General features: G+C 40.5%; 1 protein-coding gene across 1 annotated transcript; it reads left to right on the top strand.

Annotated features, from left to right (window-relative positions):
* The first annotated feature begins 25262 nt into the window (after nucleotides 1-25262).
* SCAF11 (SR-related CTD associated factor 11) lies at nucleotides 25263-70935 on the top strand. Its single transcript, XM_068401386.1, is given in 16 exon segments — nucleotides 25263-25328; nucleotides 32350-32428; nucleotides 33274-33428; nucleotides 42654-42731; nucleotides 44437-44531; nucleotides 45605-45672; nucleotides 46290-46345; nucleotides 48765-48871; nucleotides 49801-49890; nucleotides 51190-51296; nucleotides 60122-62635; nucleotides 64616-64894; nucleotides 64897-64955; nucleotides 69047-69265; nucleotides 69703-69822; nucleotides 70189-70935. Coding segments are annotated over 16 exon segments (4203 nt in total). The 5' UTR covers nucleotides 25263-25280; the 3' UTR covers nucleotides 70318-70935.
* Nucleotides 70936-72089: the final 1154 nt, after the last annotated feature.

Raw genomic sequence — 72089 nt, 5'->3', positions numbered from 1 at the left:
TCAGCTAAAAAACAGAGATTATTTTTTGCTAATTGCTTTCATGAATAATTATTTTCCTGTTATTGGTGATAATAGTTCAAACTCTTTTTCTCCTGATGGGAGAACTTAAATGTTCCAACGCAATGCTCAATACAAATACAGTGCACCAGTACTGTGCTTCTGCAAGAGCTCCAGAAAGTAAAACTGACATAAAAATGAGAAATATAAATTTTTGTCTAAACTAGCTCACTGTGATAAAATGAGCAAGCAAAATACCTACAAATACTGAATTTTTAAAAGTGTTATTGCTTCATATAATCTACAATATTGTTGGTTTAGCAATCCTACCTTTAAAGGTATAGACTCATTTTTAAACATACATGACCAGATAGTACACTGAGGCAAATAATAATTTTACTGATTTGATCCAAGTGGCTTTAATTTCTGTTAAGTGACAAACAGATACAGTAGTATCTGTCCTCTATTTTTAGCCTTACTCCAGAACTCCACATTGTCCCTGGCATAGTAAAATGACACTTTCTACAAAGACAAGAAATTAATTGACTTCATATTCTAAACAAGCCATTGTTAAAATAAATGGAAGTCTCTTAACTCTTAACAATAGTAAGTCAGATGGATCTGACCTCTGCGGGTGGGGCTTTAATTATGCCCGCTATGTTTAAGAAAGTACAGTATTGTGATAAGATTATTCATGGCATACCAAGAGTTCCATCAAAGGCTTGACAATCCCAGGAAACAATGCACATCCTCACTTAAAGTACTGCTAAAATGCTAAATATGTCCGGTCATATAAAGCCTGATCCTGTGAAGTTTTGGCATCGCCGCTTAATAGGAACTAACAACATCTCCGGCCATCCCTTTCCCTAAGGGACTGTCATTGTGCTCAATCACAGCTTGCCACCTTTAGCCTTCTCTAAAAAAGGATAACTGGGATAAAACTACAGCAAAAACAAGTGGTATTGCTGCTGTACAATGAAGTGTTTGGGGGGGGCGGGAAGGAAGGGGGAGGACTAAGTGGTTATCTGGTGGAGGGCTGTCCACCTCTCCCACCACAAAAAAGGGAGCATCCAGAAGCTGGCAGCTCCCATCTGATAAATTTATCTCACCCTTAAAATGGTTCCTTACCTTGAAGTCCTTTTGGAAAGATGGTCTACGAGTGGAGGGAGCAGCATATTTGCTCTCATGGGCAGTATGGGCCCTCCAGGCCACCACACCACCAGCCTCCCATGTGAGCTGGTATGTTGATGCTGTGATAGGGAAGATGGCATCAAGGAAACGTTGCCTTTGCAGGGCTAGAAAATGTTCAACCTATCCAACTCATTCTGGAGGGGTTGGCTGAACACAAAGCACCCATCACATCTCTGCTGGAGACCTGCAGTCTCAGTGCTGGATCTCATTTTTGTTAAAAAGGTACAAAATTCTATTTGGAGTCTCGTTAGTATTTCTATTACAGACTTTAAAGCAGTTGGAAGGGGTTGGTAGGCAAAACCAAACACCCTTATACTATGTGCTTAAAATGTTCCTTTTGAGCAGCTTGAAACATAAGGTTTGTCACACCTCAGGGATGGACTCAGCCACACATTCAACGTTGAATTGAGCAGGTCACTACTGACTCCTCATAACAGCTTAGTGTTATTTATAGCTACAAAATATATAATGTGCTCCCTCAGCAGAAATGTGGCTTTCTGTTTTATTAAAACTTTATAACATTTCCTTCTTACTAACCTGGGAGGATGGCATTTATATGATCTACTTAGCTCTTTAGCTTACCAATTCAGAAACTTATAAAGCAGCTCATCTAATTTGATAGCATTTTCTTTTCTTTTTTCCCATACTTGCTCAAAAGCAGCTTGGCAGAAAAGGCCCTGGAGGTCCTGGTAGACATCCAGTTGAACATGAGCCAGCAAAGTGTCCTTGCGGCAAAGAAGGTGAAAGGTATCCTCGGCTGCATTAGGCAAAGTATTGCCAGTGGGTCAAGGGAGGTGATCCTTCCCCTCTCCTCAGCACTGAGGAAGCTACACCTGGAGTGATGGGTCCAGTTCTGGGCTCCTCAGTACAAGATAGAGCTACTGGAGAGAGTCCAGCAAAGGGCCACACGGATGATGAAAGGACTGGAGCACCTCACATACGAGGAGAGGCTGAGAAAGCTGAGACTGTTCAGCCTGGAGAAGAAGAGGCTCAAGGGGAAACTCGACAGTGTGTACAAATATTTGAAGGGAAGGTGCAAAGAGGATGGAGCCAGGCTCTTTTCAGTGGTGACAGACCAGAGGCAATGTGTACAAACTGAAACACAGGAGGTTCCCTCCGAACATCAGGAAACACTTTTTCACTGTGAGAGGTGACCAAGCACAGGCACAGGTTGCCCAGGGAGGTTCTGGAGTCTCCATCCTTGGAGAAATTCAAAAGCCATCTGGATATGGTCCTAGGCAACCGGTGGTAGGTGGCCCTGACTGAGCAAGGGTGGGTATGACCAGATGACCTCCAGAGATGCCTTCCAACCTCAACCATTCTGTGATTTTGTGAATTCTGTCTGATAAACAACTGGATACACAATCATCCTGTACGGGTCACAAGCATATATCCAGTGTGAAAAGCACACATGGACCCTGAAGGGCAATGGCTCACTAAGGGGATGCTGTGGGCAGCTACCTGCAGGCACTCCACCTAAGCAGGTCTGTGGTAACAGCAAGGCGTTGGGGGGAGAAGATAACTAAGACAGTGTTGGTTCCTTTGATAGCTGGCTGATTGGGTTTGATAGTTCAGATCCCTCCTGATTTTTGACGTTACATGATAGTTGCAACCCAGTCACTCCTTTTATCTCCTGGGCCCACTGAAGAGAGAATTGGTTTTCCTTTAAGACACTGCTCCAAAATTTGTCTTCCATCTCTAAGTCCCATGAGCCTTGCTTGAGTGACAGGTTCATATCGTGGTATTCCCGCTGTTCCCCCACACAGAGCTGAGAGCAGCAGGGACAGAGACCCCACCACACACGGTGTGCCCCATGGCTCAGGGACCCTGAGACTGCAGCAGAGGGAGTGTCAGAAGGTGCCCAACTCACCAAATTCCTATTGGGAAGGTTACTTCACTATTACTAGTCATTATTTACAGGTGTGAAGGTGCTTACAGCTTTGGTTAGATTTTCTTTTAGCATTTTAAATTCAAAGGACTAAGAAACTTCAGGTGGAAAAAGCCCCACTAGAAAAAAATCCTAGCTTAACTGCTGAAAATCATTCTTGGATGTAACCATAGGAGAACAAAACAAAATAAACCAAAACAGCCTAGAAAAACCCTGAGGCATGTGCTGGTGGACCTAGGAAATAATTTCATAGGTGCTTAATTTTATACCCTGTGAGTAATCTCAGCGATTTGGCAGAACTCTTCACAGTGCATAAAGCCAAGCACCTTCTCCAGTCCAGCCCTGACTTGGCTGCAATAGCTTGAGCACTATAACATTAACAACTCCTCCACCTAGCTGCCTTTTCCCATAATGTCAACCCGAGCAGCTGCAGACAAGCAGAGTCTCGTTGAAGTGTTATTTTGTGGGAAGTGCCAGAAATTATTTATTTCAACAGACTTTTGAACATACCGTACTATTATTCTTAGAGTGTATCAAGTGGGGTGTACTTTTAGTACAGTGGATGCTTAATTTTTGTTTGGGGTAAAAAGATTGTTTATCATGCTCTAAAAATACACCAGCGGTATTATATACAATTAAGGGATGTTCTTTTTAGTGGTGCCCTTATTAGCAAGTCTGCTATGAAAAATGTGTTTATCAGATAGCTAACAGCACTTCAGTGCGTACTGGATGATTAGCTAGCAACCTCACGGATGACTCTGCTGCTGCTTCTGGGTGATCAGCTGGGGATTATTGCCTAGGGACTGAAATAACATAGCCCACTTTGGGTGCAGTAAATCACTAATGTCCAAATTATGTTATCAACATAAATTAGCTGATAATAATACAAAGCTAAATGACTGGAAAAGCTGATGGTGGTGTTAGCGTTTATGTAATTCATGTGAGCTATACAGCAAATAATCTGAAGTCAGAAATGATTTTTTTTAAAAGTTATGGCCAAGCTTTGTTCTTATTTTAGTCACTTGGATTATTGCCTGCTGTGCCTAGGACTTGACATCTGCTGAATGTGTTTAAAGTATGCATTTAAAGAAACATATGCAACTCTAGAACTAGCTAATAGACATTAATACAAGATATGGTCTGAAAGTCCCCTGAGAAGATGCCCGGCCCCTCAGAGCAACTTTCCAGTTGTGTGACACTGAACTACATTTCTGTTTTCTGCCATCTCTATGGAAGACCCAAGCAACCAACATAAGGAATCAACAAACCGACTCGGCAGACTCAGACTTAACTGAAAAGGTGAAATGAACAATCTCAGAAGAGAAACAACCAAGTAGAACTGTCTTTCCTTTTCACCACCTCACCAACTCTACCAGCACTACCAAAAGTAGGGACTACATGATTGTTGTAGGTCCTTTCCAATTGAACTATTCTATTCTATAAAAGTGAATGTGGATCATCTCCTGTCCACTCTGGGTGTTTCCAGACAAGCTTGCTCACGTGGAGCAATCAAAGAGCATATTACCACTTCTACTTACCAGCTTTTCCCTTTTGCTGATGGTTATCACCCCATAACAGGCAGCAGAATCAATGTTTCAAACTGCACAGCTCATTACCCTGCATATCACTGTAAAACACCATCAGTTTGGGGTCTGTTTGGTGGGGTTTTTCCTGTTTTTTTTTTTTTCCCCCTGAAATGGAAACCTTCAGGAGAGGGACAGCTTAGAAAGGAGGGGAAGGTAATGTCTCTTGGTACAAACAGACAGACATTTTCTGGAGCCACTGTTCTGCATCATGTTCTTTAACTTCCCTTGGATCACAACTAGATGGCATGGTGGGTTGGATTTCAGAGACCCCTGTTCATCCTCCAGTTACTGCCATTGCTAAATCAGAGAGTTACGGATACAGAATTCCTCAACAGGGGGAACGGCAAGTGCAGGAAATTTTGAGAAGTCTGGTATATTCAAAACCTCAAGGAAGGGCAAATGACACTGCAAGACTCAAAACACTGGACAACTGAGGAAGAAAAATACTTCAAGTCAGATTTTTTTTTTTCTGAGCATCTTTGAACTGTAGTAGTTAATCAATACTTTGGAGAAAGTAAGTCTGTGCTAAAGATTCAGCATTTTAAATTAAATATATGAGGCTCTTCTATAGTAGAACCAGCAAAGGCCAAAGAGTGTTCCTAACCTGTTGAGGTTAAATAAGGAAGATTAGACAAATCAATCCACCCTTATTTGTCATGTAAAAAATCAACTAATGGATCTTTTGCATCTGATTAAAAAATAAAATCTTTTAGATATTCATATGACTACAAAAATATTGATTCACATGAAACAAAGCTATTAAATTGCTGTGCTATGGTATTCTCCAGTACGGTTCAGACTGCCTAAGCTCTTGATAGATGAGATGTTTTCATCCCTTAAGGTAAACAAGAAGAAGAAAAAAATATAGGGAAGGACCATTGTTTTATAAGTTTATTGATGTAAGAGAGTGCTGGTGTGCAATACGAGAAGTTACCTCCACCTATGGAATGCAGCTGCATGGTACAAATTAGGAGTCAACATGCAAATAACAAAATACCAACCCATGCTCCTATGTGACAGGCCTCAGAAAGGTTTAATTTCACAGGGTTCCTTTGGTTCCTCAATAACACCTAGGTAAGCCTAATTTATTACCCGTTTGTAATAAAGACATGAGCTAAAGAAGTCAAACTGATGAATTTTCAGTTAACAACTGCTTTAGCTGAAATATTGTAAAATAACCAGAAAGGTGCAGTTTACTCATCCCCTCATTAATCAAGAACATTAATGGGTATATTCCTATGCCAAAAGGAAAGAAAAGACAAGACTTTACATGAAGTATGTTAAGAATCAGCCATTTAAAAATTCAGCATATAATTTTAAATGTTCTTCTTCCTACTGCTACATGGGAAACATATAAATGATTTTCATTTATATATTTTCTATATCAAGAGGATTACAGTAAAGTTTCCCAAGTAGATGGCTGAATCTACAGCAGGCAGAGACTGAGACTGAGAACCAGAAACACTTTCAGTGTTGGCTGAGAAGGAGGTATCAAAAGCTCAGTCTTGCAAAGCTTCATATTTAGATAATACTAAATCACAGAATCACAAATTCTGTGATAAAGTTAATGATAAAGTTAAGATAAATGATAAAGTTAAGAGCACTGATCTATCTTAAAAACACTAATCAGCCACTATTTAAGTAAATAATATGCAGAGAATAATGCAAAAAAATCAAGAAACAAGAAATATAAAACATAAACTAGTACTTTTAGAAAGGAGACTATGAAAAAGCAGAAATGGATACTGTTTTTTTGCCATTCCTCAGTCTTTTGAGACTGCAAGGTTTTTGAAGGAATGACCTATGCAGCTGCAATCATGCAGCGCATCCTTGGGCAGTATCTGAAAGTAATCGTAACCACAGTTACAGCCTGAAACACACAATCCCTGGCTGTAGCTCGTGGTGCCTCCAGCTCCTAGTGAACACTGTTCCTTCACAATGTACGGATTTTGTGTCTGTGTTTCACGCCAGATTTGTCCCAGGCGCTCATGAAGTACGTGAGTGTGGCTGACTCACATAAGTTATGCACCATTATGCCACTTGATGGAAGCGGGTGGCTAGCAGTGTGAGATCCTCCAGCTCGGCGTGAGAAGAGGTTGATAGAGGAGTAAGGAATCTTTCATTGTATTTTTGCTTATTCTGGTTATTTGCACAAATGTAAAAGACACTGCTTCCCTAAATATTTCAGCTGTACTCTCAGTTCGTTCTTGGCATTGCTGGTTAACTCCGCTCCCTCTCATCCTCCTCCCGCTCTGTCACACACACACTCCTACAGCAAAACCTCTCTGCCCAAAGAGTGCAAGCCTGCACGCGCCTTTGATTTGAGCTTAACTTGGCTTTTGCTTAGCTATCTCCTATAGTTCTTCTAAGATGAAAGGTGGTAGTTACACCCAACGCTTTCAATAATATTTATCACAACCTGTTACAGCAAGTTTGAGTGAAACCAGTAAGCCTATTCAGAGTGACGAAGAGGACCATTGCATAACAAGGCTCAGCTTAAGTCCAATGTGCTAAATTGGTTAGGCAGGTCACCATCCTGCAAATTAGAACACATAATTTGGAACAAGAAAAGAATGCAGGCTATTTTTGCTAAGAAGTGCACTGTCAAGTTTTTATTAGAAATTGCAAGGTATGCACATACTATATGCCGGTGTTAAAAGCTCCAAGCATTCTTTGTCTTAAGGCTGTGAATAAATGTGGTTGGTCACGGCTCACTGCTAGAATATTTGTTAAATGTTCACAGGAACTCTTGGAATATTTAAAGAATGGTGTCTCCATGACAGGATAACACCCATCCCACTTCTTGTCGAGGAAATAATATGGTTATATATTATAAATTATGGCTAATTATCTCACATCCTGTTTCTTCATAGCCCTAAAGACAGGAAGACTTTTCTTCATGATATTCAATCTTCTTGTTATTAATATCTTTCATTTCTACAGTGGGACATATTCCAGAGGATTCCAGTCTATCTCCATGGAGCACAAACTGTGACCAAGACCTGGCATAGAGAGAGGAAAATTCTGGCCCGGACCGTTACAAAATTCCTCTGATGCTACATAAAAGGGTTGCTGCTATCCACAAAGAACTGAAAAGTGTGATTTCCTATGGATTTGTCCAAGATCTTCAGCTTCAGAGCCAGAACACACTTTAATTGAACAGGAAACTCTCAGGAACTAATGCATGGTTCCTGGATATGGAAATACTGTGAATCTGAAATGTGTGCTGCCAAATTTTATCTGATCTGATCCCACCCATACAATTCTTTTGAAGGTGAGTTTTGCTGAAGACTAAGCCAATGGGGTTTTTTGTATTTAGTTTACTAAATGGTAAACATGGCTGGTTCAAACACCAACAGTAGAACCAATAGTAACTGATTAATCTCTTCTGATGAGTTAGAAGGCCAAAAAAACCACAGCCAACCAACCAACCAAAACTCCAAAGCGGAGGTTTGAAAAGTTTGTTTCCAACATGGCCCTTAGCATTTACAAACAAATACAAGAAAAAAAAAAAAAGAAAAAAAAAACGACAACAGTTGTCTATACTCTGACTGACTATACTCTCAAAAAAGATTTTTTTTTAGGTGTTAGACAAACCTGTTGCATTCCCTTTGGCTAAAAAGCAGAAATCTTGAATTCCTCATGGGTGTGTGTTATCTCATCGCACTTACTTTTATTTATAGAGTATCATGCTATATTTCCAAACAATGCTGCTTGCAAGCAAAGACACACTGCAGGTAAATAAAAACCATAACATCTCAATCAAACAAATTCTTAAAACAAGGAAAGAATTAAAAGCTCTAACACTGAAATAATGTTCTCAGTGCAGCCAAGCATCGGAGGCATCTTGACATACATAACACACAACATATTTCCTTGCATAGATACACATACGGCAGAACTTCAAAATTAAAAATTCCCTAAGAAGCAATGAGAATGCAAGTACAAAAGACAGAGACTTCAGAATACTATGTTATCAGAAAAATGAGCTAAGCCACCTAATTTATTCCCAGGGTGGTTTTTTTTTTTTGCATAATTGTCACGGTTTAAAGCTGGGCTGGCGATTAAACCTGCGGCAGATGCCCTCTGTTATCCCCCCCCCTCCCCCCAGAGGGAAAGGGAAAGGGAAAAGGGAGAGAGACTTCTGGGTTGGAAAATTAAAACAGTTTTAATAAACTATAATAATGAAAAAAAAAAAAAATAATAATAATAATAGAAATAATCAAATATATACAAATATATATACAAAACCAAGATTGAGCTCCCCTGAAGTCAGCCACGTCACCACCGGCACTGCAGGGCAGGCTCCGGGAAGGCCCAGCCTGGGCCTAGCGATGGTCGAGAGCTGGATTCAGGAACGCACGGATCGGGATCGGGGGCAGCAGGAAAACAGACGGAGTCCTCCTTGGACACCGGCCATAGCAGAAAGAGAGCGAGACCCTCGTGATCCCCCCACTTTATACCGAGAATGACGTGTATGGGATGGAATACCCTCGTTGGTCAATTTTGGGTCACCTGCCCTGTCTGCTTCCCACTGCAGCTGCGACCCCCCTTCGGCTCTTCACTCGTAAGCAATGAGGAATTCAGCAGTGACCTTGGTTTCTCTCAAGAATAAGTACAGCAAGAGCCTTTCTGCACAACATCCCTACCGGTGCCTCAACGATAACTACAAACTTCGAGCGTTATCAGTCCTGGAAGCAGACACTGTCTGCAAAAACATGCAGTTAGTTAGAGGAGACTTAGCTGAAAGTAAAAATCACTGAAAGGAAAATCGGCCTGGTTTAGGCCAAACCAGGACAATAATATATAAACACAAGCTGAAGTTGAATTTGAAATGAAAGCAATAATCAAAAAATAATTGCTGGAAAGAGGGAGAGAGAGATCCCCAGAAAATGTCTGGAAAAAATAATAAAGCAACTGATTTGTAAGTACTTCAAAGATAAGAAGATAAGGATCAACACTAATTTTTCAAGAACAACTGATGCCAAACCAATCTCATTTCCTTTTATAGCAGAGTAACAAGCCCCTTGGATAGGACAGACTGAGCCCTTACCGTATATTTGATTTTAGTAGGCCTTTCGATGCTGTTTAACCTAAGAAGATTGAGAAGGAATTTTAAAAGTTAAAAGCAGATAAAAATCTGTTGCAAAGAGAAAGGGGACAGTCTGATCCTGGTGCTCACAGTGGACAGGACCAAACGTACGGGCTTCTGATGCAGCAGGAAGGATCTCCGTTACGAATCAGAACAGCTTTCCAAAAGTATAAATTTTAAACCAGAGAAACAGCCTGCTTGAGGGGGCTTTGGAAGAGAGAGCCCACAACAGAGATCTTGAAGAACAGACTGGAGGAAGGAGTAACATGTGCATGACTGACCCTGCATGGGGGCAGAGAGGGTGAATAAGCTCTGAATAAACTCTCAGAGTCCAGACTTTTTTTATGCCATTTGAATATATCTACATTCTTTAAAAGCTCAGAATCCAAAAGCCAAATAGATGAATCATTCATTACTCAAACGAGCATCTGACACCAGAGAGCAAAAATATTATATCAGCAATGGTTCTTTTGTTCCCTGGGCATAGGATATTTTGGTGGCTTTAATTGATCACTCCCAACAGTGTCACAATAGGAAGAACAACCCACTATGCTAAAATTTTTTCATTTTATTGCTTCCAGAGACAGAATGTAGTACTGGCAGCTTCAAGACTCCAAAAACACCACTTCAGGCTCATTCAGGCTTATTATGTTGAGAAAGTAATAATAATAAAGTCACTTGCCTGTGCCTTTGTTGCAAGGTTGTGTAGATGGTAAATGGCATAGGATTGTTTCAATGATGCAGGATACTTCAAAGTGAAGAATACAAATCCACATCACAAGGATCTCCATCTCCCCCTCTGTGCTCTATGCCAAACCCAATTTCTGCACTCATGGACAACCGCCATTTTGTCCTCCAGGAGTCCCACTCTTTACCATGTCCTCCTTCATCTCTGCTTTCTTCATCCACCACCTCCCCTGCTATGCTCTGTCTACCATAGTATCATCAAAATCTCATGATCTGCCCTGACATCATTTCCCTCCCTCCCTTCCTCCCTCCCTCCCTCCCTCCTCCTAATACCACTTTTATTTCTAATATCACACACTCTGTTGCTCCCCTCTCCAAATGACCATGCCCTCATTCACACCATTCTCCTTGCATGTCTTCCAGTTTCCTTCTGGCACATCTGGCTTCTACCTCTCCTCACAGCTGCACCACAAGTAGGCTCTACTTCTGCTTTCACACAACGCTGTCCTCCCGAGAGACACACAAGTCAGCAAGAGGCCCAGCTTCAGGGAAGTTTCCAGCTTTCATGGCTGTAGGGAAACTCTAAAAATGTGGGCAGAGTACATCCCCCAAACAAAACAAAGGGCACACACAAAGGGACTCCAAAGTACTGCTAAAAATCATGTGCCTTGTACAGTTTGGGGTTTACTCATGATCTGAGAACATTCTGGAGCTAGCTGGAAAATGAAGAAACAGTCCTACTTACGCCTAGTTACAAAAGACAACAGGTAATAGTAACTGTCTTCACTAGTCCTATCCTTCATCTACAAAGGTTGTGGTGTCCACCTTCATTCAGGACAACCTCTGCCATCTGTCACTTTAAGAACATTTGAAGCTACAGACTTTAGAACAGGTGAAAACAGACGAACAAAATTGTGTTTTTACCATCCTAAAGCATGAAAAAGAAAACCAAATGTCAAAAATTACAAGCTTGGCTCTCAAATCATAAGATTTTGGAAGTAAGATTCTCTTTTTGGAAGTAAGATTCTCTTTTCAGCAAACTGGCTGGTGCTCCCAGCTCGTCTACTAATCCAGAAATTGTAATTAATTATTTCTGTAACCATTCACATAAACTTTATCCCAGTCTAATACCTCTCTTCCTGCCATCTTCACCTCAATTCCCAATGATATTCATCTATCCCTTCAGGCCAAACTGCCCTCCCTTCTCAATGTTTGACAAAAACACTAATGGGTACCTGAATGAGTGGAGCTTAATACATTTATGAATGTGCCTATATCATAAGGTTTGCAAAGGTTAGTAGAAAAACAGAGTTCATGACCCACTACTGCTATATCCCTGTACAAAACCTGAAATCCTCACTCCTTCTTTCACCAGGCAGAGAGCAGACAGAAGGAGCTACATCTCATGCTGCCCTCTTCCTTTGACAGAACTGACCGACCGCTCATCCTTGACAGACTGGTTCTAGGAGCAGATATCCAACTGGACAGCACTGTCCTTCCGCCCTGGTCAGACTGGACACCTCTGAGGGCTGGAACTTCATGTACACACAGAAAAACTCAAGACATGTTTGTCAGAGCTGACAGCAGTGAACTCTCAGATTTTTCTCTCTGTCGTAAACAGTGTACGCTATACGCCCATCTCAAAAGGTGGATGAGAAAGGGCCAAAGCTGTTCTTCTGTTACTGCATATCTTGAAGTTGTGTGAGTAGCTATAAAGGTCAGTGCTGGAATGGATGCAAGATGTCCAATCAGAAGATCAAACGAAGGTACAGACAGCACCTCAGAAGTGATGAGCGTTTCTCTTCACATTCCTCTCTCACAGACACCTTTCTTCAGCTGCCCTCGCTCCTCTGCACAACATGAGCTGTGCAACTTGAGTAGATGACAGCAATGTCTTCATGACTTGTGATAGAAACAGTGAATACTGAGACTTTCTCTGCATCTGTGAATCCCAAGTGACTTAGCAGTCATTTTAATTAAAAGATTCAACAGTAACAAATAAAAACATACAGCAGTTCTGTATAGTATGCCTTCCTTACAACAAAACCTTATCTCTGTGGCTGGCTAGTCAAACACACAGCTGTTTTTCTGCTATTGTTCTCCCTTCTTAATTGCTTCAGTGTCTTGTTCTAGGGTCATTCAAGATTTCAGTCTATTCAAAACACAGCACTGAAAGTCATCTTTTTTACTTTATAACAGGGCTTTCTTTAATCCCAACCTTCAAAACAGCTTATTCTTTAGATGATTCCATTGAAGATTTGGGGAGTTCACCAACATTAATAACCTTAAAGTCAGACTTACCTTAAACATTTCATCTCCATTCTTAAGTCTGTGCTTTCCTATCTATGGCTATAGTCTCGCTTCTTATGACATTTCCCTGCAGCCTGCTAATGAATCCAGTCTTTTCCTTTCTTCCTGTGACTCTTCTTACACGCTGTTCCCACAGGCTTCTCTTACTTAATTCAAGTTCTTCTGAGTTAATTCTAAAACTAATATTCCATCAGTAATCATGGCAACTAATAAGGTATCATCATTCTTGACAGTCTGACACTGACACATACCTTGCTCCACTCAAGCTGTAAGAACATCATTCTGGACACAGGAGACACTCAACCAAGCCTGCGTGTTTGGGGTGGCTGGTTCCCCTTCCCTGTTGTTTGTTGCTATGGCAGGCGCGTTGCGCTCGGGGCTCAGCTGAGGGTTTGGCGCTCCACAGCTCTCCCCAGCTCCTCACAGCTTCAGCCGAGCCTGGGTGGAATCGCTGTCAGCCTGGTGGTGCCGTGATGGGGAAGTACAAACAGGACCGGCATGGAACAGGAGGTGCTGCATTGAACAACTGTTCTGTTTGCTATAACCAGGACATATGACAACACGGGAAACGGCTTTGAAAAAAACGGCTGTACAAATATATAAGGATTACATTTCGCTACTTCCGTGAGGCTCACAAGGACCAGCCGGTACCAGTTGCCACTGGCACCACTGGCGTCTGGAGGGAGAATTCAGGCGCTCGCAGCAGCAGGGCTGCCTGCCCCCGCACAGCCGCGGGGCAGGACCGGCACCGCCACCGTGCCCCGCGCCATGGCCCTGCCGCTGGCTCCCAGCAGACACGCACGGCCGGCGCCAGGCTGGCAGCTGAGAACACACAGCTGAAAGCTCCACGCTCCCGGCGGCCCAGCCTGCCCCGGCCTCCCGCCCCGCCGCCCGCCATCGCCGCCGCTTCAGGCAGGGCACAGAGGGCTCCGCCTGGGCCTAGGCTGCCGTGGCCACCCCCGCCGCCTTCCCGAGCCGGCCGCGCTGCTGCAGTCACAGGGCCCCGCCCGCAGCTCCTTTTGGGTGATTTTAGTAAAATAATCATTTTTAAAACAAAATTTGGCACCGCGGCTGCCCCACGTCGCGGTCAGATGACGTCACCACCCGCGCGTCCCTCGGCCGCGCCCTGCCGCCGCGCTGCCACCAGGGGGAGCCCCTGCCCGAGACGCGCGGCCTAGCCGCGCCCCTCCCCCGTTCCCGCCCCGCCCCCGGCCCGGCCCCCGCGTGCCCGCCCACCCTCATCCCATTGGCTACCTGCCGACCGGCGCCGGCGGCGGGTCACGTGCCCTCCCCTTCCCGCCTCCCTTCGCCTCTCGCGACTCCTTCGCCCCTCCCCGCTTCAAGGGGGTGCTGGAGGACCTATCCCACAATGCTCCCGCAGCCGGCGCGGGACGGTTTGGAGGCGTCTCGCTGGCGGTCTGTGCTGCACGCCCGCCGCCACGCCACCGCCCCCGCGGCCCCCCCCCCGCGGCGGAAGGCGGCAGAGCAGCGCCCCCCCGCGGACCCCGCCGGCGCCGCGCACTCCCGGTCGCGCGTGGACATGTGGCCCGGCGGCCGGTGAGCGGGGCCCCGCCGAGCCGAGCCCAGCCCGCCCTCCCGCAGCGCCTCCCGCCCGGGCGGACGCTGCTCGGCCGCAGCGGGACGGTGGGCGCTGCTCCCGGAAGCCTTGAGGCGGCGGAGGAGGCGCGGGGAACCGGAGGCTTCGCTCCATGCGGGCGTCCGCGGAGCAGTGACCGCGCGAGGGGACGCCGCGGCGCCAGGTGAACACGGGCGGTGGGGGCCGGGGGCGGTGGAGGCGGGCGGGCGCCTCCCGCGGGAGTTTCCCTGAGGAAAGTGCTCGGGGCCGTTCCCCGACGCGGGAGGGCGGCGGGCCGGCGCAGGGTGCCGACGGGAGGGAGAAGAGGCGAGCGGTGCTACCGTCCCCCTGTGGCCGGGGCCTTCGCCTCCGCTCGGGGCCCGCCGGGGTCGGGTGCCCCCTCCCTCCGCTCCGCCGGGCAGAGGGCGGGGTTTGCTGCCGGCTCCGGCCGCGGGTTTCCCCCCTTTCCCTCCCCGCCTCTCGCCGCCCGCGTCGTGGCGCCGGCCGGGAGCCTGGACCGGCCCGGCCCGGTGCTGCCGCTCGGCCGCCGTGACAGGCCGCTCGGGGCGGGGGGCGCGGGATCGGTCGACGCTCGGCCGGTCGCCTCGCCTCCCGGGGCGAGAGGGGAAACAAAGCGGGGCGGCCGGGGCATTCCGCCGTTCCCAGGAGACCGCCGGCCCGTTCCGCGCGGAAGGCTTTTGTGAGGGCGCAACGGGGGGAGCAGCCGCCCTGCCTGGTGATCCGGGAGGGGGGTTGGCCGGAACAAAGATCCCGGTGCGGGGAGGCACCGCCGTCCCTTTGCTTCCCGGGAGCGGCGGTTGCTGGCGAGGCGGGTGTTGAGCCGGAGTTGTAAATACCGGCAGCGTTTCCTGGGAGAGCGTCTTCGAGTACCAGGCGTTACTGGAAGACTTTCTGCAGTTGCGGAGGAAGTTGCACGGAGAGGCTCAACTTAAAGCCCAGCTTTGCTTTTGTGCTGTTGTGGAATCGCAGTTGGCTTAAACATCAGTAAAGTTGCGCTAAGTAACGCTGGAGCCTGGAAGCGATACAGTTACCAAGCCAGTGAGAGACTCTCCGGTTCTTCTTGCGTTGTAGAGTACATTGTGTCCTAATTTTTTTTCCCCTTTGGTGAGTATGAAAGAATATTATTAGCCTGAGCCCCAAATGCAACTTATCTTTGTTTGACAACCTATCTCCACGTTTGTAACCTCAAAACAATTTTGGTAGGACTAAAATTGGTCCCCTTCCTCTCACAATGTTTTATTTTACACTACTAATTAATTTTAAATTTTCAGGAAGAATGAGGTAACGGGGAGAAAGGCCAGGTAGTTACTGTTTGTTTAGTATTAGTAACTAGGTACTGTTGGCAGAGAATCATTTATTTAAAATATCAGGAGACGGTTAAGGCTATTCACATCTAAGTAATAATTATATAATGGATTGGAATGCCCCTGATTATTGAACAGCTATTCTAAGGTTGTGATTTTATAGCTTTTTAGGGCTTTGGTAACCTTCAAGGGAGATCTAGTTAACTTACTGTCTGATATTATGTTTGTGTATCACTAATGTGTTGGGGGCTTTTAATTCTCTTTCAGTGGATCATAGTGTTAAGTGAAGTGTAATCTAATTTAAGAGTTTTACTGCGTGGGTATTGAGACTTTTACACACGGGAGAAGAGGAGTGGGGGAAGTTTTTAGTCATTTTGTCATGGTTTCTTTCAGTCTTGGCAGAAATAAATAGCAGGCTTCTTAAATGACAGGGTGACAAAAATTTGCTTTATTTGGTTGATTATACAGGGTAATGCATGCCTCTTCTTTTTTAACTGGAAAGCTGTATTTAGAGATCCACAAGGTTAAAAAATCTGCATAGCATCCTCTTTAGTGACACCGAAGAGACTTGGAAATTATCCCGAGTACTTTTTCAAATGTTTTCTTTAGAATTTCCAGGAATATAATGTTTGTTGTTCTGTTTTCCTTAGATGAGATGAGAAGTAGTTGGAGGGGGAGGCAGCTATTTAGACTTTTCTTCACAGTGTTTAGACTTTTATTCACAGTATTAAATCTTTTGCAGCTTTCCTTTCAGTAGTTTACATGTGCTGAAGTGTCAACTTCCAGGGTGATAAATGGCCCAAATAAGAAGTACATCAATTTTCTTCCGTATTCCACTTGCCTTAAAGTCTGCTTGTGAATAGCAGAACGGACAACAGCTTTGTGGCCTTGGGGGGGAGGGGGGGGAAATCTCTCTCTTCCGAATGGTCTTGAAAGAGAATGTTTTTCAGACCTTTAATAGCAGTAAAACTGGGTTCACTAGTTTATCTTGTATTCGGATTATGTTTAAGATTGGGAACACTTCTCCAGGAATTTGGTGAGTTTTTTTAATGTAAATTTATAGTGCTCAAACACAGTATGTGAAGGTTGTTGTTTTGACTCAACAGGGTTATCTTATTCTCCAGTTATTCAGCTATCGCTTTGGAAACATCCACATGATAAGGAGTTTCTTTGTGCTCTCGACTGACTGTAGTTTGATACAGTTGATGCATGACTTCTAGCCTCTGCTTTTCACAGGATCACAGAATGTTAGGGATTGGAAGGGACCTCGAAAGATCATCTAGTCCAATCCCCCTGCCGGGGCAGGATTGCCTAGACCATATCACACAGGAACGCGTCCAGGCGGGTTTTGAATGTCTCCAGAGAAGGAGACTCCACAACCTCTCTGGGCAGCCCGTTCCAGTGTTCGGTCACCCTCACCGTAAAGACGTTTTTCCTCATATTTATGTGGAACCTCCTGTGTTCCAGCTTGCACCCATTGCCCCTTGTCCTGTCAAGGGATGTCACTGAGAAGAGCCTGGCTCCATCCTCATGACACTTGCCCTTTACATATTTATAAACATTAATGAGGTCACCCCTCAGTCTCCTCCAAGCTAAAGAGACCCAGCTCCCTCAGCCTCTCCTCATAAGGGAGATGTTCCACCCCCTTAATCATCTTCGTGGCTCTGCGCTGGACTCTCTCTAGCAGTTCCCTGTCCTTCTTGAACTGAGGGGCCCAGAACTGGACACAATATTCCAGATGCGGCCTCACCAGGGCAGAGTAGAGGGGGAGGAGAACCTCTCTCGACCTGCTAACCACACCCCTTCTAATACACCCCAGGATGCCATTGGCCTTCTTGGCCACAAGGGCACACTGCTGGCTCATGGTCATCCTGTTGTCCACTAGGACTCCCAGGTCCCTTTCCCCTACGCTGGTCTCCAACAGGTCTGCCCCCAACTTGTACTGGTACATGGGGCTGTTCTTGCCCAGATGCAGGACTCTACACTTGCCCTTGTTATATTTCATTAAATTTCTCCCCGCCCAACTCTCCAGCCTGTCCAGGTCTCTCTGAATGGCTGCGCAGCCTTCCCGTGTGTCAGCCACTCCCCCAGTTTTGTGTCATCAGCGAACTTGCTGACAGTGCACTCTATTCCCTCATCCAAGTCATTAATGAATATATTGAATAGTACTGGTCCCAGTACCGACCCTTGAGGGACTCAGCTAGACACAGGCCTTGTAGATGGTTCTGCTCATATGTGATTGTTCTGTTCTGGTTACAAACATTTGGGGTTTTTTTTCTGTTACAGGGATTCTTTGCAGAATCTTCTCAGTTTTCCACTGTCCCGAGTATTAAAAAACTTGTGCAAAAACTTAAGTTATTTAAAGTTGGCTTTATTTAGTCATTGTTCTAATGGTGATTTTTTTTTTAAATTAATGCTATATTTAAACGTACATGGTATTAATAGGGGGGAAAAAAACACCGCTGGAAAAAGTCTTATGGACTGACTTGCCATACCGACACCAGAATTCTTGAAGTCTGTCCTTCTGTCAGTCCACTGTTCAGTGTTGGCATTTTCTTTGACAGCAATCTAAGGTGAGGGAGAACAAATGTCCTTCCAGTTAATAGTAACAAAAACATGCAGTCCAGTTCCTGATGATATCTAAACTGATTGCTCAGTGCTATCAACCATTGTTATCAATTTGTCTGAATGAATTCTGAAATGGTTACAGCTAATCTGCTAAACCATTTAAAGTAGATTTTATAAATCTCAGCGTTGCTCGGCTTTTTGGCCTTTTTTTTCACGTCAGAGATATACAGTGTTAAACAGATTTATACCCTAACCCCTCTTCTGTAGTCATAAATACCAGAGGTCTCTAATGTGCATGTTCTGTAGAGCACTTCAAAACAAGGGCTAGTTCATGACTTTTCAGCAGTGTGGGCACATTTTGTTTCATCGCTATGTACTAGTACGCCTTGCCCTGAAGAGCAGTGACCTTGATCTGAGAGGATAACAGTGCAGTGATGCTGTGTCTTCTCTTTCCTGCTTTGCTTGATCTCTTTGCCCCACAGTTGAGGGCACAGTCTGCAAGCAGAAAGCTCTCTCTTTTGGATATGGAAGCTTTTGGTTTTGGTACCCTAAACCACTTGAGTAGGATCAGTCTCTTGTGTGGGAAGTTAGCTGCAGTCGTGAAGTAACAAATGGAGGACTGTAGCTGCCGGAAGATGGAAGGTGAATGTGCATCTGCCTTTCTGTTCCCTAAAGCTGCAGCTCTGCTGTCTTGAACAGTTGTCCATCACCTCTCTACATCTGGGTCTGGTGGAGCACCAAAGGCAGGGTGACTGTGTTGCAAGGGCTCTCAAAGGTTGAATATGCATATTCTGTACTTCAGTGGCTCACATCAGATTCAACAAGTAGTTTTTCTCTGTCAGGATTTTAGGGGGCAGAAAAAAAAAAAGCTAAGGAAGTTGCCTCTTGCTTTTAGAAACATTTTGCTTTCCTACAGCTTATTTTTATGGCACATGAGATTGTTTCTCCAACAAGAAGTCTTAAGGAAAGCTAATTAATTTAACCAATTGTGGAAGTTGTCACCTCTAGGCTGGGGAAATTGTTAACTGACTTGACAAAGGGTGATCAAAATACTGCACTTAATTACATATGAGTAGGCAAGATTAAAATAAACTTTGTATAAAATGCATTTACTCAAGTAACAAATATATATATACACACACACACCTGTAGGCATATGTGCATCCGTGCCTTACATTTGTGTATGTTGTGCTAAAATGAATATTTTCACCCATTCATTTTGTATTATCAAATAATGCTGTCTCACAAATTATCTTGATGAAACGGTAGTATTGCTCCTTCTTTTTTCTACATGATAACATAAAATTTTAATTTTAACTCAATGCTTTTGTGGCCAGTGGTATTTCTTCTTAACTTTCTGAGATGATTTCAGATTATTTTATGTGTGTGTGTATAAATATTTAAAAAAAAAAAAAAAAATATGTAGAGAGAATTGGGAAGAAGAAGAAATATGTCATCCAGAAGCTGTTTCCTAAAGCCTAATGCTGCGGTAAATTTCAGTATCTGATCACCTTTTCTGATAGACACTAATAATAATGTCTGTCTTAATGCAGATTTTATTTAAGGATTGGTGAACTCCCATTAAAATGCAATCTTTGTTTGTCTGTTATTAGGTCTGTAAGTGCTGCTTAACTGTGATCTGCCTTCAAAGGTACAATCTGTGAGTAAACCTGAGTGATGCATTTAATGATGTTTGGAACTTTTCCAAGCTAGTATGAAATTGCTTGGAAATGTCAAGTGAGTTAACACTTGTTGTCTCTCTGCTTACTACCTGGCTTCTGTTAGACTGCCAGCAGTAATGAGGAATGTGAAATTCCATGGGATCAGTGTCTGATAGAAGTCTTCACGTATGTCCATACCTTTAGATAGCAACACAGGCTGAAACTGCAGCAGTGAAGACTTCTACTGTTCTTGGTGTGCCACAGGAGAGATGGAGACCCCTCCATGAAACTGAGCTGTACTGATACTCAAAACTTGAGTTTTAAGGTAGAATCTGAAGGTACATGAGTGGTGTTAGTCAGACTGCTCGCTATCCAGAGCAAATAACTTCAGCAATTCTGGACACAGGAGGGAGAATTACATTCCTGTCTGCTTTCTATACAGCCACTGAAAAAGCACTTCTTGTATGCAGTTTTGCTTTTTTTAAACATTCTTAGTTTGCTACTTGTGATGCAAAAGCTAGTGACCGCTGTGGATAGATAGGTATAACAAAAACTATGAAACAGTTGGAGAAAAGCAGTCTGTTAGAACTACTTTGAGCTCGTGGGAGTTTTGTTTTAGAGGTGTTACCAAATAAAGATATCTGCAACAAGGAAGGTAAAGTATATCCTTCTCTCTAAATCTATGCAATTGTCATTTTTTGAAATGTATTTTCATCAGCCCGAGCAAGAAAGGCACCTTATCCAACTCTGACATAAGTCAGTTGGTACCAAGAGTTAGTTTGTGGTTGTTATTGTGGCAGGAAACTTCGAAGGCAAATGGGGTTCATCATTGTAAGGAGCTTCTAATATAGTTGATGTGGGCAACTTAAGTTCTTTTTGAAGTTTTGCAGTGAGGTAGAATAATCAATTATAACAAAAACTAAGTTGGTTACTTAAGAGTTCACAGTGAAGTACTGTTTTGTTATAGGTGATTTCTTGGTGCCATCTATATGGTGAAAGTAACCCAGAATGGTGATTAGCGTGTTTTTCTATTAGACTGTTCTCACAAGTTGAAAGGAAAGGTGATGGAGTTCAGGTTCTATTTTTCAAGATCAGGTCTGGCTTTTCCCACTCGCATCGTTAATAGTTTCTGTTACCTTTTGTGTGTTGCTGTTGGCACTAAGGAAACCTTCTCTCAACGTACCTGTCTTCCGTTCCTGGCCATGTTTTTCTAGCTTTATTTTAGCTATTTTGACAGCTATCGCTGAGTAAGGACTGTGAAAGCAAGATCAATAGTAGTTGAAACTGCTTACTCCCCATCTGTCTGCTACTTCTGAAACGACGTCTAATGCATTGTTGTTCTACAAATATTGTAGGAGATTTTGTGCAGAATACAATTACACTTTAAATTATTTCAGTTGTCATAAATCCTTTGCAAACTCTTTATTTTTCCACCATTCTTCAAAAATATAGCATTTCTTTTTGTCTGAGATCTGTAAGAGGTTAGTGTAGGTCTTTGACCTGAGCTTATAAAATACTGTTATTCAAAGTCAAAAGGAGCTTGAGACCATGTTTTTTGCCACCATTGCTTTCACCTAGTGCTTTTTTTAAAGAATATACCTCAGTGAGGCAAAATGTACTTCTAAATGGCTATGTTTTCTTTCCTTTTTGAATCAATGTCTGTATATTTTACATGTAAGCTGAAATTACTTTTTATGGAAACACATTTTTTTAATACCAAAAGAACATGTCATATCACTAAACTCTTGATTTGATGCTTAAAATGAAAGAACAGCATGCCTTTAATAGAGGACTCAAATTCAGTATATTTTTATCAAGCGTGTGTGTATGGTTCTTCTGCAGTGCGTTTTTCCATTTAAGTAAATCCATGAAATTGTAGCGGAGCCTACATCACATAAATTTTGTTAGAGGGCTGCCTTTCAGTTTGCAGGGGTTCAACATTGAGAAGGTAAGAAATAAGACTACCGTGATGTAGGTGAAAGAAAAAATAATGGTAGTCTGTAATTGGGCAGTTGCATGCTATTTCTTCCTTTGCTGGATTCAGCCCATGCTTCTTTGGCTCAATATACTTTTCTAAACACCTACCACTCTGGTTTTATTGCCACATTAATTTTTTGCATCTTAAATGTGCTTCTTGCCATTGCTACTGCCCCTGAGCTTTTGAGTTCAGTCTTACTGCATCGTTTTTGGCCATCATTTTTGCTTCCACTGTTAAAAGGTCTTCGCCTTTCTGCTTCTGTCTTTGCAAGGTCTTTTGGTTCAGCTCCTGCATCCCTGGTGTTTAAGTCCAGCTATTTGGGCATGTTTAAGATGGTATTAAAAATAAAGATGGTCTTCTGAGTTTCTTTAGCATCAGAGAAATGATTGCAACAAGTCCTGCTGTGTTGCCATAGCACTGGCTGAAGTATGCTCATTCATCTTGTGGGAATGTTGCATGTGCAGTGTAGCAATGGGGTAGGAACTTCAAATTATTAGTGTGTGCTAAGCACAGGTCTGGTTTATGGGAAAAAAATAAATGCAATGACTAGCAAAGATTTCTTGAGTAAATGCAAACTTTTTTTTCCCCAGATCTATGACATGGCTAGATTTGGAAGGGTTGCTTCTGTGGAAAGCATGTTCTTGATCTCAGTGACCCACTGCGAAATATCTGCTCTTCAGTGGAAAGCATGAAAATACTAGGGCTAGAAAAAAAGTACTTTTTTTTTTTTCCAAACTGTTCTTGGAAATGGCTGAACCATTTTTGCTGACTTTGGTATGTAATGCTATCCCTTCCAGCTGCAAAAGTATGCATGTGACTAAGGACCCTCAGCAGCAGAAGGCAAGGTCATGAGTTTATGCTGATTTGATTTAGTTGCTTGAACCATGTGCACCATGACAATAGTACCTAATCCCTAATTAGTTCCTGTTATTTGTAAATCTCAATTTCACCCAGTTTAGTCACAGACTACTTAGAAGAAACGTGTAGGTGCTGAATTGTACATTTTGTGAGAGAATGTTATGTACACTATTTTCTCTTTCATATTTCTTTGTATTACGTTAATCACTGCGGTACTTCAATGTTTTATTAGCAGTATATGGAACAACATGGCTTAGCCCCTGGCATACATGCACAGTCTCCCTATGGGGGTGGTTGTGATATAGTGCTTTTTCTGTTGGGAGTCTTGTCATACACATGCACATGTGAAACAACAGCACAGTGCATATTGCCTTCTATTGAAAATACTGTTTTGGAAAGCAAAATAGGGTGGTCTTTTAATTTCTGTGAATATACACTTCATCATCTTGTATCAGTCTTTAGAAGTGTCACGGTTTAAAGCTGGGCCAGCTATTAAACCTGTGGCAGATGCTCTCTGTTAACCCCCCCCCCCCCCCCACCCCGAAGGGAACGGGAAAGGGAAAAGAGAGAGAGACTTACGGGCTGGAAAGTTAAAACAGTTTTAATAAACTATAATAATGAAAAAGAGTATAATAATAATATTGGAATAATCAAATATATACAAATATATACAAAACCAAGATGGAGCTCCCCCGACGTCGGTCACGTCACCACCAGCACTGCAGGGCAGGCTCCGGGAAGGCCCAGGCTGGGCCCAGCGATGGTCGAGAGCTGGATTCAGGGATGCACGGATCGGGATCGGGGGCAGCAGGAAAACAGACAGAGTCCTCTTTGGACACCGGCCATAGCAGAAAGAGAGCGAGACCCTCGTGATCCCCCCGCTTTATACTGAGAATGACGTGTATGGGATGGAATACCTTCGTTGATCAATTTTGGGTCACCTGCCCTGTCCGCTCCTCCCTGCAGGTGCGACCCTCCTGCAGCTCTTCACTCATAAGCAGGGAGGAATTTAGCAGTGACCTTGGTTTCTCTAAGAATAAGTACAGCAAGAGCCTTTCTGCATAACATCCCTACCGGTGCCTCAGTGATAACTATAAACTTTGAGTGTTATCAGTCCTGGAAGCAGACACTGCCTGCAAAACATGCAGTTAGTTTCAGAAAGTGCAGTTACTTAGAAGAGACTTAGCTGAAAGTAAAAATCACTGCAAGGAAAATTGGCCTGGTTTAGGCCAAACCAGGACAAGAAGTCTCTATTAATCCCATCTTCTGTGTATATGAAGCTGTTTTTTCTTGGGGGAGTTAACAATGGCTGCAATGAATGTTCCTTCTTATGGCTGTAGTGGACCTGGCCATGGAGTTCTGTAAAGGTTAGGTCTGGGATTGTCTTGTATAATTTGTAACATCTTTGGAAAGCAGTGTTATGAGTGGCAGCCTTACTGAGGAGCTACCTTGCAAAATAGTCCAGTGCGTAGGGAAACTACACAGCTTTGTCCTCACGCCTTTTGAATCGTCAAGAGCTGATGGAGGCTTGAGTAGCCTAGTTTGTCCTCTGGCAGAGCGGAAAGGGGTTTTCCCACAATCTTGAGAAATGTCACTAAAAAGCTAGGAGGGAGACAAGCATAGCTTTAAATTACAGGTATATAATTTCAAGTGGTCTGATGAGTTAACCTCACAGCTGCTGGCAGATACTGAAAATGCTTGATTTAGATTGACTTATGAAGGGAATCTGCTGAGGTACAGTTTCCCATTGCTGCTTACTGGGTATGAGCCCTTAATACGAGTTCAGGAGACATCCTAAACTTCTGCCACCTATCCTAGTGGAACAAAATGTTTTATGGTTGACAGTGCAGAAAAATGAGAAATGAAATTTGTCTACCATAGAAAATTACCCATCAGTGCCAGTAAGGTAACTGTAGTTCAGTACCAAACTCGAATTTGTGACATCTAAAAGCTGCTAACTGCTGTGCAAGCTTGTAATCAGCTTTTCTTCACCTCTCCATGAGCTTCCTCACAAAATGGGGCTCAGCCTTGTTTGATAGCATGGTGAGAACTGATGTATGTAGGGAAACATTCTTCAGTGTGTTTTTGACAAAAAGAATTAATATCCCTTTGATGCTTTAACTGTGTTGATCAAATATCATACCTTTTCTGGCTTGTGGAAGTATCAGTCTTTATGTGGATTGTCCCAGTAGTTATGTGGATGCTCATGATTCTGATGAGCAAGTCAGCCCTTGCATGGGTGTCATCTTGGCGCGGGGGTGTGTGTGTGTGTTATAAGTGTTTCACAAACCTTGGTGCCTTGTGTCATCTTAAGTTATCTACTACTTAAGACTGATAAAATGCCTCACTCTTTGTGGTGGTTTCTTGGGATGGGATTTGAAATTTTGCAGAAGACTCTGATACCTTTATTATCAGTTGAATTTTAGCAAAAGACTTTTGAGTTTGTCATTTTGTTACTGCTTGGTTTCTAGTGCTAATGGTGCTTCTGTAACCTACATCCTTATTTTTCTTTATTACTAGGTAAAAACCAATGAGAACTCGTTACTTTGGGAAGGAAAGGAACATGAAGGCTGGTAGATCAGGGAGCCAGTGGCATGACTGGGATTCTGAGGTAAAGGGATGCTTGTCCCATGCACGAGTTTCCCAGTACAGAGAGAGATGGGAAGTTCCTTAATAGATACCTGTTGGTGATAGTCATATTTGTTACTGTCTTCAGTCTCTTGTATGCATCAGTCTGTTAGATTTTGGGTTTCTTTTGGCTTTGATAATAACTCTTAGTTAAGAGCATTAAATTGGTGTTATGCTGTTAGAGGTATTAACAGTCAAGTACAAGTTTTGTCATATAAGTATGGTGCCCTTTTTTCAAGATGGTACTCTGGTTTAGTTCTGTGTTATACTGAAGCTTTATGGATAGTGACTTTTCTGAGTAGAGCTAGAACACAGTTACTCACCCTTACACGTATGAATAACATGATGAATAAAGTATTCTTCAGTCAGTGTTAGTAATTGTAGAATACTAAAGAAACTTGTGGATCAGCATGGCTTGTCAAGGCACAGATACATGAAATAGTACTGCTGACATTGTTTGGCTGCCTTCTTTTACTGTCCAGTAAACTGAAGTGTTTTAAATGCTAGACACTAGAGTTCAATCTGATTTGTAGCAGCACTTCAACACGTAACATTCTGTAAAAGACAGTGTGTCCCCCACAGTTTATAGAATTTTCTCAAATATAAGGTCTTATAAAATTATGTGTTTCTTACTGCCCTGATGTTTTCCTATGTCTTGCAGGTGCTTTTTTATTAAACTTCCATGAGAAACACTGCCTACTCCCTTGACTTAACATGAAAAGGTCTGTATGGCAGGTTTTAGGGCAGTTTATGATTATAAGCTGTATACAGGAAGGAGATTGCCTTGTGTGTGTGTCCACTGTAAGGTTCTAAATCTTCCTTGAAACTCTTGGCTCTTCAGGTAGTCAGACAGGTTACTAGATGATAATCGCTGCATCTGAGCCACTGCAGCAGTTCCTCAAGCTGTATTTGCACATTTCCATTGAGTTCTGTGTGCCTTCCTTGCTTTTAGGAGGCAGCTATGATGTTGTCCTGTACACTTCTGTGAGTGCTGACTGGACATGACTGTTGAGTGTCCACAACTGCTATTCAGTTTGTTATTGTTGAGGTGGCCACAAAAATGAAAGCATTGAATCTAGCAGGGATGTAGCTGTAGCCATGGCATCTTCAATGTAAGTATGCTTGTCAGTGTCTTCCTGCTACACTGTGGAAAAAGAAATCCTGGGGAGGATATCCACTGTGTTGTTTTGGGGTTGTTTTTCTTTTGTGTAAGAAAGGGGAAAGTCGGCGGAAGGCAGTGTACTGTTTAGGATGGTATAATTCTAGCCATTTGGCTTTGATAGTTTTATCCTGTGACTTTACCTTGCGTTTTCATGGACTTGGCAGGTAATCTCAGTACTGCTATGTCCTTGAAGGGGGGCAGTTTGACAACACAGTCTTAGCTATTCTAGCACCTTGCCACTGCCAAAAGGACCAATCCTGTTTTATGTCTTCCCTTCCTCATTCTGTCACTTGCAGTTTCTTTGGTACACGCGTGGCTCTTAGCTGTGTCTTCTCACCATTGCTACTGGTGAGCGATAGAGCTGCTTCTTTTGGTGGCAGCAAGCTGTTAGATTAGATTAGCTCTCCTGGGTAATTGCATCCTTAGAGGGTTTGGAAAGAGTCTTTGAATCAGCAGTGTCTCCTTGCCTAAATAGCACTGATTCTTTCCAGGACACTGGATCTACATGAATAGGCTTAAACCACCTATAGAAAAACGTTTCTCTTTCTATTTCCCAAAGCATAGCACTGGTCTCTTTCTTTCTATTCATCTTTGCTGGTTCTATGGCATTCCATTTGGGAATGGAGACAAGGTGCAATTTGAGCATACAAAGAGTAAAGATCCTCTTTAAAAGCCCTCGTTTGAGTGTACCTGTTCTAATCTCACTAATGTTCTGGGCCATGAGATTTTACTACACAAAGGAGCAAATCCAGGATAAGTGCTTCCAGACCCCCAGTTTAGCCCTCATTTATTGGAGGGCAAACAACATTACTGAATTGTTACTTGAAACAAGTCTACCTTTCAGGCTCTTCTGACAAATGAAAAGTTTTTCCAAATAAAAAGCACTGTGAAGGTTCCTGATGTACTTTTGCAAATACCCAATAGTGTCTTTTTCCTTGTCTTGGACAATGTGTTGCGTTAGACTTAGCGATGCAAGTAGGTCAAAAGCTTTTCAAATGTTGAGCTGCTGTTAGAAATACTAAGTGCTTCTTCAGCCCATTTCCAAGATTGCACAGGTCTTCTAGCAAAAGTTTTCAAAATTTTCATCAGCAGCTGGACTTTTGCCCAGTAATGGTGCAGAGGTTATGGTGAGCCCATATGAGGAACTCCAGAGGACACCCTGTGTTTTGCCATTAAGTACTAAAAAAATCTGGTTTTGTAAAGGTGGTTAATTATAGGGATCTGTTTTCCTTAGAAGTGTCCTTGCTGAGGGAGAATCTTAAACCTCCTTACAAGGTTTCTTAAAGACCGTCAAAATGCATAGGGCAAAATAGAGTCCTACTTATTGCTGCCCCAAATTTTTATGGGAGTAAAGGCTGTTATTGTTGTTTTATTAAGCAAATAAACTCTGCACACTGAAGGTGCGGCTGACTGTTGTTTCATATTTGAAACTGATTGTTTCTTGAGTTAGTAAAGAAATCAAAACACAACTAACAGTGCTACAAATCCTTTTTAAAAGAAAATATTTTTAATAGAAACAGAACAGTCAGAATAAGTCACTACTGTCAGTATTGATGCAGCATGTATCTAAGAAGTTGAAAGATTAATTACAGATGTTTCCTAAGTTAAGTACGTTAAGGGAACAAGAATAAGCCAGTCTTGGACATCATTTTGCTCTTGCTTACTGGAGATCTTGTTGCACATGTTCTTGATTTCCATCCCCCTTTCCCATTGAACAAGTGTACTTCTGTGTAGATCGGTCTCTAGACCATTACTGTATTGGAGAAAGATTGTATTTAGCAGTTGCATTTTATTTACAGGGCATAAAGAACACTTGTAAAGACTTTGTCTTGTACTTAGTCAAAAAGGAGGCACGTGCTAATTTACTATGTCACTTATAATTAGACTACTATAAATTTTCATCTGATGATTTTTCTATGCCTATTTAATTTTAAGATTTTAATGTAAAAGATTTTAGTTCAGTAAGAAATTCAGTTGCATGACTTTGAACAGACCAAGTCTTTTCTTTCTGCATGCACAGTGAATTAGTGTTGAAATACGACTGTATTTTTAGCTTATGAATTGTATGAAGTAGTTTGTGTTAATATAAAAAGTAAATCACATGTATTTTTGTGATATAGAAAATTGTTTAGTGTGTAAATGGCACGTTATTTCAGTCTGCTTTATGGAGTTGTGGAGTACATCATGAAGCTACGTTCCTCAGCCAGACAGTGACGAGTCTGTTCCTATGTTTAAGCACTTTTGTTGGCAGATGTCTTTGGCATCTGCCTTCCATGAAGACAAGAACAGGAATTTCCTTTGAAGAATAACCTAGAAACTTAAATGTTTAACACCTTTAAAAATAACTGGGGAATGGCGTGGTAGTGTGTACTTGTGGTAATGTCCTTGTTCACTGTTTTCAGTTTAATATACTAGAGTATTCTCACCTTTTCTCAAATATGAAATTAAGTAAGGTATTTATCTTACAAAGTAATTCCACTGAAAACTGACAAGCACCAGAAAAGTACCATCTTGGCTGTAATGCTATGCTCTCTTTAGGCATTCTTAGAAAGTATTTTATCTATGGAGTTGGAGCGGGGGGTGTGATTTTGTTTTTTGTCAGCATTAACATAGTAGAGTGCTTGTTGCCGTCTTGTCAGGTGCTTTGCATGTGTGGGTCTTGGGGTATTTTCTAATATTCCACATCAACAACTGAATGATCGTAACTAAACTGTGTTGGTCATGAGTCAGTGGAAGCTGACATATGTAGTCTTTGGATATTAGCATTCTTCAAATACATATTAGCCTGATTGGACATGATTAGCCATGGATATGGACATAATATGATCTTCATGTGAGCTCATACAATTTGGTAACTGGGAGAATGACAAAAAAAATTATCTTCTTTGACTGTCTCCCCCCCAGCCAAGACTGGTTGTATGGCATGCAGCTGGAATGACAAAGTCTGAGAAATACTTCCAAATCATCTTGAAGTTTAAAAATATTTTGGGACAAATAAGAGTTCTGTTTTCTGTGCTGTTTACTCCTCCTAAATCACTATGTTCTCTTTTCCTGACTGTTTTTAGTTTTATAAATTTAACTACAGTCTTTAGTGTTAACTCTTCTGCTGTTCCAATGCCTGTGATGCCCCTTTTAAAGTAGGGGAGAAAATAGTCTTTCCAAAGTTAATTTGTTAAATAGTATGTAAATTTTGACGATTTTTTTTTACTTTATTTATGAATATTTATATTTCGGCAGTATTAAATACCTCTGCTGTGTTGTGCAAAATGCACAGTGTCAAACTGACAAAAAGTTATGCTGTGCAGAGATCTGTGAAAGGCATTAGCAGCTCTCAGTATCTGTTTAAGTAATAGGTGTGTGAGAAGAACGATGTAACACCGCGTGTTTTCAGTTGCTGCACATCTTGGATTTACTGATATGCTGTCAAAATTTTAGGATCTCTGTTTTTCTGATTATGGTAACTGTGCAAGAATTTCTGGGATGTCTTTGTGTCTAGAAAGAGTATAATGGAGAAAAGGTTACTTTTTCTGGGGAAAAACAAATCTGAATCTATTCTATTTCTGCAGTCTGCCTTAGTGAACTCAAGACCTCTGTTATAATAAGCATGAACTCTACAGCTACTGCTTAAGTTACAATTTGGTATCTAGATTGTGTCTATTTAAAGTCTTCTGTGTATGGATGCGGAGCGCAGAATTCTTGATCTTGTCTTTAAACTGTCTCAGCTGCGAGGTGTCCTGGGACTTTCAGGGTTGAGAGAGGTTTGAGCACAGCTCGTGGATTTTTCTGCTTCTGTAAAGCATTGCTGAGGTTTTGTTAAGACATAGAGCAGAAGGAATGTTCTTATGTTTTATATATAGAAGCATGTATACCACACACCACTGCATGATTTAAAACTTTTGGGGACCAAAGCCACTCTTGCAAATCAGAGTGAAAACAACAGACCTCGATCTCATATTTTAAGTTCAGATGTGGTTTTGGTGGCCTTACCTGTCCTAATTTGCAGATTTTGCTGGTTTAAGGCATTACATTTTTAAAGCAGCAGTTTGGCTTTTGTTGGTTTTCGTCTTGCCTGGCCTGCAAAGGATAATAAGGTGGTGGTCTAGTCAGTGGTTGTTCTGCTAACAGAACTTGAATACAACTTAGGGCATTGGCTGCAACACAGTCTGTATTAATATTAGTGCTAGGAACTGCTCTACAGTTGATGCAATATATCCTAATGATATCTTTTTAAGTCATTTTTTATATCAAAATAGGATAGCAGTGTAGGGGGAAAATTCATTTATAGCTAGGTTTTTGTTTCCTTCTCCTTTCCCTTTTCCCCCACCCTTAGTTGAACTGATTCACATGTTCCTTTGGGGGGATTAAAAAGTAGTTTCTAATGGGAACATTGAAGCAATTTAGAATTCTAATTACAGATTTCTAATTAGTTTCACAGTTTTGACCATTTCTTTAATGAACTGTCTGTGCCCAAGACTCACAGATCAGAGTCCTGCTTTCTTGGATTGCCTAAGAAAGTGAGAAGTATGTTACGTGACGTGTATCTGTGGGAGTGTTTCTTTTCTCAGTAAAAAGAAATGATCATTAAAACACTTGCTGCTGCTAAGATCAAGCAATAAAGATTTGTTTGGAAGGAAAGTTTTGGGAGGCAAATGCTGTCTCTCCCCCTCCTCGATATCCAGGTGGTAAAGGGAAACTAGTGTGGTTTGTAAGTGAAATAGGAGGCAGTTTAGTTGAGGAGTGTGATTGTAGTGTTCTCAGCTCTGTCCTGCTGCTTTTTCTAGCAAAGGCATTAAAGAGTAAGGGGTTTGAAACCTCAGTCGGTTTGCTTCAGGTTTGAATGCTTAAGTAAGTGGTCTTGGTAATTTCTGATTTCTTCAATCTCTTGTGAAGTTTTAATTTGTCCTTTTAAATGATAATAATTTTTAAAGCTTTATGTAGTTCCGAAGAAAACTGCTGGTCCCTCTAGGGCTATTGGGTTGGAGCTTTAGGTGCTTATACCATCTCTGATGTGACTACAGGAGTTTGAAATGCAGGCGATTCAGTCCTTGGTGTAGATAACTTTTTTTTCAAGTGTGTTTCGTTCTGTATGTAGTAGGTAAGCCTCCAAAGAACATATGCTTGCTTTTTCTTATACGAGGTCAAATTCTTTCAACCTATATGACTTAGATCAGAAGGGTGTTCTCTATCCATGTTATTCTTATTTCATGCACTCCTTTGCAGAACAGTTAAAAGGTGGATCCTCCCCATTTATGATACTCCACTGCACCTGTGCTTGTGACCGATCTCTTGTTTGGTGATATATCTTTCCCTATATTTTTTGAGTGCCAATAGTTCTAACGGTCTGACAAAAGCAAGAAGCAAGCAAATGCAAGCTGCTCTCATTTTTCTCACTTGCCACTCCTACAGTGATGCTAGGTGTGGAAAGGAACTAACTCTTCTGGTGCTTGTGTGTTTAGTTTTGTTGCTTCAACCGTTTGTGAAGGGCAATTTGCAGCTGTTAGTTACTGCAGTGTTAGGTGGGGTGGTTTGCATAGAAACTTAGCAATGCATTTAACTTTTAAAAATAAAAGCACCATTGGTGGTCTTAAAACACTGCAAAAACTTTGCATTTGTTAAAAACAATTTTCAAGCTGGAAGTATCAGTTGCTAGACAGCATTAATGATGCTCATAAATTGCAAACAGATTGTAAATTATCTGTATCTAACTCTTAATCTGTTTCCACTCTACAATGGTATAATGAAACAGAGAGCACTGGAGACCACTCACTGAATCCATAGTGGTCATTTTTATTTTCAAATTGCAATCTAAATGAACTGTGTAAACTGTTTCTATGTTTTCCAGACTACATTTTTTAGGAAGATGAAGAACAGAAAGCAATGTATTCCAGATCCTGAGGGTCAGAAGCATGAAGGCATGGAAGGTAAAGTCTGTGTGTGTGAAAATATTCAGGTATATTGTTCAGGTTCAAGCTGTGAAGGTTAGATTTTACATTTGCTCTCAATTAGTATGCTTCTTGTTTTGAAAGAAGTTGTGTAAACATAACCACTATCTCAGCAGAATATTTTTCTTTGGCCTATGAGGTCCCCAAATCCTTTCCTGTCTCTTCTGTTTTTCCCTTGTTGACTTCTAGTAGCAGAACAAAAATGGAGACAGCAATTGTTATTCAGAAAAAATAATAAATTTAGAGTAAAATTCCTTGAACAAAAGTTCTTGCATTTTTATATTCTGAAAACAATTTCTAACTTTAACAAAATCGGGAGCATTTTGTATTTAATGTACATGATTATGTAAATATTTGAGGATGTTCAGATTCAAATAGTTCTAAGACTGGAAAACTAAAATAAAGGTGGACCATGTGTATATAAGATAGTGAATATTGAATGTGCTGGTCTAATTTATTTCATAGAGAGAGTGAGCAAACATCTGAGGAGAAGGAACTCGTGAGAACAATGTCTAAATGAGTACATGGCCAATAAGAAACAGTGTGATGCTTTCTATATTTAAATAGCAATAGAGGTAACTTTCCTTTGTTTTAATGGCAAATATTAGTACAGTAGTCTATGAAATATGTTGTGTAGTATTTTTCACCTGAAATACATTCTTTTAACTACTCTGGCCAGCGTCTTGACTGCATTAGACCTGAAAATTTGATTAACTTGCCTTTAACTACAGAAAATTGTATCCTATTGCCTTATTATTTAAGTCTAGGAAGACTTTGTTTCAAAAACTGTCAAAAATTCTAAGTGTCAATGTTAACAATACCAGGTGAAGAAAATGAAGAAAGCTGTTCCTGTTCTGCTTTATTACATGATGGTGACACATGCCCCATCTGTCTGAACTGCCTTCTAGAACAAGAGATTGGCTTTCCTGAGAACTGCAGTCATACCTTCTGCATGACTTGTATTCTTAAATGGGCTGAGGTAAGACTGAGAACCAAGGTGTGTGTTTATTTTTCAGTGAAATCTATTGCATCTAATAGCTGCAGATTTTTTTTTTTTGTTAAAGAAAACAAGTTATGCATTCTGACTTTGCAGAGAAGTGTTTCAATGACCAGTTTATAGATAGATCGTAGGAAACTTTCTCCTTAATGCAATAAAGTACTTTGTGTTTTCTTTCACTAGACATCCTGACTTACTAATGGTTACTAGAGATTAGGGATCAGTAAAAAATGGTGTTGGCTGTTTGGAAGATCAGACAGTGTTATGTACATGTGGTAATATTGCAGTGCCATTAGCTTAATCTTATTTTGTTATCCCTTATCCCTTATGCTGTTTGTCATAGTGTCAACTCTTAGGGCTGGGACCAATGTGTTTTCGTGTTAGTCCACAAAATGAGTCTGATAAAACTTGAGTTTTTTAACTCTGAAGATAATTCAGCTAGAAGGTTTGGTGCTATTCTGAATTAAAATTTTTCATTTTAATTATGGCTATTACTTCATCTGTGTCAATACCTTTGTAGATAGTTCTTGAACCTTAAAGAAAAATAATTTGTTGAACAAATTCTTGATGATCTTGTTCTATTTAGTCCCTTTTTCCTCACATATGTCCTGTAATCATTGCAATAAGGCTTTGGTATCTTTACCTTTCCTGTAACCTTTTCAATTGTCAATATAAAACACTAAATTAGAATTGCTTTATACTGTATTGGGGGGGTGCTCAAATGAGATGCTGCTCTTTGTCCTGCTTCTATGTGCTTGAATTGGTTGCTCATTGTAGGAGAGACCACTACTTCGTTTCTTCGCAATAACTTTCTTTTGAAGTAAATGATGATTTTGGTTTCAGTATATCTTTTAGAAGGTTGGTATCACTTACAATATACTTATTTATGTATTATTTTTCACTTACTATATTTTTAACCTTAATTTTTGTGATATATTCATTATTCAAGGCAGACAGTAACATAAATCACTTCTTTCTGAAGATTTTGTATGAACTTCAGAGTATTAAAAAAATGTTATTAGATAAAACTTGCTTTAGATTCACAAACCAGATAATAAACGAAGTTTCCTGTTGCCATATTTTCTGTTTTGCAAATGATTAATTGCAGTGCTTTTACTTATAAGGGAACAGCAAATTCTCATCCACAATTTTATCGTTACTTCTTTAGCTGGTTGTTGTAATGGCAGCTGAAAGGCAATAAATACTGACATGCACAGGGAAGCAGTACAGTAGATGGAGGGCTTGCTGCTGGATTTGAGTTTGTTCACATTGTCTAACAGATGCTTTTAAACCCAATGAGGAAGGGAAATTTTCTTGATTTAAAGATGCAAATGAATGATACTGTATTTTTCTTGTCATGTTGGGGCTTTTTGGCACAAATTACTATCCAAATAGAATTAAAGCAACTTCAGCTCTTGAGAGTTTACAGGTGAAGTAGGTGTGATGCCATAAAAATCGTGGGGAGGTTGTTTTTAAAGCTATGTAAGTCTTCTACTGCTTCTTTCCATTAGTGACATCTGATGGGTAAAACCAGCCGCCCTCCTTTTGTGAGGATACTTGACAGTCGGACATGTTGAGTTCATGGAACTGCGTTGCCTACTCTAGTAGTTTTAATTAAAAGTAAAAGGAAAAAAAAAAGTGTTGAAAACTGGCTGACATGTTCAGAAGCTTCAGCTGTGAGAAGCAGATGAGATTTTGTAGCTTGGAATGATAAAAGCATAAGCACTTGGCCATTTGAGGCATGCTGATGCCATGTGGCTTTTGTGTCCAATATTAATAGTTAATAAGTAAATGTTTTTGTTCTCTTTTGAGAAGTGTTGCATAGGTTTAGGTTTCTCTGCTACTTCTTGGTTGATTATAACTAACGAAACCTAATTGATCAACAAGCAGTCAAATTTAGGTCTCACTGAATAATGAAGATATAACAATTACCTGCTCTTTACAAAATATGCTACTAGATTCTGTTTAAAGATTAAGTATTTTTATTGGGTATAAATAAATTGGTTTTAAAAGCACAGTTTTCCTGTTTCAGTGCTGGAGAGTGACAAAATTGAGAATAAGATTATTGAGCGAAATCTTAAAAAGAAAAAAAAAAAAGCCTAATGTTCACATTACTTGACGTGCTCTTTTGTGTATCCACAGTTATGCTCTATACACTTAAAGGCTTTGCCAGCAGTCTGTGTTCAAGTTGGATATTTCCTCTATCTTTCTGTGTTGCATTTGGACTTCAAAATATAACAGGAGCAACTACTTCTTTAAACCGTTGTTTTCAAATTGTACATACTCATTGTTCATCTGAGAGTTTATGGCTTTTATATATAACTGCATAGATTGTAATTAAAACCAGGGTAGTTCAGGCAGACAGTAAGAATTTGTTTAGCATTCTGCTCCCTCTTCTATCTATGGGAGACTTTCAACATTGCAGCTGCAGTTAAGCGTCCTGTACCAGCAGGTTTTCTGTCTGCAAGCAGCAGCCATAACACTTTCAAGACCTTGCTTTTAAGAAGAGAATATAGATAGATAGGTATGCACTTAAAAGCAATATATAAAAATTGCTTTTCGGTTAGTATTTTCTGGTTCAGTTCACGAAGGGCTAAAAAGGGGTAGGAAATTTGCCACACAACATCTAATATATTAGATCCTGATGGCTAAATCTGAGCATTTAGTTTCAAAATTCAGTAGCATTACAGTTGGATCAGTGCTGTGTTTGCTTTCCCTTTGAGGAAAGGTGTCCAACTCCTAAAATTAAAATCAGGGGAGCAGAGCAGAATCCCCACTAAGAAACTAGTCTTCGAATTAACTTTTAAAAAATGTCCATTAAATTGTTCTACTCTCTTTGGCTATGTTTACTGTAGTTAATTGCGGCATCCAAGAGCATTGCTGTGCACTAAATTCAGTTGCCTACACTATTAAGCTCTCCTATACTAGAAGACTCTCATCTTGTGTGCCTTTGGCCATGCTAACCAGTGCTCTCCCAAGAACTGCTGGGCAGCCCTGGGCAGGCAGACTGTTGGGGACTGTTTTCAGCAGGCAGGCAAAGATTAATGTGAATGTCATTCATGCTGTGCTAGCTGTCAGCTGCTTCTGTAAACCGATGTGTAATTTACTAATGGAGACTTTCAAGCTTGAGACTTTGTATTTTAGTGAGGCTATGTTGGAAGATCATAAAAAGTAAAAGACACTAAATCTGGAGCTGAGGTTATTGGACACCCTTCAATGGGAGTGCTGAAGGATAGTGTAAGTGAAGGGTTGCTTTCAGTATAAAGAACATGTACATGGTAACACTATTCTGCCCACATAACAAAGAGGGAGCTTTGGCTATTGCTCTGTGTGTAGAAAAAAGAGGGGGGGAGGGACCAGTAACAAAAACCACAAAAAACCCTGTCTAGAGTCTTCAAACACCATTGGTACTGTTGCGTTACACCAAGGGAAGTAATAATTACTTTATATGTTTCTCTTGTCTGTAATACCACTAGGAGATTAAAACTAGTTGGGTCAAAACTATAAATTAAACGGGTTTTTTTTCTGGTATGCTCATGTTTTGTATTTCAGTTGGTAAGCACGTATGTTCTAGTTTATGATAATCAGTTCTGAAAACATTTAAGTAAAGCTAACGTGAAAGGAGGTTAACCTAGGTATCTATGGCAAGCAGATACGCAAAGTAGCCAAAACCACCTCAGCTAAGACAACTGCTTTAGCAGCAATGGTATCTTGCCTGCATGCATTAGAGGAAAACTCTTTACTTTTTTGTATTCTATTCAAAGAAAACAGTCTTAAATTAGAGGAGATAAATAGTTACCCTGCTTTACTGTAAGCTTTTTAACTTACCTGCTGTTCTTCAGAGTGCTAGTAAATATACTGACGATTTCTATCCTTGCTCTTCTATTAATTCCTCTTATGAACCATGATGAGAGAAGAGTGCTAAAGAAAAGATTCAGTGTGTTGTCTGCATTATTGCAGTGATTGTGTAAGAGACTGATTTCAGTGACCCTCCCCTACTAAGCTTAGATCTCTTGGTATCTGCACCTGGTTTCCCGTATTCATTTTTCCTCATCTGGAGGATTTGGAAGTGGAGTACATTCAGCTGTAAATTCTCCAAACCATTGGGGCATATTTGGGTGAGCCCTGTGGAGCATCAGTGGTTGACTTAATAAAACTAAGCAGTTGGCGCAAAGAGCTGTCTTGCGTTAGGTTTCTAGTGGATGTTCTGTTCTTGTAATAATAATTTCCTTTGTGCTGGCATAAGGTTTGGATCATTGATTATGTCGAGTGTACTGCACGTGCATGTTCTTCTGAGGGTAAAAGGGAGTTACCTGTATGGTAACTGGAATTCTTAATGTGTATTTTTTCTGATCTGGATTTCTTTTGTCCTAAAAGGAACTTACTAGGAAGGAATCAGCTTATGTGGCAACAAGCTGCACAGTGGCCTGCGGTACAGAGCTCTGCAGGCAGGGTTAGGGTTACGTTCACAAACCAAATATGCAGTGTGTTCAAAGAAACACTAAACCTAAAATCCAACAATAAAAAACCTTCTTGTTCAATTGTGTCCAAGGTAATGCATATGTGGACAATGCATCTGAGAACTGCTGCACAGAAAAGCTGTATTAATCAAATTCTTTCAGAAAATCTAGACTTTAGATACCTTTTTTCAAATTACATTTGTCTTTGTGGTATACAGTTCTTGGCATATTTCTGTACTTAAGCAGGGTGGTTGGACACATTGACCTCCAGAGGTCCCTTCCAGCCTTAACCATTTTGTGATTCTGTGATTTATCAGGCATGTTCATGTGGCAACTGATGAATGTTAATGTTGTTAAAGTGCAGTGCAAAAGGCTGAGTGTTTTTGAGTTTGACTTCAATTCTTCCAATAATGCAGTGTCAAAGGAAGTACAATGACACATACAGTATCGTTCTTATCATAGAATTCACAGATCCTTACAAATAATGAACCATTTCGTCCTTACCTAAAGACACCCACCATTCCAATAGAACTTGTCAACACTTCATGGAAATTTTGGATTGGAAGTTAAGGGCTAGCCAACTGTATGATGTAGGTAGAGAGAAGACAGCGGTTTAGATTATGTAACTAGATAGTCTGTTTATTAGCTTTTGAGACTAGAATCTCTGTTCTTATGCACTCAGTATCTTTACTATCTATGAATGCTATTTCAAAAAAAAACCAAACTAACATCTCCTGTCAGAAATAATGCTTTCCTGAAGTATAGCTACAAAAACTTTAAATATACTTGCTTTTTTTAAGTAGAGTAAAAAAAAAAGTCATCCTGAGTTTTTACATGCTTCTAGAAAATAGTTTATTTCCTGATGTCTTCCTCCTTTTCTTTCATCAAAATGTGGAGAGGTGTTTCTCGCTACATGTGTTTTTACAGGCTCCCTTTGCACTGAAGTTGGAGGTGGAATTGTGGGCTTTTTAGCGTACTATTATTACTAGGTGGAGTGAAGTATACAGACATTACTTTTACAATCTAAACCTCACCTTTAAGCCTGAATTTAGTTATGAGAATCTGGTATTATTTGTGTTGCTTAACAGGTTCTCTAATAAAGACGCAGTAAAGAGTGCAGGACCATGTTTCTTTTTGGATCGGCTTTTCAATACAGTAGTTGGAGAACAGACTTTATTATGGGCCACTTGAAGAGAAAAAAAAACTATAGGGGAAGAGATTTACTGCAGCAACTTTAATTCTATACTCACATCCTGTTACTACTTGTTATGAAACCTCGTAACATGGAACTTGATGAGATGGGGATATCTGCCAAAGTTATTTTATCAGCCAAATATGTTTTGGGCTTAGCTTGCACCTATTTGTGTACCTTCCTGAAAATTCCCAGCTGGAATATAGTAACTGCTTCAGCCTTTTGCCTACTTCACTCTGTTCAAATGCTGTTTGAAGTGATGCAGTTAAAATAAGGGACACTTACTCCTTGAGTTTAGAGATCACAGTTCTGTGGTGCTGTAGCAGTTGCAGGAATATTGAACATAAGGTTATGTCTGTGGAGCTAAACCAAGATTTTTCTGGAGGGGCATCAAAAACAAATAAAATACTATGAACTGAGATTTTGGAAAACTTAAAAACAGCATGCACATGCTCATGGATAGCTTTTCAGAGGTTGCAGACTTTGTGAATGCTTACATGTTTTATGAAGAGAATTCTCCAAATATCACAGGATAGGTGAAAGAATTAATCACTGCAGAGTTACCAGTTTTAACATGAAAACAATGAGTAATTTCATGTGGAAGGTAAAACAGTCAAAGACATTTTGAAGTGTGCTGAGCTACTATTCTGTGTTTTTCCAAGTAAAGCACTGTTGGGAAGAAAAGCAAAGCAACTCACAAATACCAGCTGTGAGGTTCTAATGATTTTGATGATTATATTAAATACTACATGCTCTGCTTTTTTAAACAGCTATGTTAAAGGAAGATATTGTATGAAGCTGTAGTTCTTCTAAGGTTGTGACGCATCCCACACTCGTCCTCCCTTGTGCACAATAAAAGTGATAGCTGCTGCTTGGAGTCATTCCATCTCAATGGCTTCTTTCTTGTTTTAAATATTTTTCCCCCAAAAGGACAGTGTACATTCTCTGTTACTTATGGTGCTATCTGAACAGAAGCCTCAGAAGAGAAGAATTGCTAACTTGCCTTGAATGAAAGAAGACTCAATGCCTTTGGTTACTGAACCATATTCTCAAAACAGAGAGATGAGTAAAAGGCCACCATTCCTCATGATTGCTTCTTGTAAAAATGTCGTCAACTTTTTTTACCTCACTCCTTTCTGTAGCAGCACAAATTCAGTCTTGCTGTTGGGAAAAGGGACAGGGGAAATTTTTTTTCTTCCATTTCCACTTAAAAATCTTGTTCTTATGTGTTAGCAGGCAGATGAGAGCTGATGGATGTTTAGACAAAAGTGTTATATAGATGAAGCTTTCCTCAGGGCTACCCAACAGTTTTACTGCAGTGGGAGGCATGGGGGTGCACATGGGACTGTCCTGTCCTTACTAGAATTTCTCTTTAAGACTTGTTGCGAACTATCAGATAATGCTAGGGCTATGAAAAGCAACTGAGTAGGAGTGGAAAGAGCATCTGCTGTTTCTGAACATGTCTGAACCCAATGGTAGCTTTTGATTCTTCCAGAATGTTTTCTTCTTTTTCTACTACTGTGTATAACTGTATGTAATTGTTAAACATTTGTTTGGAAGAACTGAACATAAAACAGTGAACATTTTTCTAGTGGAGCGAAAACGCTTGTCATTTGGGTTGCTGCTAGAAACACTTAGTATTCTATGATGCTTCATTGCAATGAATAAACATAACTTACTGTGACTTAAACTTGGGAACATAACTCAATATTAATGTGTAAATTTAATGTAGAAACATTTTATTCTTGGAAAAACTTACTTTTCAGCTAATGTAAATCCTCAAATGAGACTGAAAACGACTAGGAAAATTAACTTCCTCCTACCTGTCTTTGACAGTCTGGTATATCTAAGAATCAAAGTATCACCTTGAAGTTTGCAGCTGATTCAACAGTTGCAATGCTTTGCATACTATCAAATATCCCAATTGAATAATACACTACTATGTTACTGTGGGTCAGCTTTATGTTGACTGCAGGACAAAAACAGTCTTCATGATCTGAGTCCTTAGGGAAGTGGCTTAATTAGCCAATATGGTTTTCTTAACCAAGGCCATGACACTGCTGGGAACAATGGTATCCCCCAACAGGGGGAAGTTTTTAGTTAGGATAAAATATCAGAGCATCAGAAGGAGACGTAATGGCTTTAACTTACGTTCTTGTTCAACAACTTGTTCATGAAACTACCCCTGGGGTTTTTTGGTCTTTTTTATTCAGTCTAACTTTGTTCTGTCTACTTCAATTGAAATCAGAAGCTGCCTGAATGCTTGAGGTTTGGGGGCTGTGTAGGTGAAAAAGAAGCTGAGCGCTCTTTGAAATTGAGAAAAGAACAGAATCAACTGGAAAATGAAAGGCCCCAATGAAAAGACAAGGATGAAATTCACCACTGAATTTAAGGGCAGAGTTCATATACAAGTTTCTCATAGCTGCTTATGCAATTCTGATACTGCATCTTGCTTGCATAAATAAAAATTGTAATACCCTGATAGTTCTCTTAAGGGCAGAAATTGCATGCCTCTTAAGGGCATGCGATTCATATACTGGTTCTTGTTCAGTGGATGAATTAGGGCTGGAGGCTGGGTGTGGCGGTTGTTTTTTCTTTGTTTTAGAAGAGTTCTGAGCTGAGCCTGTGAAGGCCAATGGAATGAAGCAGGGGGACAAGATGACAAAAAAACAAACCAAACAAAGAAAACCCACGAAATCCCCCCACACTAAACATGTATATGTAATTAAAATGAATAAACAGTTCTCTAGCAACAAAAACTAGTATCTAATATGGATTTCTCTGAAAGTTGATTCACTACGTGATCCAGTTGAGTGGAGCTTTGGTTGAAACTTCCCTGTTCCATGGTTAATAAGATTTTGTTGTTCTCTCTGTGTGTGTGCATATTATCTGATGTAGTGCAGCCTCAATAAGAGGGCATTTAGGTGCTTGAGGAAAAAACAGTAAATCTGTGTTTCCACCAAACTGTAGGGTAAAATAACCTTCAGTTCCATTCTCTTGCAAACTGATTTGTAAAACTTCAGTTGTCTTAAATGTGGGAATCTCTTCTCTTTGCTGACTGAAAAAAAAGAGATGTAGTGTAGTCAAATAGATACACAAGATGAGGGAAGGTGTTACCCTGTTTGCTGTTGGTCTTCCCAGTTTTATGTTTTGTGGAGGACATGACCCAAAAAACTTCCTGTCAAAAAGAACATGAAGAAATAAAACAGTAGAACAATAAGAAATAAAAAGGACATTTGTGTATTGGTATAAAAACAGAGTTAGCTAGGAGGGATTAAAAAATGTAGCAAACTTGATGTAAAATGCTTTTCCTTTTTTGAACACAACTTCTGAGTTACATTATTGTTTGCTTTAGATCCTCCCCTAAGGAGAAATCTGGGGGAGGGTCTGAAACAAAATACTGAGTGTATGGATAATGAGTGCAAATACATTCTTAATGTGAACAAGTTGTAATTGTGTGTATTTCTGTAAGCTACTATAATAGCGAAGAAAAGTATAGAAAACTGAGACTTCTAACTTATTACAAATTTTGTAATAAGAAACATAATTTTTCAGACACAAGCTTCATGTCCTATTGATCGCAGACCATTTCAAGCAGTATGCAGGCTTGATCCATTAGAAAAGCAGATAAAGGTAAGTTCAAGACTTATTTTCTTAAATAATTTCAGTTGTAGGGACACCCAGGTTATGCTACAGCCTTTTATTCAAGCATCTGTGTCAAATAAGCTTTCCTAATGAAATAATTACTGCTTTAATGTTTCTATTACATGTTTGAAGCTAGGAATTATTCTTAATTATTTTTTCAAAGCAAGTGTTTACAGTAATAATCATCACAAAGCTGCTATTGCTACTTTATGGTATCTTTGAGCATTCGTGATATATCCAAGAATAGAAGTATTGTAATTGGTCTCAAAGTGTCTTTAACTAGCTTCTGTAAACAAGTGCTGTATTGATTAGCATGCAATCTTGCCTTTTTTTTTTTTAATTCAGATGAATCTTGTATGTTCACAGCCTGCAATTTTCAGACAAAAATACATGAAGGCAAGAGGAATCAATTAATGCTAAGCCTTGTTCAACCTAAATTTCTGAATTTTTTTCATCTTTCAACTCTTCTGAATAATACTGCTGTGGAGAGTAGTTTATCAAGTAGGAAAATAACACTTGATTCTGATAGATGATCTTGAAAATGTATGTACAAAGATGCTGATAATTCTGTGTACATTTTTCAAATTCTGTGGTGAAATTATGGTTATAAGTAATTCCTAAGCTGTTGGCTTTGCACTTTGCTGCATTTAGAAAACAGGCTCCCATTTTTTATGCTTCTAGAGGCCCAGGTAGTCAACTTCAAAGGAACCAGACTGACAGCTGCAGATACTTCCTTCTCATAGAAAACCATGCTACCATATTTTATCTTATTTATTTCGAAAGAATCAAGGAAGTAGCCGAAAGAAGATAAACTGAAATTTTCGTTTGGAAGAATGTAAACGCTGTATCAAAATATAGTTTGAAAGGTTCTTTCTTTGTAGAACTGCAGTGTAAACAGGTGGGTAGAGAACAAGGGTCCTGCTCTGAAAAAGAGCCACTGGAGCAGTAGGGATGGATAGAATGTGTACCGAGAAATGCTGACATGGTGGTCACTATTAGCAGGGGCACTATCAGGACATTGGCAGCTTTCCCTTTGTGATATTCAGAACTAGAATGCTAATAGTTTAAGGAGTTGCATATAAAGCCAAGATTCTAGAATGAGGAAATACAAAATATCTAATGCAAGCAATTGCAGTGTATCCATTGAAGTAACTTCATAGTATGTAATAAAAAGTTGTATTAATTTCTTAGAATTTTGAATATGTGGGAAAAACCCAATGTTATATAAAATCAATAAGTTATTTTATTCTAGAGGAAAATCAGGTGGTTTTTAATTATGAGGAAGCATTTGAAATTGAGTGCTAGTTCAGCATTTGCCCAAGCTGAACCTTGTGTATTCAGATCAACCAGTTTAGTTTAAAAAACTTCGCTTCCAGATTCTCAATGGAAGGTAGTACATAGCTTTGAGATACTTGCCATGGCAGTCTCAATGTTCAGGGATTTTTTGTCTTGTGGAATTAGTATGCATCTCTAGCATAGCCAATATACATATCGAGGTGGTTTTTTTTCCATTTCATGAAAAACAAACAAAAAAAAAATCTGCAAACTCTGAGATTAAAGAAGTAATGATTTGAAACGGTTTTGAGTCCTTGTTTGAGCTTATTTTCTCTGTAGAACTTACCAGGCTTTGAATCTATTTAAAGCCCATGTGTACTGACATTCTAGATTGGATTGAGTTTATTTTTCAATGCAGGTTCAGGTTAAAAAAGAACTAAGGGGGAAAGAAGAGGAAAACTGTGCCTGCATTAAGGGAAGATATAGCCATGTGAAGATGAGGAGTTTTGTGAGGTTGGTTGTCCATGTAATTTCAAGCATTCTAATTGAAATATTCAAAGTATATAAAATCAACTGTTTTAAAGTGTACACTCTGGAAAATTTTTAAAAATTAAGTTTGTTTTAAAATAAACTATTTTCCGTCAGTGGTAGTTTAGCTTTACTTTTATCACTGATGTAATTCCCACTTGAATACTTAGAATAGTAAACAAGAGGTAAGGAGCAACATATTTCTTGCATTGAGCTCTGTGAAAGTTGCATTTTTCAAGCAATTCTGACAGATTTCTTATTCATTTGAATTAAGATTTTATGGCTAGATCATATTTTAACAATATAAATCTTTTTCTTTGCTTATCTAAACAGACATCCCCTTTCTTGCATAAGCATTAATGGTATTCCTCTTTTATATAAAACATAGTTATAGTCAAGAACTGATTTTATTCTTGTGAGTTTGATAGGGAGCTGTGGAAATACCATTCCTGTTTTGAGAAGCTTTATTTTGTCACATTTGCTGCATTGTATGAGGGGAAGCTCAGAATTACACGGGCCAATTTCACTAAATAGTGGTAATCTAAAGTCAGCGTTTAATGGAATATATGGTATATACAGAGTTCTTGAGATTGAATTTGAAGCAGATTTCACTACAGAAAAGATAACTGGAAGTAAATTCCCTTTTTTGGCTCTTATTAGAAAATAAATAAGATTGATCTTTCCACCTCACTGTTCTGAATCACCATTGCCTTTGATATTTTTCAAAGTATTTATGCAAGTGGGTTATAACATCTTTCCCATGTTGCCATGAAATCAAGCAAAATTAAGCATGCAGATTTAATAGAGGATATTAACTTTTGTTGTTTAAATAGGTTTTCTTTTTTTCTATCTGTAAGCTTTTTGAAGCACTGTGGTTTTTAATATATGGAAGATGATATACATGATGCAAGTTCAGGTTTTAATAGCAGTCAGAACTTCGTTTATGTGCGCAAAATAAAAATTCCTTAAAATAGGAGCTGATTTTGTTTGGGTATATATACTGTTAGCTTAAATATGTCCAGAAATTACTGTTGTAATATCTTTTGTTAATCTTATAGAAGAGATGTATGTCCAGACAGAGGGCCATTAACAGCAAAATTAAGCAAATTTGTGAAGAAAAAATGCAGTAAGTTGGTATTTATCCTCCATTTGCTGAATTGCTGTTTTTTAAGGAACTCTAGAATTTCTTTTCTTGATGAATCTTTTTTTTTTTTTATTACTTACATTTGCATATGAAAACCAAATACCAAGGAGTAGAAGCTTGGAATTTAAGAAAACTGCAGTATGTGGAAGTACCGTTCTTATTTTACTGGAAAGACTGCCTCTTCAATTTCAGTCACAAATGAAATGGATTTGGTTTCAGCCTGAAGTCATTTTGTGCATCAGACAGTTGGTGCACAGCTAATGACTAGCTTTTATTCCATAGGAAGTTGTTTGGTGAGAGTTCAGACACAAGAAGCACTTAGCTGTATTTTGGGGCTGTCATTTTGAGAGGCTTGTTTAATGGGTATTCTTTGATAAGTGTGTTCATAACTTATGAAGCTAAGCAAATATCTGCTTGCTATATAAAAAGCTATTGTCAAGGTGCATGCATTTTAATTTCACTGAGTTTTGTATGTAAACATTTTAAATACACTTAAGATACATTTTCATTAACTTCTTATTGCATTAATGATTTTGACAAACAATTAAAAACTAATATGCTAAATTTAATATCAACATTTTGTTTCTTATTCCACACAGGTAATATTTTATATGACAAACGAAACAAGAAAGCTATGTCTGTGAAGATAAACAAGGTTGGTTCTGATAATGAAACATTTGTGAGCTTTTTTTTATGAAAGCATTTTTAAAACTACCTTTCTGCTAATTTTTAGAGTTAACTAAAATTTGTTAATTTTAGTATGATGCAAACTTTATTTTGTCTCTTTTTGTCTTGAAGGAAGTAATTAGAATATAGTGCTAGGTTATATGAGCTTCTCTCTCAGATGAAACTTAGTTTGGTAGTGGTAAATATTTTCATTTAGATTAGGATGTTACAGTATAAGATACTGTAGCTACCCTGTTTGCATCTTTCTTCACCAAAAGATGGTATCAGCTACAAGCTGTTAGCCAAGTGCCATTATATGAAGGATAGGATGGTTTTGATTATTTTCATGAAAATACATATTGGTAATCAACAAAGTAATTTGTTATATGAATAAGCCATGGACATTATAGTTGGCATCAAGTTTTTTTTTTTAATGGAAGATTACTCCCAAGAATGTTTGTGTTTCCAGGTTTCTTGTTTAGTTCATAAATTTTAGCCTATAACATAGGCTTATAATATGCAGAATTTATAAGGAGCTATAAAGGCTCTGTTGTTTGATTTCTGCCTTCCCTCCTTTCAAAAATATTTTGTGTCTCTAGGACATGTTTGTGATCAGTGCTTTCTTACTCACAGTTATACCTGTAATTGTATTTGCATGAAATAGTTTTAGGCCATAAATCTCATTCTAAAGCGTAAATGTCAGTGTTCTCCATCATTCTGTCTTAACCTGAAGTTTAAAAATTTGGAGGAAAAACTGTCTTCAAGTCCCTGTTTTGCCTGCTGCCTTACTTCATGTAGTGTATGGGCACATACTGCATCCATGTGTCTTTTCAGTAGCTGGTGGCCTGAACTGTCACTTTTATTTGGTGCTTATGCACCATAGTTCTCAGGCATACCTTTAGCTCCAGCCTTCCCATTCTAAGTCAGGTATTTAGAAATTTTGGTTGTGTTACCATGCAAAGTTAAATGTGCCTTTCACTAAATTGAAAAGGCTTTGAACTGGAAGGATAGGGCTTAATAGTAGATCAACCTCTAATTTGACTTCAAGGTTGATGAATGCTTTCTTATCTAGTTCCACTGATTTATTGTGCAGTATTTAATAGCATTACTATCTCAAATGGTACCTTGTGCAAAAAAGGTGCATAAACAAAGGCAGAGCCATTAAAAGCCTTCAGGAGGAGGTACAGGGCTCAATTATCCAATAAATGTTCAAAATTTAGAAGAATTTAAAAGAAAGCATTGATTTACTAACAACCACTTCATGAGGATATTTCTGGAACATCTAGATAGCTTTTTTAGATGGAGGAAGAAATGTTAACGTTTGAAATGATACTATTTTTAAAACAAAACTTAACAGCTTTTTAGGAGAAACTACAATTTGCACACTGATGAAATAGGGCATGTTCTCATCAAAACCAGCTCTCTGTGCCAAAGTTTGATGGAGCATATGGATAATGGCTGCATACCTGAGACACATTACATCCCATTATGAAGTTTATTTTTCATCAGAATGAATATATTCTGAAAGAAAATGACAGGAAGACTCTATAAGTTCTCATTTCAAAATACCAGTCATGGGGAATGAACAGGAATGTTTTAGTGAGATTTGAGGTAGCATTAACCCTTTTGGTGAAAGGATGTAAATGGCAAAAATGGGTCAGTGTAGGTAAGCGTGTCAGTCTGGTAGTCTGGGAAGAGTGTCTGAAGGATTATTGTTTGGCTTTTTTTTCCCTGCAGCCAGCCCAGTACACAGCAACAGCAGCAGAATTAAGCTGTTCACTGCACACAGCGCAAAAGGCAATACACTAGCATACAGTGGGTAGCGAGGTGTTGTTAGCAACTGAAATAGAAGGGTGGTATTTGTTGAAATATGAAGTAGATTCTGAGTATTGTGCTTTTGCGTGAGGGCCCAGTAAACAGACGGACCAGTCAATCTTCAATTTTGTAACCCGACCTGAAGGCAAAGGAGAATTGCAGCTGCTTACATTAGGTTTTCTTGTTACGTTGAAACCAAACATTCAGTGAACTGCTGTGAAGGGGTCTGTCTGAAGGTGCTAGCGCTGTACTTACTGTGTTCGTTAGGTAGCAGAAATGGGAATTGTGAACTAGTAAAGATCAGGCTCATTTATTCACAATTTCTCTATGAAGCATTAAAGATTTTGTTGTGGAAAGCCTATGTAAAATATAAAGTTTATCTGCAAAGAGCAGGTGTTGAAAATTTAGAGACTGAGTTGACAAAATTTGTTTGCTGTAACTGCAAATCTCAGCGTACAACTATGGAGCTGCTATGGTGCCTGCTTTTTGTGAGCTGAAGTCTTGCTGACCTGATTTAATTTCAGTGCACCTTCATGTATTAAATGTTAATAATTTTATTTTGGATGTCTTTAATTCATAAAATTTTTTTGCAGCCCAGAAGACAGACCTGCTGGAATGAGTGCTTCAGAACTAATTTCTTCAGCATGCTTCCGGCCAGTGGTAGCAATGAAGAATCCTTTCTTAGCTGTAGAAATGACGGGTTAGTATAAACTAGTACTGAATATAAACTGATGGATTACTGTATTGTGGGTACTATAGTTCATTGTGCTTCTATCTGTATATACTGCCTTGAAATATTTTGAAGATTGTCTGGGTTTATATTAATTGATAAAGAGCAGTTAAAGGATAAACACAAACATTTTAAAATTAGTATTGTTAAGGGCACACCCCAATTTCTGTCATGTGTTCAGCATTAAAATACTTAAGTGTGTGCTTCTGATTTCATTGATTTAATACGAGTTAATAAGTTTTATTTTTAGCTCATATTTAAGCTCCTTGATGAATTGAAGCCTTGGATAGGAAGGGGTTAGTCCTGTTATTACGTAATAACAGCAGTTAGCAAAACATTTAACAGTAAATATTCTGGTTTGTATCCAAAACAGTCTTTTTTGTTGCTGTTCCTTGGCTCCAAGAGGAATAGCTTAAACATATAGGAAGCAATTTTGCTTAATGATCCTAATATTTAAGAATGGGTGTAAAAAAATATTCTTCGGTTGAGATGATGGAAGAAAAAGAACAGTCTAGAAGAGCATTGTTTGGATAATATGGCCTAATCAGAAAATTCTGTCTGTATGTTTTCAGCAGTCTGTAAATGAAAAAAACCTTTTGCCATGCGTGCAACAGTATTAATTTGTCGAGGATGCAAAGTTTCTTCATCTTTCAACTCCCCAGAAGACACATTTCATCTGCTTTCTGTTCTGTCTGCCTCATTTATTTAGGACTTATGTTACATTTACTATGTTGCTTTTTCCCTCTAAACAATAACCATGCATAGTTTCATCATAACTGTTGAAAGTTCTAATACAGTTAAAATTTAAAAAGTCATTGATAGAAGCAATTATTGAAATACAAAAGTGTCATAGTACAAAGTTACTTTTTGTAACTTCTTGTATGAAATTTGTATTTCAGTACAGAATTCACTGAAGTCAATGTAGCGATCAGACAGAAGAGACAAGACCTGGAATTATCCTGTTCGTCTGTGCTTGCTAGGGTTGAAAGGTATGTGTTTTGTATTCATAGTGCATCAAGTTTGGAATTTGATTAATTCAGATTGCTCTTTAGATAGAATATCGCTTTATCATAAAACTAAATAATGTTTGCATGTAACTTGCTGAATTTTTATCTATTTGCTGCATGCTATTTTTATGTCAATGGATTCTTTCCTGTGTATCTTAATGCTTTTTTGATACTGATGACAAGCATAGTAACTCTGCTGACTTGTGTATCTCAATATGTCATTTTTTCACAGAAGTACAAGTTTAAATATATTTTCTATTTGGAAGTTAGTGTTCAGTGTGTTTTTAAAATTATTTCTATCATTAGAAATCAGACTACATCTGCTTTAACATCAACCTGATTCTGATTCCCCCTCCCCTTTCATGAGTTGGTTCTAACACTTTTTCCTGTAATTGTTTGTAAACAAATGTATCTATAAAGTTAAGAGGGGTTCTATCAAATGAAACAGAGAACATGAAATAATTTTTTTTGTCAGAGAACAGATGCGTGTTAAAACATACCTTAAGGATCTTTTCATGAATATAAAGCAGAAGCTTAAAAATAACTGATTTTAAAATAACACAGTAATAAATTGGTTTCGTCTATGATCTTAATTTCACTACATATCTTTTTACTCTCTTTCACATAAAACAAAGTCTAAAGACAAAACAGCAAGAAAAAGAGATTTTTAATCATAATTAGAAGTTGCACCTAGGATTTAAATAATTAATTTAAATTTTTTTACATGTACTTTTCCTTATGGAAAGTTTCATCCCAGCTCAGTGATAACTTTAAAATTGTAGATCTATAACTGAATTCTGTTTTCACCCAAGGTTTGCTGAGGGAGTCTGATTAAGTATATATTTGTTTTGTATGTTTTTTTTAAAAAAGAACAAGAAGCCTTTACTAAATTGTTGTGTAGACTGTTTCTCATTTTTCTGCAGAAAAGGCTATTCTTCTGCTGAAGTACTAAATCAGTGTTCAGAATTTTATTTCCAATAGGATAGCCTACAAATATGGAGTAGACTGTTACAGTTCTATGTTTGGCTTTGAAGAAAGCCAAATGTATATTGCTTTAACATAACATATCTTGTTCAAATTGTTTTAGTAGATTAGGCCTTAACATAAGCCTGAAATTAAATAAGAGGAGGAAAGTTTTGTTCTCTGTCAGCTTTACCTTTCTCTCCAACTGTGATGAGGTTGGAAGTGTCATGGTTGCCTAATGTTTTGCTTTTGTGCATTGTTTCCAAAACTCACTACAAATGGCTAAAACAACTAATGTTAATGCTTTTACTTTTCCAGAATTCCTTTAATGTCTTATGGAGCTGAAGCTGAGACCTTTCTTCTCACTTCTACTACAGTGGCAGGGACAATTCTTCCAACAAATATCAGGCCTTTGGAAAACTTTGGTAAAATTTTTTTTTGTAAGTTTTATTTATAGATCATGTGGAGTATTGTTAAAACATGATTCTCAGAAATCAAAGCGGAGTATATAGTTACAGTTAACAGAAAAAAAATCTGTTTTGATATAGTTTGGTACTATTTCAAAACCAGCTGATTTATTTCTGAAATTAGGATATAGAAGGTGAACCATCCACCACTGTTCTTCATTTGAAGATTAATTCCATTTCTAAATTCAACACTTTCTTTCGTGCTACACCTTCTTTTCCTATTGTTGAAGGATAAACCGTATTTTGATACATTTTTGAATTGCTTGACATATTTCAGTAGTATATTGTGCAGTGTGAGGAACAAACTATTTCCTGACAGAGAAGAGTAGTCAGAAGACAGTGCAGTGTATGGATCTCTTTCAGTATGCCTGCAGGCCCTACAGGGCAAAAGCTTGCAAAGGTGCTCAAGCTCAGGGCCTGTCAGGAATTTAGCAGAAGACAAAGACATGGAAGGAATTAACCTTCTTCTGGTTGTTTTAACATCCTCTCTCGCCGTACTCAGCAAGAATGTAGTTTCTCTTCCAACAGGCTGCACAAGTTCAAAGAAGTGCAAACAAAGGAGTGCTGTTTTTTAAGGTTAGAGATAATACCTTCTTTGAATTGGGAATTTTCACTTGACTAGTAGGCAAAGAGATAGGAAAGATTTGGGTCTCTTGGATTACAAAAATTGTGAGGAAGTCATTGAATTGCTGTAAAGAGTTAAGTAGTAGAAGAATCATTAAAAAGGTGCTTTATTAATTTTCTGCATTTTTGTTGAAGGTACTTATTTCACCTCTGCATTCCCCAGTGAAAAATTGATATGTTGCTTCCTCAGGCCTCTGATGTTTGGCAGTGCAAACTGATGCTTAACCATTTCTGCTTCTAGTAGTAATGAGTATACATGCTAGCTCGTATCTCTTGACTTCCCTTCACCTTTCTACTTAGACACTGAGGCTTATTTGTTAATATGCACCAGAAGCATTTAATAAAAAAATAACCAAACAGGTGGTTTTTTTCTTCCATCAGAAAGGCAAATAATATTTAAGTAAGCTCCAAATCTATTTTTCAACATTAGACTATTTAGAACATGTGAGTAATTGCTGTTCATATCAGCAAGTGATCTACAAATACTGATAACATTGTCAACTCCTAAGGCAGAACATGGGAACTAAATCCCTTATGCTGTCTTTTGGGAGACGCAGGAGATTTTGAGTTTGAGTCTTGACAGCAAAAGAAAAGGACATTTTTTTTTTTCAGATTTTTGTTTTAAAATTTATATTTAGAACAAAATTTTCTCCTTTGTTGTCTTGGTTATACAAGCATTCTACTTGCTCTCTTAAAGGTGTGATTTTGAAATGTGAAATTATCGAGATAACAAGACACAGCAATTAAATTCTTACGTTATTTTTGTATGTTTCCATATGTTCTTGCCACACCTGAACTAAAGTTCAGATGCTTAATGTAATATATTACTTATACAGTGGACAAAGTGGAAGAGAGTAATCAAGATTGAATCTTAAAACATTGTAGTATGTTGACACTAAAGTTTTAAGTAATCTTCAAGTTTGACTTAAAGACTTCCTACTCGTAAGAAGCATGCAGGAAGTAAGACAGAGTCTTCAAATTTCCTAATGAAACTAGGGGATGTTGAATGGGAAGATGTCCCTTGAGAATTTTGGTCACATTCTGTTGAGTGCGTGTTCCTTCCCCATTCAGTTTTTATATGGCAACTGAGGAAGAGACAGACATGCACAAAAATAGGTAAGGATAAAAGCAAGGAGAAACCTAACCTGAATACTGTTAGAGATGCATGGCAAATACATCTAAAGAAGGGAGCAAGGCCTTCTCTTACAGGAAGTATGAAAGATGACGGAAGACGTAGAAGATGGAGAAAACAGGGGACACTGGGACTTTCTCCAAAGGTGGAGAACAGGAGAAAAAAGAAAATACACACATACAAAAAAAGCAAACTGGATCTTGTGATTCTTACTAAATTGTGCCTGAAAGACAGTTGCATAAGCATTCTTTAAATTGTATTTTTACACCCCTCCCCATCTCTTGGTCGCACCTAAAGTGTACAGTTTTGCCATCAGAGTAGTAGTTGACAGTTGCTCCTAGGGTTGTGCAAGGAGGCATACAAATATCAGTGATAGTCATGTAACTGTAGTGCCTGAATCTTCCCTGTAGATGCTGCAGGTTTTTAGATAGTCTTTTTACTAATTTGACCTGAAAATGTGTTCGTGAATCTACAAATATGATTATGATTTAGGCTGGCATTATGCAGGTTTTTTGTGTGATTAAAATATTTTTAAATAAAGATTTAGGGAACTGAAATGCCTTGTATTTGGTCCAAGTCCAAAGCTTGTAAGCTTGTCTGTTAAAATTTTGCAAAAAGAGGCTTGTGTTTCACAAGTAGACTTTGAAAGTGCCACAAAAATAACTTGCCTTTGAATTCTGTCAAGATTCACACATTCCATTTGTATTCTGATTTTTTTATTATTGCAGGGTGTTTTTTTCCCCCGTTGAAGAAAATCATATCAGATGTTATATGTCATTACAAATTTTTAATATCTGACTTGTTTTCCTGGCTATTGTAATAGGTTTGAAGATGTAGTTAGTCTGACACAGCCACATGTGGCTGAATAACTGCTGGTTAACCACTATGAAGTCACTTCCTAACAAAATTATTGGGGAGGTTGCTACAGTAGATACGTCAAATAGTACTAGTCACCTAAAACTCCTTTGGAAGTTCTTTACCACGCACGTTGTTTTCCTTTAAATACATGGTACGTTCTAGATGCTCAATACCATTGGTTTTCATTATCTTAAGTGATAATTTGGTCAGTGGACATCCAAAAACCAAAACTCAATGTATTTCTTTTATGTTCAGTCAAATTACTGTGTTTACAAGGGAATTCCGAGGAGGTGATTATACTCCTGTGCTCTGCTCTAGCCTTTTAAAAACTAGTGATGTGCTTGTGGAGTTACTGCTCTAAGGTTATCAGATGATAAGTTTATATTTAATAGATAGTGATATGTTTTTGATTCTACTAACAAAGTAGTAAGTGGTAGAAAGAGGATTTTGTGCTGTTACATATTTGTCTTATTCCCATCTGATTTTTATATAATCTGTTTAAGAATACATTTAACAAATATTTTAGTGCAGTAAAAGCATGGGAAATAACATTATACAGAGTTAGAATCGAGAGTTTGTGTGATGTGATAAAGACATTGCAAAATCCATAGAAATTAATCTTTCTTAGCAAATTTCTACTATTTGTATATGAAAATGAAGCTGTAAAAAGAATTTATTTAAACACCAAATTCCTGATGCTCTCTAAAGTCTATGCAAAGTATGAAACAAATTAATGGAAATATCAAGAACTTAATTTAATTCTGAAGTGAGTATTACTCTGGGCCCCCCCTGAGCCTCCCGCGAGCATCAGCCCCGAGCTGCTTCCCCCCCACCCCGGACCCGGACCCGGAGGTTCCCGGCAACGAATCAGGAGAGGAGGGGGCGTAGCCGGAGGCACCGCGGGCGATTTAAGCGATTTAAACGCACCACCCCCTGTTATCGGGTGATGAAAAGTCTCCTGGAGGGCAGGGACTAGTCCCTGGCCAGAAGGGAGAGGGAGACTTAGCTGTGACTGGGTGTGTCCCAGGGCGGGAGAGGCCGCAGCCGTTTGCAGCTCGTTGGGGAGGGCGCTGACTCCCTCCCAGTGCACAAGGCGAGGAAGGTGCCAAGGAGCTGTGAACCAGGGGTGTCACCAGCAGGTATTTCCCAGTTCAGTGAAAGAACAATGGTCTCTACCCGGTGGAAGAAGACCAAAATGGATGTGGGAACCCAGACAGAGCTCCCACGGAAGGAGGCGATGGTGCAGGTTGCAGGCTGCAGGGAATGCTACACCGTCTCTGTGGTGTCAGGGGGCTGTCTGCGCTGTGAGCAAGTAGATGATCTGCTCGGCCGAGCGGCACAGCTGCAAAGCCAGGTTGAAAGGCTTCAAGCCGAAGTAGAAAGGCTTAGGAGCATTCGGGAGGCTGAAATGGAGATAGACTGGTGGAGCCAGGCTCTGCCCTCCCTGCAACAAAAATGGGAGCACCTGCCGGAGAGCTCCCAGGATGGAGGGACCCCTGTACTCTGCCCCTCTCAGGTGGAAAACAATAACCTAGAGGAGAGGAGTGAGTGGAGGCAAGTCTATGGCCGTGGCAAAAGGCGAGTGCCCTCCTTGCCTACCTTGCCTCCACAGGTGCCTCTGAGCAATAGATATGAAGCCCTAATGGAATACAGCCGGTCCAATGGGGATGTGGTGGAGAGGCAACCTATATCAGAGGTCCCACCACAGTCAGAAAAACCTGACAGGCCTATAGCTACCTCCTCCACAAGGAAGAAGAGAAGAGTTTTAGTGGTTGGAGACTCCTTCCTAAAGGGATCTGAGGGCCCAATATGCAGAGCTGACCCCCATCACAGGGAGGTCTGCAGCCTGCCTGGAGCCCGAATCAGGGATATCACCAGGCAACTCCCCAACCTGCTGAAGGCCACAGACTACTACCCCCTGCTGATCTTCCAGACAGGTGGGGAAGAAGCTGCATCCCATAGTCTGAAGGGGATGAAGAAAGACTATAAGGCCCTAGGATGGTTGGTGAAAGAGTCTGGGGCACAAGTTGTTTTCTCCTCCCTCCTTCCATTTTCAGGTGATGACGTGGGATGGAATAGTAGGATTCTCTCTATTAACGCCTGGCTACAAGACTGGTGCTACAGGCAGGGCTTTGGGTTCTTTGATAATGGCTGGTTTTATAAGACAACAGGCGTGACTGTAATACATGGGAAAGGCTTATGTCGTAGGGGCAAAAGGGTTCTGGGACAGGAATTAGCAGGGCTCATTCGGAGAGCTTTAAACTAGATTCGAAGGGGGATGGGGTAGTAGCTGGGTTTGCACCACTGGGGCAACGCTCTAGTGTTGACGTAGACCAGGAGGCCTCCCATCCCCCTGGGGTGAAATCAGTGTGCTCAGCTCACTCCCTGAAATGCCTGTACACCAATGCACGCAGCATGGGGAATAAACAGGAGGAGCTGGAAATCCGTGTTCGGTCGGGGGGCTGTGATCTAGTGGCAATTACAGAGACTTGGTGGGAAGCCTTGCATGACTGGAATGTGGTCGTGGATGGCTATGTCTTGTTCAGGAAAGACAGGCCGCTAAGGAGAGGTGGTGGAGTTGCTCTTGATGTGAGTGAGCAGCTAGAATGTATTGAGTTCTGTCCAGGGGCGGATCAGGAGCGAGTTGAGAGTTTGTGGGTGCGAATTAAGGGGCAGGCTGGCAGGGGTGATACTGTTGTGGGTGTCTATTACAGGCCACCGGATCAGGATGAGGAGGGTGATGAGGCCTTCTGCAGGCAGCTGAGAGCAGTCTCGCAATTACAGGGTCTGGTTGTCGTGGGGGATTTCAACTACCCTGATATTTGCTGGGAGGCCTACTCAGCCAGCCATCCTCAGTCCAGGAGGTTCCTCCAGTGCATTGATGATAACTTTCTGATGCAAATGGTGGATGAGCCAACTAGGAGAGGAGCGCTGCTGGATCTTATCCTCACTAACAAGGAGGGTCTGGTTGAAGCGGTGAAGGTTGAGGGCAGCCTTGGTTGTAGTGACCATGAGATGGTAGAGTTCAGGATCTCATGTGGCAGGAACAGAATAGCTAGCAGAATCGCAACCCTGAACTTCAGGAGGGCCAACTTTGGTCTTTTCAAGCAATTGCTAGGGGAAATCCCATGGGACAGGGTACTAGAAGGTAAGGGGGCTCAAGATAGTTGGTTAGCATTCAAGGACTCCTTCTTCCGAGCTCAAGATCAGAGCATCCCAACAAGTAGGAAGTCAAGGAAGGGTACCAGGAGACCTGCATGGTTAAACAGGGAACTGCTGGGCAAACTCAAGTGGAAGAAGAGGGTGTACAGATCATGGAAGGAGGGGCTGGCCACTTGGGAGGAATATAAGTCTGTTGTCAGAGGATGTAGGGAGGCAACTAGGAAAGCTAAGGCCTCCTTGGAATTAAACCTTGCAAGAGAGGTCAAGGACAACAGAAAGGGCTTCTTCAAATACATTGCAGGTAAAGCCAACACTAGAGGCAATGTAGGCCCACTGATGAATGAGGTGGGGGCCCTGGAGACAGAGGATAAAAAGAAGGCGGAGTTACTGAATGCCTTCTTTGCCTCTGTCTATACTGCTGGAGGCTGTCCTGAGGAGCCCCGGACCCCTGAGGCCCCAGAAGAAGTCAGGATAGAGGAGGAATCTGTCTTGGTAGATGAGGGCTGGGTCAGGGACCAAATAAGCAATCTGGTCGTCCATAAATCCATGGGCCCTGATGGGATGCACCCGCGGGTGCTGAGGGAGCTGGCAGAAGTCATTGCTAGGCCACTCTCCATCATCTTTGCTAAGTCGTGGGCAATGGGAGAGGTGCCTGAGGACTGGAGGAAAGCGAATGTCACTCCAGTCTTCAAAAAGGGCAAGAAGGAGGACCCGGGGAACTATAGACCGGTCAGCCTCACCTCCATCCCCGGAAAGGTGATGGAACAACTTGTCCTTGGTGCTGTCTCTAGGCACATCAAGGATAGGGGGATCATTAGGGGCACTCAGCATGGCTTCACCAAGGGGAAGTCATGCTTAACCAACTTGATAGCCTTTTATGAGGACATAACCCGGTGGATAGATGATGGTAAAGCTGTGGATGTGGTCTATCTCGATTTCAGTAAAGCGTTTGACACGGTCTCCCACAGCATCCTCGCAGCTAAACTGGGGAAGTGTGGTCTGGATGATCGGGTAGTGAGGTGGATTGTGAACTGGCTGAAGGAAAGAAGCCAGAGAGTGGTGGTCAGTGGGACAGAGTCCAGTTGGAGGTCTGTGTCTAGCGGAGTCCCGCAAGGGTCGGTTCTGGGACCAGTTCTATTCAATATATTCATTAATGACTTGGATGAGGGATTAGAGTGCACTGTCAGCAAGTTCGCTGATGACACAAAACTGGGAGGAGTGGCTGATGCACCGGAAGGCTGCGCAGCCATTCAGAGGGACCTGGACAGGCTGGAGAGTTGGGCGGGGAGAAATTTAATGAAATATAACAAGGGCAAGTGTAGAGTCCTGCATCTGGGCAAGAACAACCCCATGTACCAGTACAAGTTGGGGACAGAGCTGTTGGAGACCAGCGTAGGGGAAAGGGACCTGGGAGTCCTAGTGGACAACAGGATGACCATGAGCCAGCAGTGTGCCCTTGTGGCCAAGAAGGCCAATGGCATCCTGGGCTGTATTAGACGGGGTGTGGTTAGCAGGTCGAGAGAGGTTCTCCTCCCCCTCTACTCTGCCCTGGTGAGGCTGCATCTGGAATATTGTGTCCAGTTCTGGGCCCCTCAGTTCAAGAAGGACAGGGAACTGCTAGAGAGAGTCCAGCGCAGAGCCACGAAGATGATTAAGGGGGTGGAACATCTCCCTTATGAGGAGAGGCTGAGGGAGCTGGGTCTCTTTAGCTTAGAGAAGAGGAGACTGAGGGGTGACCTCATTGATGTTTATAAATATGTAAAGGGCAAGTGTCATGAGGATGGAGCCAGGCTCTTCTCAGTGACATCCCTTGACAGGACAAGGGGCAATGGGTGCAAGCTGGAACACAGGAGGTTCCACATAAATATGAGGAAAAACGTCTTTACGGTGAGGGTGACCGAACACTGGAACAGGCTGCCCAGAGAGGTTGTGGAGTCTCCTTCTCTGGAGACATTCAAAACCTGCCTGGACGCGTTCCTGTGTGATATGGTCTAGGCAATCCTGCCCCGGCAGGGGGATTGGACTAGATGATCTTTCGAGATCCCTTCCAATCCCTAACATTCTGTGATTCTGTGATTAAATTCAAGTATATTTACTTTAATTATCACTAATCATTAGTTCCTGAGCTGCCCCTCATAAGCTTTCATAGGTATCAAGAGTACAGTCTGTTCCCTTTGCAGTAAATATAAACCCTTGGCTTCCCTGCAAAGACTTTGGTCAAATAGTAGATAGCGGGAAATAAATTAATACAGAATCCACACAAGAGCTCCTGTGCTGCTGTGTGCAGCTTAAGGTCATTCTTCTTACAGCTTTGGGTTTTTTTGATGTGCCCCAGGCTGCCCCAAAACTTGCGCTCCTCATTCAGTTCATTAGGTGCTGCAGGCACTAGGGGCCTTGCAGCAGAATTTAAGTCCAGTTTGCCGTGGAGCGTGCAGGGCCTGTATTGTAATTGGTGAATGAGTTTGCACTGTCTGAAATTAGATTTTGTAGAGAGGTTTGCTGTCATTGCTGCTTCTGATCCACTGCCTCCCATGTGATCATCCACTGATGGCCATTTCAAAATGTCGCTTTCTGTAGTATAGAGTGTCATTTCTGTAGTATCGAGGCTTCACTGCCAACAGGCCTGCAGTTTAGAATGACAGGAACTGCTATGTGCTAACAATGTTGTGCAGTTAATTCCTTACTTTTCTAACAGCTTAAATGCTGACTGTCTTTGAACAGCAATGTCAACAGTGTTTCATTGTGAATGCCATTACTGTCCATGTAGCCATGCTGATGCTGCTCCTAAAATGTGTGTTTAGATGTCTAACGCGTCACTTGGTCAGCTTGATTCTGTTCTTTAAAGAAAAAGTCTGCACTGAAAAAAAAATAAATGCTGTGGCAGCATTTCATACTAAATCTTAAATTGTATTATCTGAGGATATCTGTTAAACCAGTCATTTTATGTTCTTAAATGTGTTTGGATAAATGGTTATTGTCAAACTTTAATGTATTCTGCTTTTATTAGAATCCTTAGGCAAAGGATATGGTGTTGCGTGTACCCAAGAAGGAGAAGAGAAAAAGCAAGCTTCTGGTTCATCTGGCACTAGAGGAACTAGAAGGAAACTGGTTAATGCAACTCCTAGAAGAAGGTCTGCACGAAACAGCAAAAACGAAACTCTGGGTCAGTCTCAGAGCTCACCTCGGTCAAGCAGTTCTGCATGCGGCACCTCTGATGGCAATAACCCATCTCTGAATAAATCTGCTTCAGAATCAGAGAAGGCTCCTCCAAACCGAAAGTCTAAAAGAATAGTTAAACAGCAAACACCTGTGGTTAAAAAGAAACTGAGAAGTTCTGCACGTTCTGAAAAATTGTCCAGTGATTCAGTGGAAGATGATGACGTTGCTGAGTCTGAAGCAGTTCTAAAATTAGATAAAGACCAGCAGTCGGATAATGAAAGCAATAACGCAAGCCTTCCACCTAAAAATAATGTGGAAACAGAATCTGCTAATGGATTGGAAAGCTGTAGTAAACATGCAGAAACTGAGGAAACTACAGGAGAACGTGACAAAGATGAAAATACTTCAAGCAACGCAGATGTAAGTTTTTCTGTCCAAGAACCTCCAGTACTAACTTCAAGGAGCGGAAGTCAGGAATTTGAAGGTGTTACTGAAAAAAATGTAGATCATAAGAATCAGGTCATCTGTGAAAATACTCTTGAACAAATGGAAACAGTAGCTAGTCCCAGAGATGAAGTATGTGACCATGCAACTTTGGAAAAAGTAGATCAGACATTGTTTAGTCCTCAAAGTGAGTTGATGGAGAATGTAGAAACTCTGACAAAAATAGATGAACCCATAGCTAGTCCAGAAAATGAATTGCTGGAATATCCAGAACCTTTGGGAAAAGATCAGCCATTAGAGAGCCCCAGAAGCAAAATGCCTGAGCATCCAGAAGCCGTAGAAATAGATGATTGTGAGGCTGAAGAAAAAACAGTAGTAGACTGTGCAAGTATAAATATTCAAAACTTAAAAACTGTTCAAGACGAAGAACCAGATACATTAATACACAGTATTTCTATGGACAGTACATCAGAACAATCCTTAAAAGAGAACACCATGCCAGAAAGTGAAGAGAGTAGAACTTCAGAGTCACCCCAGGTAAATGCTGAACATAAACATTTTGGTGAAGATAACAATGAAATGATACCGATGGATTGTGATTCATTTTGCAGTGACCACAATGAATCTCAGAGTGAGCACTTACCACCAGTTGAAAGTACAGAGCAAGGAGAAGTGAACTCCTTGCAGTGTGATGCGGGAAACTGTACATCAGTTTTAGGACTTTCTGATGAAAAAGATGAAACTATTCCTCAAGAAATAGAGTGCCAGTCAGAACTCAAAAAAGATAAAAAGCCTCGAACTAGACGGTCTAGGTTTCACTCTCCATCAACAACTTGGTCTCCTTCTCGGAGAGAGGGCAGGAAATCTCAATCACCATCCCCAAAAAGGGAGATGACCAGAGATAGAAGCTCACAATCACCCAAGAAGGAAACCGTGAGGGAGGGAAGGAGATCCTTATCTCATTCTCCAAAGAAAGAGACACTCAAAGATGAGAAAAAAACACCATCTCGATCTCCCAAAAGGGAAACTGTCAGGGAAAGCAGGAGATCATCTTCTCGGTCAAGAACTAAAGATTCATCTCCGAGGCAAAAATCTAGATCTCGAAGCAGTGATAGAGATAGTCAAAGAAGAGATCGTGACAGAGGAAGAAGAAATAGAAGGTGGTCTAGGTCACGATCACGATCTAGGTCAAGATCACGATCTAGGACAAGAAATAAAGGTTCTTCATTCTCTAGAAATGAGAGGGATAGTCATTCACCTCGATGGAGAGAGAGATGGGCAAATGACAGCTGGCGGAGTCCCAGAGGAAATGATCGATACAGAAGAAGTGATCAAGAGAAACAGAATGAAAGTCTTAAAAAAGAGAAGGACAATACAGAAAAGAACAATGATGAACAGAGTTCTTCGGACAAGCGGAGGAATGATTGTCCAGACTGGGTAATGGAAAGGATAAACTCCGTTCCTGAAGTCAGGAACAGAGAGAGAGATAAACCACATTGGGAAGATGGCAGGCATGATAATTCAGGACACTCTTGGAATAAAAACTTTGGTTCAGGTTGGATTCCGAATCGAGGGAGAGGTCAGCGTGGCCGAGGTGGCCGTGGAAGAGGTGGTTTCATGTATGGAGACCAGAGTGAAAATCACTGGCAAAATAGAAAACCTCTCTCAGGGAACTCAAATGGTTCTGGGATTGAAACTTCAAGGTTCCCAGAACAGCAGCCATACAAGCGTAAGAATGAACAAGATTATTCTTTCGATACGCCTGCTGACAGATCTGGTTGGACATCTGCCTCCAGCTGGGCTGTAAGAAAGACTTTACCTGCTGATGTGCAGAATTATTATTCAAGAAGAGGACGCAATTCATCAAGTCCACAGTCTGGATGGGGAATGAGACAAGAAGAGGAGACACCTGAACAAGGTATTCATAGTTTTGAAAGATAAAAGCTTAGTCACAGCTGCAGTAGCCAAGTAAAATCCTAGTCACATTGACCTATCTTGAGTTGATCAGTTCTTCAGAATAATTCGGGGTGAATCTATGGTCTTTTTGCAATATGGAGGTTTGTAGGTGTGGAGTTTGGGGATTTCTTGTGTTTTGATGGCTTTTTGGTTTTGCTTAAAGTTAGACATAATTTAAGGACTGTACATCTGAAGAGTGCTACTTAAGTAAATCGATCTGGTTGAGGAGAAGGCATGTCCTCTTCATGGTTACTTTTAGCATCTACACACCTTTTAAAAAGGGTAATTTTTTTCAAGGAGATGTGCATTTGCCTGTGCAGACCCACACAGTAGATTCTAGAGTTGACAAATCATTATGTTGACATTTATCTTGCTTCTAAGTCAGCATTTTCCTCTTTATATGCTTAAAAAATCTAGGGAGATTTATAAATGCAAACCCAGTACTTTTACCGTACTTCAGTATTAGAATTCCTCTAAAGCCTCAATAGAAGTCTAACATTTTTGAGTATTTTATATCTAAAAGGTAACTGCCCTGATAGAAATAAACTTTTGGTAGGAAGTGAGTTAACTGTGGATGAGATTGATTCTGAATAGCTAAGAAGTCATCCACAGATTATTAATGCTTTGAAGTAAAAGACACATGTGAATTGTATTTAAAAACTGTAAAATCCAGTTTTGAAGGCAACCACGCCTGCACTTTCCCAGTGTGTCCTTGTTTTGTCTTTCATTTTTATCCATTTTCATCCTAAATGCCAGCAGTTTTCTTCCTCTTTTCAGAAGCAACTGCATCAGTGGCTTCTTAGTTTTGAGGCAACTTTGTCAACCTTCAGTCTGCTGCAGGCAAAATTTATCAAATCTTTAAATGAAAGTATCGTGTGATTTGCAGACTTTATTTCGCATAGTTCAGAAACAATCACACTGTTATATTCACTTTTGGAATGTGAATTCAGCTGAGAATAGTACATTGATCTAAAAACTGGATAAAATAGGCTAGGCTGGCATCATGACATGGTCCTGGGCAACCTACTTTTGCTGACCCTGCTTGAGCGGGGGGTGTTGGCCTAGATGGTCTCAAGAGGTCCCTTCCAACCTCAGTGATTCTGTTACCCCGTGATCTTTAAAAAGGTGATTTGAGGTGAAGCATAAGGGTTTAAATCACGATCCCTGTGAATTAGGTGACAGAGTTCCTCAAGGAAGGGATTCTAAGGGAAGGACATCTGAATTATAACCCATCAACTGTTTCTCAGAACTAATTTCTTGACTTTTGGAAGGTTTGCTGCTTGTATCTAAGCTTTAACTTTTTGCCTTCTCTTGAAGACAGAATGAGATAGTAAAGTAATTTTTTTAAGGAAGTGCTACCCCAAGAGGTTGTTTTTACTTCTAGGCTTTACCTGTTCTACCATTACAGGGTTTTTGAACAACTCTTTCTGAATATGAACTTCTTTTGAAATTGGTTGAGCATGATTTATTATTCAGTGAAAAAAAAAAAAGCAGACTATTTCTATAGTTGCCAGAAATGGCTACAGTGAGGGTGTGTGAATGAGGCAAAGGGGAGCAGAGCACTGCGTATGTGATACCGTATGACTAACCTTCTGCAATTGCAGAAGCTGGATAAGTTATGTTGTCTTCCTGCTCTCTAGGGGAGAATTGTTGCTTTGCTGTGATGAAATAATTTATTAGCTGTGCTGTGGGAGCAAGTAGAGAAAACAGAAATTCAAAATGCAGGCTCACATAGTAACCTGAACTTCTTAAACTCAGAAACTAGCATTTGGCTCCATGAAGTGTCTGGTGATGGGTAATAATGTAACGCGATATCTTTAAAATATTCAGGTGATAGAAAGCTTTTTGATACTTCATGAAGAATTTAGACACCTGGCTCCACTTTTCTTATATAAAGTACAGATTTTCTACTTCATATACTGTCTGTTTTTTCTTTGGATAGATCCAAATCTCAAAGACCAAGGCAACCAGCAAAGTGATGGTTCTCAGTTACCAATAAATACGATGCAGCAACAGATGAATGTAATGCCACAAGTGAATGCACAGCACCAGCCTATGAATATCTTTCCATATCCAGTGGGTGTCCATCCTCCTATGATGAATATGCAACGAAATCCTTTCAACATCCCCCCTCCAATGCCGTGCATCTCTCTACCGGAGTGCCTCTATACAGGTAGCTGCTCCACAAATTTGTCTCAGGGATTACCTCCACCTCCACCTCCACCCCACCATCTCAACAAGTCAACTACATTGCTTCACAGCAAGATGGAAAACAATTGCAGGTATGCTTTATCAGAAGCCATGGCAAGGGTAGTAGTCAAGTAGTATCAGTTAAGAGTTTCTTATATTGGATACCATAGTCTTGATAAATTTATACTTGCAGTTTCTTTCTCTCTTGCCTGTTGTCTTCCACCCCACACCAAATGTGAAGTGGCAGTATCCATGAGGACATGGGTTGTTTTGAAGCTGTAGCTTTTAAATAATAATACACAGCACCATAATTGGGTTTTTGTGGTAACGAGGTGTTCCAGCTGGTAGTGGAACACAGACAAATTTCATCAATGTTGTCCATTACCTTTTTCTTCTTAGAAGTGCCCTGTTACCAAAACTAAGTTTTCCTGTTCAAAACCTGATTTTTAAGCTTTAGGAAGTGTTTGAATACCCTTTCACAGTGTGTAGGAAGTGACCTCAACCTCTCTGTTGAGGTTCTCATCCCATGTGGTGTATCAACAGAGGAAAATTATCAAGTACTGCATGGCACCCATTTGTTCCACACTTCCATTCTCCAGCTGTCACTATCTCAGTGACTTCCGCATACACACACATTTTCTATTCCGTTTAACCTTTTGAGCCTTTTTTTTTAATAACTTCCAAGCTTTCTTTGGCATGTTTTCCTTCCCCCGTCTTGCCTGATTCTCCTGGTTTTGCATGCCCTGTTTGAGACCTAACTCCCACTTCGTTTCTCCGGTTTCAGAAAGACTCTGCCGTGCTTGGGGCAGGTCAGACTCATCTTTTTGTGCCTTTCAAGCTGTTTTAAAACAGCCTTTGTGTATGTGAGCTCCTCCTGTAGCCAACTGTTTATATTAAGAGCTTTTATATCAGGGAAAGGAATACGAACAACTTCCAGGAGAATGCATGGCCCTGTGCAACGTTGCATCTGTGATGTATAAAGGGCTCTTCAGGGTTTCACTGAGGTCTGTGCTTTTCTGTTGTTACAGGCTGCCTGCTCTAACCTAAAATGCTTTCCCCTGCATTCCAGGTTGAAAAAGTGATGTTCTAGAACAATGATTTCTAACCCTCTGTTTTCATGCATCACCTCTAAAGACTTGAGGCGAGCTGATAAATGGCCTACATTCTTTTCACTTTCAGCTGCTATTATCTATTCATCTTCATTAACTTAGAACAAAAGGAGTGAAGTACTGTGGGGAATGCTGAGTGGGGTTACAGGCCATATGAAATACTTTAATATTCTGCAAGGTAAAGCAGTAAGGTACTATTGGAACTAAAATGCTGGTCGATCGCTTGTTGATTTGATTAATGCCTGCTGTCTGTAATTAAAATATTTTCACAATTGGAAATGCAGTAGGTTTAACCTCAAAACCTGTAAGAAGTCAGAACGTAGGCTACAAACCTCTGTGAAATACAGTCTCTAGTGCAGCAATACATACGTTTCTATAAAGATTGTGTATTGCTCCCAAATAGTTATTTGTTAGTGAAGCCCCTGTTATATTTGTTGCTCTTACCTGCTTTTGTGGAATGGTGTCCATGAACCTGAATGCTCTTGGGAGCTGCTGCTGCTTTTTCCTTGGGCTTTCGTTGAACTAGTCCTTGGTGGTTGCACTATAGAAATTACTGCAGTATAGAAAGTACTGCAGGACTCCACCTGTCCTTCCTGTTGAAAGGAAGATGAAGAGAGCGCACTGGCGAGCGTTAGGATGCTGATTATAACAGCTCGATATCTGTCTCCTTTCCAAGGAGCTCAAATTCCTGTTTCATTCTTTTCCATCTGGATAAATGGAGATGTGAAAGAAGTAATGGTGATTACCTGCAAAAAGTAGCATTTAGGGTAGCCTGCCAGAACCATGTTGGGAGGATGTGTTCTTGGCTTTCACTTAAAATGAATCATAGAATCACAGAATCAACCAGGTTGGAAGAGACCTCAGGGATCATAGAGTCCAACCGTTGCCCTGACACCACCCTGTCAACTAGATCATGGCACTAAGTGCCATGTCCAGTCTTTTCTTAAACACATCCAGAGATGGTGACTCCACCACCTCCCTGGGCAGTCCATTCCAATGTCTAATAACCCTACCTGAAAAGAAATTCTTCCTAATGTCCAACCTGAACCTCCCCTGATGAAGCTTGAGGCTGTGCCCTCTTGTCCTATTGCTAGTTGCCTGGGAGAAGAGGCCAACTCCCACTTCACTACAACCTCCCTTCAGGTAGTTGTAGACTGCAGTAAGGTCACCTCTGAGCCTCCTCTTCTCCAGGCTAAACAACCCCAGCTCCCTCAGCCGTTCCTCGTAGGTCAGACCCTCCAGACCCTTCACCAGCTTGGTCACCCTCCTCTGGACTCACTCCAACACCTCAACATCTTTCTTGAAGTGCGGGGCCCAGAACTGAACACAGTACTCAAGGTGCGGCCTCACCAGTGCCGAGTAGAGAGGGACGATCACTTCCCTAGACCGGCTGGCTACACTATTCCTAATAGAGGCCAGGATGCCATTGGCCTTCTTGGCCACCTGGGCACACTGCTGGCTCATGTTTAGCCGGCTGTCAATCAGCACCCCCAGGTCTCTTTCCACCAGGACGCTTTCTAACCACTCTTCCCCCAGCCTGTAGAGCTGCATGGGGTTGTTGTGGCCGAAGTGTAAGACCCGGCACTTGTTCTTGTTGAACCTCATGCCGTTGGTCTCGGCCCATCTATCTAACCTGTCCAGATCCCTCTGTAGGGCCTTCCTACCCTCCAGCAGGTCGACACTCCCACCCAGCTTGGTGTCATCTGCAAATTCGCTGAGGGTGCACTCAATCCCTACGTCTAGATCATCTATAAAGATATTGAACAGCACCAGCGCCAGAACTGAGCCCTGGGGAACACCGCTAGTGACCAGCCGCCAGTTGGACTTTGCCTCATTCACCACCACTCTCTGGGCTCAGCCATCCAGCCAGTTTTTAACCCATCAAAGAGTCCACCCATCCAAGCCCCGGGCAGTTAGTTTGTCTAAGAGGATGTTGTGGGAGACAGTGTCGAATGCCTTACTGAAGTCTAGATAGACTACATCCACAGCCCTGCCCTCATCTACTAAGTGGGTCACTTTGTCATAGAAGGAGACCAGGTTGGTCGAGCAGGACCTGCCTTTCATGAATCCATGTTGGCTGGCCCCGATTGTCCTGCATGTGCCGTGTAATGGCACTCAGGATGATCTGTTCCATCACCTTGCCTGGCACCGAGGTCAGGCTGACAGGCCTATAGTTCCCTGGATCATCCTTCCGACCCTTCTTGTAGATGGGCATTACGTTTGCTAATTTCCAGTCAGCTGGAACTTCTCCAGCTGACCAGGACTGCTGGTAGATAATCGAGAGTGGTTTGGCAAGTTCATTTGCCAGTTCCTTCATTACTCTGGGGTGAATCCCATCCGGGCCCATAGCCTTGTGGGTGTCCAACTGGGACAGCAGGTCTGAGAGCTACTTAATTTCTCAGTTCCAAAGTATCAACTGTGCCTGTGGTCTTTTGGTGATGTTTGGAAATGTACAGAAACTTACTTTTCCCGAAGGACAGATCCTGGGCTTCAACCAGCATTTCACCTCTGGCATCAAGTAGGCTTGTAGGTGTGTTTACATTTGAAATTCATTTGCATGTTCAAGCTGATAACAAAAGAAGTGTTTTCAAAGCAGCACCATTATGATGCAGGAATGCAAGTGTGGTTTAAGGTAACTTTTCGTATGTATGTTTAGGTTCTGATTTTTTAAAAAAAATGTTAAACTGATTTACAAAACAGGGCTTCCTGGACACTCCTGTGACAAGTAAGAGGTTCTGCAGCCATAAGTTTCCTTTCCCTTGTGCTAACACCCTCTGTGCCTGTTTGCAGGGTACTTTGTTTGCTTTGTCACTGGGATCAGAGCAAGAATCTCACAACCACAGTGGAGACATGGAGGATGCTTTATTTTTCAAGCTTTTCTTTTTTTTTTTTTTTCTCTGAGTAGATCTGATATAATGTGTGTAACCTTGCATAATAATGGACAGTGTGGAAATTTAGCTAATGAACCAAAGCGTGTAGTATTCATGCTCTTCCAGTAGCTGCTGTGACTTCTAGAAAGGCACATTGTCATACTGAAGGATGATGTATTAACTACTGATAACTTTTTAAAACAGGGTGTTCCAAATGCTGCTCTTGTAAGTAATAACATGAGTGCTCCAGCCTTGCCTGCTCCAACAGCAGTCCTGGGAAACGTGGGAACAGTTCAGGGACCAAGTTCGGGTAATGCAATGTCGTCAAGTCACATCAAGAGCTCTAATGCAGCTGTAAAACTGGGAGAAAACAAAGCAAGTGTAACAGTGGAAGCCAGTGCAGATAGCTCGAAGAAGGACCAGGCAAGTTCAAAGTTCAGAGTATATTTATGTATACCATTTTATGTATTTATATATATAATTTTTTTAATATTTTATAAATTTTGACATACTAAAAAATAGCAAACTATGACAATATCCCTTTTGCATAATGTACTTGATACCATCGTGTATGTGATACTTTTGTGGCGACTGTAGACAGAAACTAGCAAGCTGTCTCTTCTTAATGTAGTCTTCTTTAAAGCAGCACTGTTATGAATTTTACTGTCATTGCTGTGGGACAACATTCTGTTCTCAGTAAAACGCAGGCAGCTCTCATGAGAGCTGAAATGTGAGTGAGGGGAGCATGGTTTTCTAGTCTTCTGTAGTAACTTTTTTCTGTAAAAGTTTTGATTTGTGATTGATCAAAAGATAGATATGCAGGCAGTGAAAAATAATGCTCAAGTTTGTTTCTTCATCAGAAATTGTTAATTCAAGAAAAAGCGGCACAAGAGGTCAAACTAGCTATTAAACCTTTCTACCAAAATAAAGACATCACTAAGGAAGAATATAAAGAAATTGTGCGGAAAGCTGTAGATAAAGTAAGTTGATCTAGTTATGGGAAACGCATACATTTCAGTGGAGGTCGGGGTTGGGGTGGATTTCTTAATCTTGTGGGAACAACTGGTAGTTGCTGGGAGGGGGAACAGGAAAAGCAAAAATACCTTTGTCTTTCTCTGTCCACGAGAGCTTTTTCTTAGCTCCTCAGAACGTAACTCATTTATTGTGTGAAAGAGTTGAATGGGGATTCAGAAGTATTTGGGAGGTAACTGGGGAGTAGTAGGAGTTTCCAAAGTTGTTCTGCCTGAGATGGAGAAACCTGGGGTGTTGGGGAAATAAATAATGTGGAACAGTGGCAGTTAAACAGAAATGTTCCAAACATTTTTTTTTCTTTAAAACTGTTGTAGGTTTGTCATAGCAAGAGCGGAGAAGTTAATTCTGCAAAAGTGGCCAATCTAGTGAAAGCGTATGTAGACAAATACAAACATTCACGGAAGAAAAACCCTGAAGAGGCAGTCTCCTGTGAAAGGAAGTAGAACATGTTTTCAGTTTTTAATTTTATTCTATCTGCGAAGTGCAATTTCAACATGAACCGTTAACTAAAAATTGTACATGACAGTGATTTGAATCTGGTTTTGATAAAATTATTTTTCAATGTAGTATATAATGTTTTGTTCTAAAGAAATATAGGTCTACAGGGCAACTTTATTCCTTTTTAAAAACAGATGTCTAAAAAAAATAAAGGTGTAAAGAAGAATCATTAGGAATGTACGATTGTGTGGATACTTAGATGTACAGCATTTTGACTTGAGTAACAGAGTGCATTAAATTAGAAACTTCTGTCTGAGTACCTTGGTTTTGGAACAGGTATGTACAGTATGTGTAATCGGTCAGATTAAAGTAACATTTTTCTTTTGATTTCTCCCTAATTATAGCAAAGATGATGTCTTGCGTTGACAAATATTTCTAGCGTTAACTGGACGGGCTGAATGCAGGGGTCACGATGTGTATATAAAAAAAGCACATGGAGTTGTCTGAACAGAAGAACTGTTTAGATTTTAAAAAGAAAAAATCATAAACAGTAAAATGCAGCGCCCAAAACCATGGGCACTGCACATCTGTTGTAACACCAAATAAAAATTATGCTGCTTGGTTTTGTTTGTGACGTTTTTCAATTTGTTTTAAGATAGGGGGATGAACTTGAATAATTTTTCTGTGCTGAAAGCCCTCAATCACCACACACTGAGAACCTCAGTTCATGTCTAACCCTGCTCTTGGCTAGAAGGGAATTAGTGTGCTAGAGCTGGGTGGTCAGAAACATAAACCAGTTTCTTCTTCAAGTAAATTCAAGAAAGCTGGAATTTGTTACTAGGCTCCCAGTTGATCAGGGACTGCCAGTAGCGCCAATCCTAGCTCTGTAAGACTTTTCTTTGCTAATTAGGGACTGTAGCGTGGATCGCCAGACTGGCATCATCGCATGTGCACAACCTGAAGTCACCTGCAACAGCTTTTCTACGTCCCCGGGCACTTTTATGTAGAGAGGTTGGTAGAGGCACCACAAGCATTTTAAAAGCAGATATTTTTGAATTTGCTGGGGAATACTTACACCTGAGGTAAAACCAGTTTTACTGAGGTAGCAGCAGGGAGGGTTGCTGAAACACTGAGATCACTACGTGCTCCTTATGGAAAGAACAGCTTGGGATCCTTCTGGATGTGAGTGCAGAAGGAGCCTTACTCTGAGAGTTACTCTGAGAGAGAAATACTTGTTCCCTCACTCTCAAACAGTGCTATTAAAATTTCAGGGCTCCCCCTCCAGTCCCACCATGCGGTAATGACCTTTGGTGTTGGCTCTGCCTGGCTTCTGCTCCAGCCCAAGGGCACAAATAAACCATTTTGACAGAAAGTATCAATCGAGTTTCTGAGAAGTTCTCTCTTCGTACTCAGTAGTTCCCAAACTAACTTTCCTTGGCAGAAAATGCAGTCTTGCCCTGTAAGTAACTTTTGCAGAAGTGAGGATGAAATAAGGGATAAGCACCCCTGTACACATGTGATAATGTAGAGATATATGTGTAAAAGATGTGCTGTTTGTCACAGCAGTTGATCACTTGGTTTGAACTATAACTTTCTGCAGACTTAATGAAGCATTTGACTGTCTCTATTTATTTTTGTGTGCCTAAATAAAAATACTATGTAAATTAGAAGCAGATATAATACATTTTCTACAGTCAAGCCAGGTTTTAGATTTTTTCAATTTAGATTTTCAGTTTTACGCTGTAGTAGCAATTTGTATGATCTCTTGAACTATTTT

Source organism: Nyctibius grandis, chromosome 5, assembly GCF_013368605.1.
Source record: "Nyctibius grandis isolate bNycGra1 chromosome 5, bNycGra1.pri, whole genome shotgun sequence".
NCBI classification, from domain to species: domain Eukaryota; kingdom Metazoa; phylum Chordata; class Aves; order Nyctibiiformes; family Nyctibiidae; genus Nyctibius; species Nyctibius grandis.
Note: the sequence above shows the minus strand (reverse complement) of the source record. Positions and strands in the feature narration are given on the sequence as shown.